The sequence below is a fragment of the Aotus nancymaae genome, unplaced genomic scaffold (assembly GCF_030222135.1).
Source record: "Aotus nancymaae isolate 86718 unplaced genomic scaffold, 86718_ANA_hifiasm-v0.15.2.pri h1tg000049l, whole genome shotgun sequence".
Taxonomy (NCBI): Eukaryota; Metazoa; Chordata; class Mammalia; order Primates; family Aotidae; genus Aotus; species Aotus nancymaae.
This window is the reverse complement of record NW_026988463.1, coordinates 27058896-27112239: the sequence shown is the minus strand read 5'-3', so window position 1 is coordinate 27112239 and position 53344 is coordinate 27058896. Positions and strand designations below refer to the sequence as shown.

The window sequence follows — 53344 nt, the reverse complement described above, 5'->3', positions numbered from 1 at the left end:
CCCAGCAGTAAGAGAAGAGGAGTGGCTCCTGTCAATTCTCTCCCAGCTGGAAGAGGCTGACAAGGTCAAGGCCTGGTGGAGAGGCCGCTGTGGCCCAGAGTGGGGCTGGTGGCAGGGAGGGCTTCACAGAGGCTGAGCTTACAGCCAGGCTTTTTGACCCCAGGCCAGGCCCCCACCCCCGGACACTGCCCTCTGCCCACTTTTACATTTCCCTCTTTTTTTCAAATTGTTCCCCTTTCCCCAGCCCTCTCTCCAGAGAGGAGGTCACCGAGCGCTCGGTGACCACTTTCCCACACCCCACCGGCCCAATTACAAGTGGTGATTTTCTGTTTATTGCTCAAAAACAAGAATTCAGAAGCAAAGGTGGAGAGACTGTGGGGTGGGGAGATGGCAGGAAGGGGGCAGGGCCTTGTCCCAGATCTCCCCTTCATCCTTCTTCTGACCCTCCTGGCCGGAGTCAGGCCCAGGGCCAGGGCATAGGGGAGTCGGGGGGCATTCGTGGCCAAGGGAACAGTAGAGCTATCGGGGGCAGTCATTGAGGGGTGCCCTGGGCAAGAGGGGCCACAAGGTTTGCAGGGGGGCAGAGTTCCCCTCCCAGGATCCAAAAGCCAGTAGGGTGGGGGGCAGGCCCCTCATTTGGCAACTGAGAAGAGGCGGCTTTGGGCGGCAGGATGCTGGTTTATTTACTGTAGGATCTCCAGGGCCATCAAAGCCCCCTCGTGGGACGGGGAGACTATTTACACAGCCAGGGAGGAGGGCAGCCAGGAGGCAGAGACTGGTCCCATACTTCTCCCTGTCTGGAATGAGGAGGGGAGGGTCGTCCTGGGTCCTGCAGCTGTAGTCTTGGGGTTCAGATGGAAACTTCATATTCCCGAGTATCCTGAAGACAGAGAGATAAGGTCAGTTGCTGGATTCTGATGGGGGTAGAAGAGGCAGCCAAATGGGAGGAGGGGGAACAAGCCTGAGTTTTTAAATTTTTATTATTTTTATTTTTATTTCTAGAGTTGGGGTTTCACCATGTTGGTCAGGCTGGTATAGAACTCCTAACCTTGTGATCCGTCCGCCTCAGCCTCCCAAAGTGCTGGGATTACAGGCATGAGCCACCGTGCCCGGCCCAACCCTGAGTTTTAAAGTAACATTGACCACTGGGGGCTGTGGGGGCCACAGGGGCTGAATCTGGCCAGTGAATGTTTGATTCACCCTACAGCATCGTAAAATGACACAAGAATCTGAATTTCTGGCTTGTCTTGAACAACTGGAAGATCTGCCAATTAAGCCTGTTTCCACTATGGGGTAGAGCCGTATCCTTGAGATGGGGCACAAGCCCTCCACTTAGCCACGGTCCTATCGATCCCTGTCGTCCACATGTGGCTCGCTGTGCTCACTGACATGGCCCCTGTGGGCACCTGAGTTTTGAAATTCCCAAGACAGAGATTCCAGAGAACTTTCGAGGTTTTGGAGTCATGGGAGAGCCTAGTGGTGACTCTCCAGGGGCAGGGGAGGTGCTCACCCCGGCTTCATACAGTGGGTTGCTGAAGTCCGACTCCACGGTGATGGGGCTGTAGGAGTGGGAACCCGAGAAGCCGAAAAGGGACTTTCCCTGAAGCCTGAGAAAGGGAGAGGACAGAGGAGCTTATTAACAGGTGAGCCCCTGAGCTCCCCTGACCCAGGCTCCGGTGCCAGGCCAGCAAGACGTCTGCCCTGGCCGGCAGCACCCAAGCAGGCTACTTACTTGGTGTAGTATATGTAAACGCCACTGCCGAGGACAATGACCAAGCCTAGGGGCAGCAGGATGGCCAGGGCCAGGTTCCCCCCCTCCAGCTGCCGAGATGGGTCTGTGGTCTGGGTCACTATGGGAGGAGGAGAGGCCAGTGAGCTGCAGGTGGGCCCCGTCCTGGGCTCTCCCAGCCTCCTGCCCTGGGCCTCGAACCCTGGACTTTACCCCTCCAAGGCCTGGCCTCCTGCCCCGGTCTCTGCCTTGCCCTCCCGTCCTGGCCAGCCTGGGTCTCCACCTGTGCCCTCACTGACCTTCCAGTTTTCGGTTGTCCAGGAGCTCCTCATAGGCAACTGCAGGGAGAGGAGGGGGAGGGGATGGGGTCTGAGCCAGGGAGGGGAGGAGGCTGGAAGGGCCTGGAGCCCAGTGGGGCTGGGCTGGACAGCCTGGTTCTCTCTGCCCTCTGCTCAACCTCAATTTTCTCTTTCCCTTGGTGGGGAAGAGAGAGGAGTGACCAGCACAGGGCCTTTGTCCTCTTTCTCCAGACCCCTAAAAAGTCAGGGTTCCTGGACACTCTGAATTTGTCAGAGATAGGGAAACTGAGGCCTATCCAGAGACAGCAAGGAACTTCCAAGCCAAGGCCCCCTCTACGACACCCCTGAGCGAATCCCATGACCTCACACGACCCAGGGCTCCTGGACACACCCGTGAGGACACGAGGCCACAGGAGGAGAACCGGGAGCTCTCAAATGTGCTACCTGACTCTCCCAGCCCTGTTACTCCCCGGACACTGGTGTGCCCCTCCTGCCCTGTCTGGCCAGGCACCTTTGCAGAGCGGGGGCTGGCTGGTCCACTGGGAGGGGTGGCCGGGCACACAGGTGATGGTGACCTCGCCGATAAGCTCAAAGCCCTCATAGCAGAAGAAGCGCAGAGACTCGCCCGCCTGGTAGTGGTGCTTGTACAGCGTCTGGTAGCCATTCTCGGGAACCCCTGGGTTCAGGCACGGCTCGTACTTCACTGCGGGGAGCATGCCAGTCACGTGCCAGCTGCACTACTGGGCACGGGGCAGACGGGCTCTCCCAGGGCTACCCAGCCACCCTCCCAGGGTGTGCCCTAGACTCACAGGCGCATTTGGGGACCCGGTCGCTCCACTTGGGTGTGCCCGTGTCCCGGCTGTAGCAGGTGAGCATGGCTGCCCCCTCGAGGCTGTACCCTGGCAGGCAGCGGTACTGTACATGGGAACCAACGGGGAAGCCTGCGTCCGAGGCGGTGCGGTGCCCATTGGTGATCTCGCCAGGGTCGGCACAAGTCATGACTGATGGCAGAAGAACAAGGGCAGGGGGAGCGAGAGTTTAAAAGACCAGTCTGGACCACATAAGGAGACCCCATCTCTACAAAAAAATTTAAAAATTAGTCAGGAGTGGTGGTGCATTCCTGAGGTCCCAGCTACTCAGGAGGTGGAGGCAGGAGGATCGCTTAAGCCCAGCAGGTGGAGGCTGCAGTGAATGGTGACTGCCCTACCACACTCCAGCCTGGGTGACAGAGTTAGACCCTGTCTAAGAAAAATAAAATAAAATCTCCCAGAATGCTAGGGCTGGAAGAGGCCTGAGCCTCAGGCCATTTCCCCTGAACATCTCTGCACACACATGCACTTCCCAGCACTTCCTCAGAAGGAAGAGAGCATGAATTGGAAAAACTTAAAATGCAATGCAGTGCATTTATTTTCAGACCAGAATGACAGACTTAATTAATTAATTAATTATTTAGAGACGGTGTCTCGCTCTGTCGCCTAGACTGGAATGCAGTGGCATGATCTCGGCTTACTGAACCCTCTGCCTCCTAGGTTCGAGCAATTCTTCTGCCTCAGCCTCCCATGTAGCTGGGATTACAAGCATGCGTCACCACGCCTGGCTTACTTTGTACTTTTAGTAGAGATGGGGCTTCCCCATGTTGGCCAGGCTGGTCTCGAACTCCTGACCTCAGGTGATCCACCTGCCTCAGCCTCCCAAAGTGCTGGGATTACAGGCGTGAGCCACTGTGCCCGGTTGACAGAGTTAATTGTTTAAAAAAATTCAATTTAGTTATATTTCAGGCTCCTTTTAGAAAACAGGTTGCTTGGGGCAATCCCAAGCCCCTATCCTGGGGTGAAATTCAAAATATTTAACCACCGTACCAGAGCATACCAGCCAAGTCCCAGCAGTATGAGCCAGGCATGGCATGTCATTTGCACAACAGCAGCTGCCCTCTTTAGAAGGGGCCCAGCTCTCCTGTCTCCCACATTCTCATCATGCCCAGCCCAGTACACACGTACATTGCCTGCCTGCAGGCATTTTAGTTTACCACCCTGTTGTGAAGGAATCATAATCATAGCCATTTCTTGTATATAAATCTGAGCCAGGCATCCTGCTAAATGTTTTACAAACAAATATACTTTTTTTTTCTCTTTTTTTCTGAGACGGAGTCTTCCTCTGTCGCCCAGGCTGGAGTGCAGGGGCGCAATCTCGGCTCACTGCAACCTCTGCCTCCTGGGTTCAAGCAATTCTCCTCAGCCTCCCAAGTAGCTGGGATTACAGGTGTTCGCTACCATACCCAGCTAATTTTTGTAGTTTTAGTAGAGACAAAGTTTCACCATGTTGGCCAGGCTGGACTCGAACTCTTGACCTGAGGTGATCCACCCACCTTAGCCTCCCAAAGCACTGGGATTACAGGTGTAAACCCCCATGACTGGTCCCAAATATAATTCTTTGTTTTGGAGACAAGAACTTGCTGTCACTCAAGCTGGAGTGCTGTGTCGAGATCATGGCTCACTGCAGCCTCAAACTCCTGGTCTTAAGCAATTCTCCCACCTCAGCCTCCTGAGTGGCTGGGACTACAGGCACACACCACCATGCCTGGGTATATTTTTTATTTTTTGTAGAGAAGGATCTCATTATGCTGCCCAGGCTGATCTCAAACTCCTAGGCTCAAGTGATCCTCCCACCTCGGCCTTCTAAAGTACTGTGATTTCAGATGTGAGCCACCACACCTGGCACAAACATAATATTTAATCCTGTTTATCCTGAGAGGCCAATGTCACTGTCATCTCCCTTGGAATCCAGGGCTCAGGGCAGTCAAAGAACTGAGGCCCACGGTCACTCAGCCAAGGAATGGCAGAGCTGGAATCTGCACAGGTCACAGCCATGGAGCACTGGACAGGGACTCAGAGATGTGGGTCTTGGCACATCTTCAGGCTCAATCTGCTGCCTTGGACAGGTTCCCTCCTGAGCCCAAGGCAGCAAGGCCAGCTGAACTCTTAGCCCCATCCAGGCCTGATAGCAGCCTGTGAATCCTTCCAGGGGTGGGGAGTGTCCAGCCCAAATCTGGCTTCTTAAAGCTTCTCCCCTTGGTCCCACCATTGCTTCCAGATGCCACATAGAACTACGGCCCCATGTCCTTGCGGCTGGCTTCCCAAAATTTGGAGAAAGTGACCAGCTGTCATTCCTTTCTGCTCTTTTTTTTTTTTTGAGGTGGAGTCTCACTCTGGTCACACAGGCTGGAGTGCGGTGGCTCGATCTCAGCTAACTGCAACCTCCACTTCCCGGGTTCAAGTGATCCTCCTTCCTCGGCCTCCCAAATAGCTGGAATTACAGGTATGTGCCACCACGACCAGCTAATTTTTTTCTTTTTTTTTTCTTTTTAATAGAGACAGGGTTTCTCCGTGTTGGTCAGGCTGGTCTCGAATTTCCGACCTCAGGTGATCTGCCTGCCTCAACCTCCTAAATTGCTGGGATTACAGGCATGAGCCACCGCCCCTGGCCTAATTTTTGTATTTTTAGTAAAGACGGGGTTTTGCCATGTTGGCCAGGCTGGTCTCGAACTCCTGACCTCAGGTGATCTACCTGCCTTGGCCTCCCAGAGTTCTAGGATTACAGGAGTGAGTGCTAGGAAAATGTGAAGTCGAACTCCTGACCTCAGGTGGTCCACCGCGCCCAGCCCCTTTCTGCTCTTCTAAAAGATGCACACTCCCAGCTCCTTTAAATGTTACCTCCTCTGTGAAATCTCCTGCCCCAGCCCTGCGAAAATGAGCCCACTACTCTCCCAACGGCCCTTCTCCACGCCCAGGCAGCATGCGCCCTGTGAACTTTCCATCTGCGCTTCACAACCTGAGTCCTACTCCACCGATGGGGAAACCAAGGCTCAGAGATGCTAAGTGCCTCGCCCGAAATCACCCACTGATCACCAACCTGCCTATTCCTCCCACATTGCGAGCTCCATCAGGGCATGGAGGGGCTCGAATCCCCTTCTCCTAACCCCAACCCAGCACGGGGCTTCAGTGACGGCATTCAAATAAACCAAGGGCTCTGACAAGCCTTGGTCCTGGCAAAGTGGCTTCCCAGAATTTCAACCGAGAGGACTGTGGAATTGGGGCGGGGCGTGGGGCAGGACGGGTGGAGCCAAGCGTGGAGGGGGCGGAGCCCAGTGGGAACTCCGGCAGAACCCTTTCAGGGGCGAAACTCAGACGCCGCAGAGGCGGGGTCAGGAGGGGACGGGGAGTAGGCATGAGACACACAGGAAACACAGACCGAGCCCAGGTCGGTGCAAGAAAGAGGAGGGATGCAGCCCGGAAAAGATGAGAGGGTGACCCAGAGAGGACACAGAGGGGACGGTTTCGGGGCACCGAGCGGAGAAGTGAGAGCTAAAGGACACGGAGGCAGGGCCTGAAGAAAATCCAGGCAGGACTCTGAGCGAAGGGATCGAACCCAGACGGCACGAGGACAGGGACAGGACAGGGCGGGGGCGGGGCCCACGGGGCAGGGGCGGGGCCGAGGGGCCAGGGGCCGGGGGCCGGGCCGGCTCACTCTTTTGGCAGGCGGGCGGCGCGGAGCTCCAGGACAGGTCCCACTGGCAGGTGAGAATGTCGGAGCCCAGCAGCTCGTAGCCAGGCTCGCACTGGTAGGTGAGCACCGTGCCCCGGATCAGGTCCCCGTGGGACGCCGTCCTCCAGCCCCACTCCGGAGGTGGCAGCTCAGGGCACGTGTCGTTCCTCGGGACCTCTGCAGGGGAGGAAGGGCTAGTTTGGAGGCTGCCGTTTAACTCCGGGAGCCCTTTCAGCCTCGGAGGCTTTGCTCTGTGTCTCCTCCCGAGATCTCTCTCTCTAGAGACAGGGTTTCCTCTGTCGCTCTGGAGTGCAGTGGCACAAGCATAGCTCACTGCAGTGTAAACTTCCTGGCCTCAAGCGATCCTCCCGCCTCGGCCTCCCAAGGCCCTGGGATTACAGGCGTGAGCCACCGCGACCGGCCACCTCCCGGGATCTCTGCCCGACCCATAGGGCAGGGGCGGGGCCCGACCCCTGCCCATCCCGGGACTCTATCCCTCAGTACCTTTGAAGTGCAATACGAAGCCCTGGCCCAGGCCTGGATTTGGGGGCCCGGGAGGTGCCTGAAACTGCAGTGTGAGGTCGGGCCCAGAGGAGAGGAGGCGGCGGCGCGGTTGAGGTCCCCGCAGCTGGGCCAAGACTCGGGCGCTGGGACCGTCCCCGTCGAACAGAGTCAGCATGTCCCCTTCCCGCACATTCAAGCTGCAGGGGGCGGGACCAGACAATGGGGCGGGACTGCGACTGGCCCCTCCCATCCAGCGCTGCCCAATCCCCAACTCTGCTCATCGGTAGCCCCTCTTACTCTCCAGCCCCGTCCATATCCTCCTATCCGGGTCTGGGGCCGCCTCCGTTTTGACCAATCATGGTTTCTCCTATGCTAGTGCCTCATGGTTCCCCCCATTCTATGGCTCCTCCCATGTCCTTCTAGCCAATCCCTAACCTTGCTCATTACTAACTCCGCCCACTGTCCAGTCCTCCTCCATCACCATGGGAACCCCAGACTAGCCCAGCTCCAGCTCTGGCCAATCATAGACCACATTTGCTACCACCCTGCACAACTCTAGGCCCTGCCGGAGTACCAGCTTTGAAGCCACGCCCACCTCAGCTTCAGTGCTGTCTCAGGACCCTCTCTTACCGATTCAGCTCACTGGATTCTCCCCAGACCTCCCCAACTTGCTGGTGATAATGCAGTTTGGGTCTGTGTCCCTGAAAATCGCTCCAGGGGCAGCCTCAGAAACCTCCAAAGAGTGAGAAGCACCAGGCCAGGGCTGCTTGTTCACAATAGCCCCTAAGGAAGGCTGCATTGTCCTATTTATTTGTCTGAGGTTGCCCGGCTAATACGTGATTTGAGCCCAGCTCTCCCACTTCTATCCTGAACCCTTTGTGCACCAGCCTATCCACCGAATCCTGGGTAGATAGGAAGAGCCAGGCAGGCTCAGAATGCAGGCTAGTATGTTGGGATACCACACTTTGCTGAGCCCACACCTGTCGCACCCTCTGCAGGACCCAAACATACATCTCAACTTGGAGCAAGATGCGCTTCTCTTCCTGGACGTGCAGGCCCCACACGCAGTCCTGGCCTGGGCTATAGCTCTGGGGCCAGTCGGGAGAGAGGACCACGCCAGCTGGCTCCGACAGCTCCCCTCCACACATGGCTAGGGAAAAAGGCGTGTCAGGTTTGGGACCCAGGTGAGCATACCGTCTCCATTTCACCATGGTCCTTGCCACTCCTGATGCGTACACCACATCACCTCGCTTGTTTTGTTTCCTATTATCTATGACCCACCTTTTCTTTTCCTTTTTTTTTTTTTAATAGATGGAGTCTCACTCCGTCGTCAGGCTGGAGTGCAGTGGCACGATCCCAGCTCACTGCAACCTCCGCCTTCCCAGGTTCAAGCGATTCTCATGCCTCAGCCTCCTGAGTAGCTGGGATTACAGGCACGTGATACTATGCCCGGCCAATTTTTGTATTTTTAGTAGAGAAGGGGTTTCACTATGTTTGCCAGGCTGGTCTCAAACTCCTGACCTCAGGTGATCCACACACCTCAGCCTGCCAGAGTGCTGGGATTACAGGGGTGAGCCACTATGCCCGGCCTGATCTGCCTGTTTCTTTCTTTCTTTCTTTTTTGAGACGGAGTTTCGCTTTTGTTGCCCAGGGTAGAGTGCAATGGCACGATCTTGGCTCATCCAACCTCTGCCTCCCAGGTTCAGGTGATTCTCCTGCCTCAGCCTCCCGAGTAGCTGGGATTGCAGGCATGCGCCACCACGTCTGACTAATTTTGTATTTTTAGTAGATACGGGGTTTCTCCATGTTGTGCAGGCTGGTCTGGAACTCCTGACCTCAGGTGATCTGCCCACCTCAGCCTCCCAAAGTGCTGGGATTACAGGCGTGAGCCACCGCGCCCGGCCATGATCCACCTGTTTCTTGCCACATCTAGGTCCTTTTGTGCTCAATATCCAGTCCTACTCCTAACGAAGCAGGAGCTACCCACTCTCCCTACCCACTCTCCAGCCTGCCCAATCTGTGACTTAACCCAACAGCAGTTCTTGCTCTTGAAGATAGGTGGGTTGTGACCCCTGTATTCAGTAACAAGCCCACCAGTTATTCTGCTAAGAAAACAGTCTCTGAAGGGACAGGGATTTACCCAAGGCTTAGGTCAATTAAGTCTGGATATGTAGCCCTCCTTCCTGAACGGCCTTGCTGGGATCCCCAGTTCAGGGGGCGTCATGGACTAAAGGACCTGCCTGCGACAAGGAGGGCTCACCTTTGCAGGCTGGCTCTGTGTCGTTCCAGTGAGGTTCGGTGGGATCCACACATTCGATGGCATTGGGCGGCCCAGGGGGCTCTAGGGCATATCCTGGGAGGCACGAGAAGGTTGCCAGTGCCCCTGGACGAAACTCAGGATCTGTGGTGGTGACGTTTCCATGTGCCAGGAAGGGGGCGAAGCAGCGATCCTCCTCAAAGGCTGGGAAGGAGTCAGTCATAACAATTAAACATTAGGACAGGCCTCAAGGGATCTCAAATTGGGGATGTGGGCTGAATTGGGGTGTTTGACCACTTACTGGGTTTTGTTTTGTTTTTTTTTGAGACAGAGTCTTGCTCTGTCACCCAAGATGGAGTGCAGTGGCATGATCTCAACTCACTGCAACCTCTGCCTCCTGGGTTCAAGCGATTCTCCTGCCTCAGCCTCCCAAGTAGCTGGGATTACAGGCATGGGCCACCACGCTTGGCTAATTTTTTGTATTTTTAGTAGAGTTGGCGTTTCTTCATGTTGGTCAGGCTGGTCTCGAACTCCTCAGGTGATCTGCCTGCCTCAGCTTCCCCAAGTGCTGGGATTACAGCCATGATACATTGCACCTGGCCAATTTTGTATTTTTAGTAGAGACGGGGATTTCACCATGTTGGCTAAGTGAGTCTCGAACTCCTGGCTTCAAGTGATCTGCCTGCCTCAACTTCCCAAAGTGCTGAGATTACAGACATGAATCACTGTGCCCGACCTGGGTTTTTTTATTTTTTATTTTTTTAGAGACAAGGTTTCACTCTGTTGCTGAGGCTGGAGTGCAATAGTGTGATCACAGCTCATTGCAGCCTAGATCTCCTAGGCTCAAGCGATCCTCCCGCCTCAGCCTTTCCAGTAGCTAGGACTACAAGCACGCAAACCCCACCAAGCAGCTCATTTTCTGATTTTTTTTTTTTTTTTTTTTTTTTTTGTAGAGATGGGGTTTTACCATGTTTCTCAGGCTGGTCTCAAACTCCTGACCTCAGGTCATCTGTCCGCCTCGGCCTCCCAAAGTGCTGGGATTACAGGCGTGAGCCACTGCCCTGGCCTTGATGGGCTTTTAAAAACTGAATGCCATCAGGTTTAGCACTCTCTCTCCAGATTGTCAAAACAATTCTAACACTCCTTTTTCACGTATTTGTTTTGCCTCCCTGGCCTCTGGAGGGAACCCCCTGAGCTAGCCAAATCCCAGCCACCATTCTACAGATAGGAGGTCCACAGACCAAAATGCCACTTGCTCAAGGTCACCCAGAAGACAATAGCAGAAGCAGGTTTGCCCAGATGGCTTGATTCCCAGTCACAGATACTTGGCTCTGAAAACAGCAGAGATGGGCGGGTAAGGGGAGGGGTGCCTTTGGAGAACTGACTGGTGTCGGTGTATTCTCTCCTCAGAAATAACAGTTGGATTCTGATCACTCCTTGCTGTTGCTAGAACCCAAAATTGCAGCTAATGCAAAAGTTACTCAGTTTTTACTTCAGTCTAAGTCAGCAAAAGTGAACATTTGTAGAGCATTTGAGTTTCTGCCCACTTGATCGTATCTTAGCTGCAAAACTCCCTGTGAGGTAAGATTTAGGTGCCTATGATACCAATGAGGAATCCTTTTTTTTCCCTTAGATTTTTAAAATTTTATTATTTTATTTTTTATTTTTTGAGACCGAGTCTTGCTCTGTCACCCAGGCTGGAGTGCAGTGGCATGATCTCACTTCACTGCAACCTTGACCTCCCAGGTTCAAGCGATTCTCGTGCCTCAGCCTCCTGAGTAGCTGGGGTTACAGGCACGTGCCATCACGCCTCACTAATTTTTGTGTTTTTAGTAGAAATGGGATTTTGCCATGTTTCTCAGTCTGGTTTCAAACTCCTGGGTTCGAGTGATCCGCCTGCCTCAGCCTCCCAAACTGCAGGGATTACAGGCATAAGCCACTGCATCTGGACTATTTTATTTATTTTTTAAAGTGAGGCCAGGCGCAGTTGCTTATGCCTGTAATCCCAGCACTTTGGGAGGCCAAGGTAGGTGGATCACTGAGGTCAGGAGTTCGAGACTGTCTTTACTAAAAATGCAAAAATTAGCCAGGCTTGATGGTGCAAGCCTGTAATCCCAGCTACTCAGGAGGCTGAGGCAGGAGAATCGCTTGAACTCAGGAGGTGAAGTTTGCAGTGAGCCAAGATCATGCCATTATACTCCCGCATGGGTGACAAAAGCAAGATTCCATCTCAAAAATATTTTTAAAAAATGAGACAGGGCCTTGCTCTGTTGCCTAAGCTGGATTGCAATGGTGCAATCACAGCTCACAGCAGCCTTGACCTCCCAGGCTTAAGTGATCCTCCTCCCTCAGCCTCCCGAGCAGCTGGGACCACAAGCATGCACCACATCTGTCTAATTTTTTTTTTTTTTGTAAAGACAAAGGTCTCGATATGTTACCCAGGCTGGTCTCAAACTCCGAAGTTCAAGTGATCCTCCTATCTTAGCCTCCCAAAGTGCTGGGATTATACGCGTGAGCCACTGTGCCTGGCCACAGTGAAGAACCTTAAGCTCATAAAACAGCATTGGCCTACAACTATGGAACCAGGTCTCAAAACTTGCCATTTTCACTAAAAGACCTGTGCTGTTTGCACTTTAACACTTCCAGAATCTATTCCACAATTGGTTTTTGCAGATCCACTGTTCTATTTCACCGTTACTTAACATGCAAGGTATCATGTCCAAATCCTACCCATCCATCAGGGCCCAGTGCCATTTCCATTTCTCCCGTGATTCATATCAAACACTAGACCCTCTCATCTCTGAGCATTTCACCTTTTTGGTCTCTCTCTAGCAACTATTTATACGACTCCTCTGTTTCAGCCATAATGAAATTCCATTTCCCAAACATACCAGGCATTTCTCTACTTCCTCACCTTTGCTCACACCCTCCCTTTTGCCTGAGATGCTCTTTCTCAAAGTTCCCCTCTTCTCTTTCCCTTCCTTTCCTTTTCTTATTTTCTTTTCTTTTTTTGAGACAGGGTCATGCTCTGTTGCCCAGGCTGGAGTGCAGCAGTGCAATCATAGCTCATTGCAACCTCCTGGGTTCAAGTGATCCTCCCACCTCAACCTTCCACGACTAGAGGTGTGTGTCACCATACCTGGCTAAATTTTTAATTTATAGACACAGGATCTTACTATGTTGCTCAGACTGGTTCTGAAACTCCTGGCCTCAAAAACTCATCCCACCTTGGCCTCCCAAAATATTGGGATTAGAGACATGAGTCACACAACTGGCCTCAATCTTCCTCTTTTAAAATATCCTCTGTTGGCCAGGCAGGGTGGCTCATGGCCATAATTCTAGCACTTTGGGAGGCCGAGGCAGGAGGATCACTTCAGCTTGCAGTTGGAGACGAGCCTGGGCAACATAGTGAGATGCTGTCTCTACAAAAATAAAAATTAGCTATGCATGGTGGTGCATACTTGTGGTCCCAGCTACTAGGCAGGCTGAGGCAGGAGGATCACTTGAGCCCAGGAGGTTGAGGTTGCAGTGAGCCATGATCGGGCTACTGCACTACAGCCTGAGCAACAAAGCAAGACCTGTTTCAAAAATAATAATATTAAAATACCCTCTGTCCTTTAAGGCCAAGCTTAAATGCCTCTTCCTCCATGATCACTGACTTCCTTGTTTCTACCTATCCACATTCATGTCCCCTTCTTCTGGTAACGGCACCCTGATTTCAATTTTGGGACGCATGCCTTCCCCACTCGCAGTCCACGAGGTTGAGTTGGAGCCCACCAGGGAAGGCCACGTGAGGCAGATCAGCCAATCCCAATACTGCCTTCTCCTAGCTCAGTGATTGGCTCAGGCTAAGGCTAACCAGGACCTTAGCCAGGTCAGTGAGCACCTATCCTGGCATTTCTGCTGAGCTGTCAGGAAATACGTGAGTGTACTCTCAGATGAGGTTATTAAGTTGGTGGTATGGGCTGGGTGAGGTGGCTCACTCTTGTAATCCTGGCACTTTGGGAGGCCCAGGGGGCGGATCACTTGAGTCCAGGAGTTCAAGACCAGCTGGGCAACATGGTGAAACCCTGTCTCTACTAAAAACCCAAAAATTAGCTGGGCATGGTGGCGCGTGCCTGCAGTCCCAGCTACTCAGGTGGCCAAGGCATGAGAATCGCTTGAACCTGGAGGAAGGGGCTGCAGTGAGCCAAGATCACGCCACTACGCTCCAGCCTGGGCAACAGAGGGGGACTCTATCTCAAAAAAAAATTAAAATAAATAAAAAATAAAAAATAAGTTGGTGGTATGTAAGTTAGCAGCCATGTCCATCACACAGGGAAAGCCTGCCTGAGAATGAAGCCAACACAGAGGAAAGAACCGAGATACTGGCCGGGCGCGGTGGCTCAAGCCTGTAATCCCAGCACTTTGGGAGGCCGAGGCGGGTGGATCACGAGGTCGAGAGATCGAGACCATCCTGGTCAACATTGTGAAACCCCGTCTCTACTAATACAAAAAAATTAGCTGGGCATGGTGGCGTGTGCCTGTAATCCCAGCTACTCAGGAGGCTGAGGCAGGAGAATTGCCTGAACCCAGGAGGCGGAGGTTGCGGTGAGCCGAGATCGCGCCATTGCACTCCAGCCTGGGTAACGAGAGCAAAACTCCGTCTCAAAAAAAAAACAAAAAAAGAACCGAGATACTGAGATAACTAGCCTTCGGTTGTGTACCTGGATGCAGGCATACATGAAGCTTAAACAGAGAAGGCGGCCTCGGGAAAGGAGAAGGGGTCCTTACAAGAGATCCTTGCAGTTTTGGGGCAGGGAGGCGAGTCAGGTTTCAGGAATCCAAGCACGGAGGCGAGCAGGCATGGAGTTTGTGCTTCCAACTATGCTTGGTGTCAGGAAGAGGGGAAGGTTTGGGAGCTGGGGTCCGGTGGGGGCGTGAGTCACTTACCTTCAAATCGGAGGCTTAACAGCAGGGGATTGGCAGGTGTCTCTGATAGCAGCTCTACATAGAGAGACTGGGCATCACTGATGAGACCCCGCTCGGGGACATCGTCCATGTCCGAATCATAGATCACGGGGGATAGGGGGCTGCCCCCTGAGCGCACCATCAGCCTGGGATGGAAAGAAGGGTGACCAGGAGCCCAACCTGCCTCACAAGCTGCCTCACCCCTTCCCTGCTCTCCTAACTTATTTTTATAGCTGTTATCACCACACATTAAGTATATGCCACGCACTCTCCTAAGCCCTTACACATTCTGTCTCATGTAATTTTCACAAGAACTCTTGAGTCAGATACTATTATTATCCCTTATTTTATAGATGAGGACACTGGGACACAGGAGGATCAAGTAACCTCCCCAAGGTCACAGAGCAAGTAGTGTCAAGGCTGGGATACCAGGTTGCTAGGTAAAGGGTGATAATGACGATGAAGATAGCAGACGCTCGGCCGGGTGCAGTGGCTCAGCTCACACCTGTAATCCCAGCACTTTGGGAGGCCAAGATGGGTGGATCGCCTGAAGTAAAGAGTTCAAGACCAGCCTGGCCAACATGGTAAAACCTTGTCTCTACTAAAAATACAAAAATTAGCCAGGGATGGTGGTGCACACCTGTAATCCCAGCTACTCAGGAGGCTGAGGCAGAATTGCTTGAATCTGGGAGGTGGAGGTTGCAGTGAACCAAATTCATGCCACTGCACTCCAGTCTGGGTGACAGAGCGAGACTCCACCTCCAAAAAAGCAAAAGTAGCTAGCAGACACATTTATAGTGCTTATTGTCCTAGGCACCATTCTAAGGACTTCACATAATTTTTTTTTCTAGTGGAGTCTCACACTGTCACCAGGCCACAGTGCAATGGTGCGATCTCGGCTCACTGCAACCTCCGCCTCCTGAGTACAAACCATTCTCCTTCCTCAGCCTCCTGAGTAGCTGGGATTACAAGCACCTGCCACTGTGCCCAGCTAATTTTTGTATTTTTTAGTAGAAATGGGGTTTCACCATGCTGGCCAGACTGGTCTCGAACTCCTGACCTCGTGATCCACAGGCCTCGGTCTCCCAAAGTGCTGGGATTATAGGCATGAGCCACCAAGTCTGGCCTTACTTTACATAACTTCATGCATTTTATCCTCACAGAAACCTGAAGAGGGTGGTACTGTTATCTCCATTTTACAGTCGAGAAAACTGAAGCACAGAGAAGTTAAGTGATTTGTCTAAGGTTGCACAGCTACACTTCCCAAGAAAGGCTTAGGACTAAACTGTGATGCATATCTCAACCACACCCCCGCTGTGTCTGAGTCCCCACTTAGCCTCCCTACTTCCCTGAGGTGGGGACTTCTGACCCAAGACCCAGACCCTCACCGGTCATTGTCCTCATCCAGTGAGACCCTCTCGAAGTGCAGGTGCAGCCGGCGCCCCTCAGCTGCTTCAATGACCCAACGGCAGGTAAGATTGGGCCCTGCAGCTCCCCCAGGCTCTGGGGACACGATTCGGCCCAGTGTGGCATTGTGGATGGTGCCACCACAGGATGCTGTGGGCAGAGGAGGGGCAGGTTAAGGCCAGCCTGAGGTGACTCATCCTTCTCCTCGGTGCCTCGGCCCGTTTTCAGAGCTGTTGTATCCCACTTGGCTGGGACCTGGCCCAGGGCTGGCCTCTGTCCCATGAAGTCACCCCAGAGGACAGAACCTTCTCCAGGCCATGAGCCAGATGAGAAACCAGCCCTGAAACAGGAGAACCCCAGGATTGACACCTCCTACGATGGAGACACCACTGAAATGAAGACTCCCCAGCTGTGGATACCCTAGGATGGGGAGTTACAGGGATCCCTAAAATTGAAAGCCTCAGCTGGGAAATCTTCAAGATGGGACTTTCAGAATGAAGACGCCATGGGATGGGAATCCCAGGATGAGGCTCTCCAGGATAGAAGGCCTCTGAACATGAACCCTAAGAATGGCTTCCTCTAGGATGAGGTCGCTCCCCCAGAGGGGACCTCCAGGATGGTGATTCCCAAAATAAAGTCTCCAGTGGGAACCCTGAGATGCAGACCACCCCAAGAAGAGAGACCCTCCGTGTAAAGAGTTCTGGCTGGAGACCCCAGGATGGGGACTCCACAGGATAGATGGACCCCTTTCAGTACGGGTTTTCCCCAAAGATGGACACCCCAGAGACTGGACCCTCCCAATGGGGTTCCCAGGACAGCCCCCACCTACCGTGGCAGGAGACTCACCCATGCAGCTGGGACTTTCACCATTCCAGGATGGCCGCGTGCCATTGAGGCAGATGAGGGTCTCCTCTCCCTGCAGCTGGTAGCCCGAATCACAGTGAAAGGTGGCAGTGCCCCCCGGGTGCAGGTCCGTCACACTCACATCCCCATGGGCCGGCCGGGGAGGGAAGCCACAGCTCAGGAGGTAGGCTGCACCAGACAGAGCAGAGGGGAGCAGGACTCACTTTCCCATGCCACCCTCTCGTACCAACCCCCCAGCACTTCCCCACTCTCCTTCCAGGCCAGCCCGCCAGAGGCACACGCTGGCTCCATACTGGCACACGTACTGAGGAATAGGAGCTCCTCACACCGGCATCTTGCCTCACGAAGAGGAGATTCCAGCATCCTGTATCTCCCCTACTCTTTGTAATTTACCCTTTTTGGCCCCCATTTTATAGATGAGGTATCTGAGGTTCAAACAAGTTATTCTGGACCCCACTACTCATTTGCTGCGTGACCTCAGGCAAATAAATGAACTACGAACTACAGCTAAGCTGTGTCTTGTAGGAGGGGCAGGCTCTGGTTAGCAGAGGGCTCTGGAGACACCGGCTTGGCTGGGCCTTTGCTTTTTCTGTCTCTCTGGCCCTCAGTGATTCTGTAAGAGACCTGGTTTCTCCCTATGTCAAAATTCAACAAATATTTCCTTGGTTGGGCCCTGAGGACAAAGAGATGAAAAAGATCCAGGCCTTGTCCTCAGGAGTCCATCGTCTACTGAGACAGACATAAGAACAACCTTCTAGAACACAGTGGTTTCAATACATGGTAGCCTCTGAAATGGCTGCCCATGGTCAACAGAATCAAGTCTGAATGCTTTAGTTTGACATTCAAGCCCCTTCCACAGTTAAATGCAGCGCAGCACATTCTAGCTTCAGGGTTGAGCTCCCAAGACCAATATAGCCTACACAACACAGTTTTGTGACTCCTCAAATTTCCACCTCCATATTTTTGCTTGTCCCCTCCTCCTCCTACTTTCTCATCTTTTAAGAGATCAGACTGGGGGGCTTACGTACCATCTCTTCCAGGAAGCCTGCCTGACTCTACATCTCTCCAACAGTTATTTGCTCTCTTACCTATATACAATCCTGCACGCGTGATTTTGTCATCACATTAATCATTGTTTTTTGTTGCTGTTGTTTTGAAACAGAGTCTCACTCTGTCACCCAGTCTGGAGTGCAGGGGCTCGATCTCGGCTCACTGCAACTTTTGTCTCTTGGGTTCAAGTGATTCTCCTGCCTCAGCCTCCTGAGTAGCTGAGATTACAGGCGTGCGCCACCATGCCTGGATAATTTTTGTATTTTTGGTAGAGATGGAGTTTCACCATGTTGGCCAGGCTGGTCTCGAACTCCTGACCTCAGGTGATCCACCCGCCTCGGCGTCCCAAAGTGCTGGGATTACAGGCATGAGCCACTGTGCCTGGCCTAACCATGGTCTTTTACCACTGGCCCAAGCCTTATTTATTTTGCGTCCTAAAAGGCTAGTCTATGAGGTCAGGAGTTTGAGACCAGCCTGGCCAACATGATGAAACCCCGTCTCTACTAAAAATACAAAAAAATTAGACGGGCATGGTGGGACACACCTGTAATCCCAGCTACTCAGGAGGCTGCGACAGGAGAATCACTTGAACCCAGGAGGCAGAGGTTGCAGGGAGCCGAGATTGTGTCATTGCACTCCAGCCTGGGCAACAGAGCAAGATTCTGTCTTGAAAAAAAACGGCTAGCCTGGCTGATCAATGGGTGCAGCTGAGAGGCAGCACGGAATGGTGCAAAGACCACTGGATTTGTTGTCAGGCAGGCCCGAGTTCCAGTTCCAGCTCCAGAACTTACTAACTACATGACTTTGAGCAGGTGACTTCATCTCTAGGGGCCTCTCACCTATTAACAGCAATAATAATTCCTATCAGCGAGGATTGGCCTGAAAATTAAATAAAAGAAACACGCAAAGCACCTGGCACATAGAAGCTGCTGAGAAAATGTTAATCACCCGCCCCTCAGCCTCAATTAATGAATGACTGGGAGCCAGGGACTCGGGGATCTGGTGTCTGGCTGCAATAAACGTGCAGGTGGCTGAGCAATCTACATAACCTTTGAGTCTTTTTCTTCCTTTGAGAGATGGAACCAACAATGGCCACTCTCGGGGTTGCTGTGAGAAACAAATGAAACAACGGCTGGTGAAAGGGCTGTGGAATGGGAAAGTTTGCTGCACTTGGGGTGAGGGGTGAGGGAGCCTTTGGCTTTTCAGAGAAGCTAATGAGGCCACTCTGGACCAGAGGCCCCAGCTAGTGCAAGTTGGAAAGGGCTGAAACAGGGCCTCGGTCCCAAAGGTGCCCGGCGCAGCTGCAAAGCAGGAAAGACTGAGCAATGAAGGCCAATTTATGCAATAGCCCTGCTTCCCCAAATGTTCCACTTAGCCTAAGGAGTCCTATTTTCAATGCCCTGGGGAAGAGGCTGCTTAAAGGAGCCAGTGGGGAGCCATATCTTCAGATATCGCAATAGCTGAAGTCCAGCACTTGCCCCGGCCCTCCAGGCAAGCTCTTGCTCCGCAATAACCAGGTCCCTACTGCCAAATACATGCCCCAGCTAACTGCCCTCCCCTACCCCAGTCACGAATAGGCACCTTTGCTACGCGCACACACACACACATGAGCCCCTGGGGCAGGTCCTAAGCAGAGGCCTCAGGAGAGGCTGGAGAGGACGTGAGAACAGGATTCAGGGTGTATCCCGGATGAGGCACACAAGGCATCTGCAGTCAGCAGAGCTTGCAAGGAGGGCAGAGTGCATGACAGCAGCCAAGGCCACGCAGTGATGTGAAGGGGACACTGATCCGACACACTGTTCTCGCTCTGTCTCCATGAAGCATAGGAAGACAGCAGTCTCATGCACACACGTATGCTAGAACATACCCAAGTTGCAAATCTGAGGCTCTCACTTTCCTGCTTAAAACATTTCAAATTAGGCCTGGCGCAGTGGCTCACACCTGTAATCCCAGCACTTTGGGAGGGTGATGCAGGTGGATCACTTGAGGTAATGAGTTCAAGACCAGCTGGCCCATATAGTGAAACCCTGTCTCTACTAAAAATATAAAAATTAGCCAGGTGTGGTAGCAGGTGCCTGTAATTCCAGCTACTCGGGAGGCTGAGGCAGGAGAATCACTTGAACCCGGGAGGCGGAGGTTGCGGTGAGCCAAGATCATCACCACTGCACTTTAGCCTGGGTGACAGAGTAAGACTGTCTCAAAAAAAAAAAAAAATTCAAATGTCTCCCTGTCACACCTGCAGGCTGAAGTAATTGAACTCCTTACTGAAGCAGATAAGGCTCTTTATGGTCTGAAGCTGACCTGTCTCCCGACCTGGTCTCTGGCCTGTTTCTCCTTCATCTCTTTCTGTGCTTTGACGGTAATAGCAGTGACTGACAGTTTTGAAGTCTCTCTGTGTACCACATACTGTTTTGTTTTGTTTTTGAGACGGAGTTTCACTCTTGTTGCCTAAGCTGGAGTGCAATGGCACAATCTCTTGCTCACTGCAACCTCCACCTCCTGGGTTCAAATGATTCTCCTGCCTCAGCCTCCCAAGTAACTGGGATTACAGGTGCCAGCCACAATGCCCGGCTAATTTTTGCATATTTAGTAGAGATGGGGTTTTGCCATGTTGGCCAGGCTGGTCTTGAACTCCTGACCTCAGGTGATCCATCCGCCTCAGCCTCCCAAAGTGCTGAGATTACAGGCATGAGCCACCACACCAGGCCACACACTGTTTTAAACACTTGACATGTATTAATTCATTTGATCTTCCCCATAATGCCAAGTATTGTGATCCCTATTTTTCAGATGAGATCATGAGGCACAGAAAAGTTAAGTAACTTGTCCCAGATCACACAGCTAGGACAATTCTATCTTTCATGCTGAATTCCTTCACCTCATCTGGGGGTCACAACTTCTCTTGCTGGGTCTTGGAGTGTGCTTTTTCATCCACCTAGCCATCTGCCTCCCTCCTTCTCTCCCTCCCTCACACCCTTTCTCTGGCGAATTTATCCTTTGGGTCTCAGCTTAGTCATCATCTCCTCCAAGAAGATGTCCCCATATTCCTTGGGAGAAATTTAGGTCCCTTAGCTATGCGCTGCCCCCGCTGGCGTTTCCTCCATCATACTCCTTATCTCCTTGAATTATAACCATCCCGCTGACTCTTCTGTCTTCCTACCTAGATTCTGAGCTCATTGAAGCCAGATTTATACCTGGTGTATTCATTCCTCCTCCAAGCCTAACACAGGGGCTGGTATGAAGCCAGCAGTTGATAAACATTTGTTGGGTTCAATGGATGAACTGCCCCTTGGACATGTGCATGGATCTGTGAGTGTGTGAGATAAATGTGCCTGGGTCTCCTCTGAGGGCCCTGCCCCCCAGGGTTGCAGAAAGGAGGAAAAGCTCCCCTCAGCACCCTGTGCTTCGGTGGTCCTTGGAGATGTCCCCTGTGTGCAGTATGGCCCCTGCCCTTCCAGCAACACCCTCAAACTCCTCACCCTGATAGTGGATCCTGAAGCCACCGCCCCTTGGGACCCGTGGGCTCTGGAAGTGCAGAAGCAGCCGGTTGGTTGGGCTCCGAAGAACTTGTCCTTCTCCAAGCATGGACGAGTTGGCCAGGAGTCGGGGCGCCAGGCCTGGGGATCCCCCACCAGCCAGCACCAGGAGCTCCTCCTCCTGTGACAGGTTCAGCGTCTGCACCTAGAGAAGCCAGACACAGACCCGCCAGGGCAAGTCAGCCAGGGGTTTGACCTCCAAAGTCCCTCTCCTGTGCCTTTGCCCTGTGTGTAGCAGCCAAACGGCACCGTGCTGCTGCCCAAGTTGTAGAAATCTCGAAGAGTTTCTGAGGTCACCTGAATCATCAAACAGGTTCTTTGGCTCCCAGGTCAAACCTGTGCATACCCACAGGCCGAAAGGAAAAGGCTTGGAAGCCGCACAGTCACATGACTTAGTCCAGTTACCTGGATCTCGATGCCGTAGCCAGGGTAGACATGGATGCTGTAAGTGCAGTCGAGGAGTCCCAGGGTGCGGCTGGCGGGGCTCCCCAGATCTGGAGACTCCACATACCCTTCGCCCTCGGAGATGTTGTTATTACACAGAACTGAGGAGATACAGATGGCTGGGATGGAAGGAAGCTCTTGCCCTCCCAGCCAAGCAACTCTGAAGGCCTTCAGCTGCCTTCAGAGATGCTGCCCCTCAGCATCTCTCACCATTTTTTCTTTTGTTTTGAGACAGGGTCTTGTTCTGTCACCCAGGCTAGAGTGCAGTGGGGCAATCATGGCTCATTGCAGTCTCAAACTCCTGAGCTCAACTGACCCTCCCGCCTCAGCCTCCTGAGTAGCTGGGACCACAATTGCGCGTTACCATGCTGAGCCAATTTTTAAAATTTTTTGTAGAGATGGGGTCTTGCCATGTTTCCCAGGCTGGACTCACACCTGCCTCAAGCAATCCTCCTGCCTCGGCCTCCCAAAGCACTGGGATTACAGGTGTGTGCTGCTGCACCCCCTCACCATCTTTTAAGCAATGGTCCTTCTCTCACCTGAGCCAGAACTCCCTTCCCCAACTGTAATATAGCTGAAACACATGGAACGCTGCCTGCTACGTAGTAAGGATACAGAAATGCTTCCTTTGTTATTACTAATATCAGAAGTCCTCCCATCTGTATCCAGGACTCCTTCCACAGTTCCCAGCAGCCTCTCTCCCATCCTTCCCTAGCATGTACCTTGCTGGTGCTCCCACCCCTATCCCCTTGGTGTTGCCTCACCTGGGCTGGTCACCGTAGTGGTAACAGTTGTCGTGGTGATGATGGTGGTCGTGGTCTCCTCCTCTCCTCCCACAGGCCCAAGGGGAGGCCCTGGGGAGGCAGGGCTGGGCGGGGGCGGGGCTGTGGTTCCTGGGGGTGGGGTCAGCAGCTCTGGTGCGGTGGGACCGGCCCCCCTGACTCCCTTAGGGGTGACGGCTGTTGTCAGAGGCCCTGTCCCTGGCTCAGTGGCCCGTGGCAGGGAGGGCACCGCGAGAGTCTGGCCGGCTGGAGGAGTGGCTAGTGTGGGGTCCAGTTCAGATCCTGGGACAGTGGAGGGAATGTCAGGGCACAGGAGGAGCACATGGAGGACCTCGGGTGGGGAGCAGGGCTAGGGGAAACTAGGGGTTCCCCTGCTGTACCCCCAAAGCCTGCCCTACAAGGTACAGCACCCCACTTTTCCCTTCCCCACCCCAACCCCTCACATCCTCCCAAGACTTTCACAGCCTGAGTTCCCCCTGTTTCTATTTCCATCCCTTCTCTCCACCCAGCCCCTTCCACCCTGATGCTTCTCTCCGTAAGCCTCTCTCTGCCTCCTGGTCAGATCGTTCAGATCGGGCTCTCTCTCTGGTTATCTCCTCTCTCCTCTGTCTCCCTCTCTCTGGAACTCTTTATTTCCTCGTTTCCCTGTTTAGTATTCTGATTGCAGTCTGATGTCTTGATTCAAGATCCACTAGTTTTTGTGTTTCATTCTCTCTCCCTCTGTCTTCCACCATTACTTTGACTCTGGTTCTCATTTTCCATCTCTCTTTCTATGTGTCTGTTTTTCTGTCTGACCATCTCCAGATCATTCTATCTCTTTCTCTGGTTCTGTCTGTGCCCAGCTTTGACTTTCTCTGACGGTCTTGTTCTGTGTCCCCTGAATCTCACCGGCCTTCCTGCAGGCTCTTGCCTCCTCTGCATCTCTCTCTGCCTGCTCTTCTCCAGCCTGGCTCCCCATCTCCCTGAGCCCATGTCCCTCCCTCCACCTCTAGGCCACTCCTGCCACTCTGGGGCCCTCACCCGGCAGGTAGCCCATCTCTGGTCCCCTCCTCAGCAGGGCCCCATGGAGGAGTTCAGCCAGGGCCTCGGAGGCCACCGTGGGGGTCTCACTTCCAGGCTCTGGCAATATCTCCTCCTCCTTCAGGGGCAGACCTAGGAGGAGAAGTTGTGTGAGCTTCTCCACTCCCCCACATCCCTTCCTTCTCCAGAGAGATCTTTTCTAGAACTCTCCCTCCCTCCTCCATCAACTGGGCCTGCAGGGGCTCAGAGGGTCCCAGGCTCAGCTGAGAGCCAAGATCGGAGGAAGGGCTCCCAGCTGCCCTCACACTCCCACTCCCACACCTCTTCTTTCCCCTCCCCTCTCCCGGGGCTGGGTGGGCCTTCAGTGAACACCTTAGCGCTTATGAACCCTGGACAGCGCCAGCAAGGCAGAAGGGGTGCTGGTACTGCCTTCCCTTTCACCTCAGTGGTGATCTTCCCCAAGCCCTGGGGCTCTGCAGAGGGTCTGGCTGCACCTCCCAGCCCTGGCTTCCGCAGTGCCCGGCTTTCTCTCTGGGCTTCTGTCTCTGCAGTGTGGCTGTCTTTTCTCTCTCCCACCCCACCCCCTCACTCTGTCTCTCTCTGGTCCTCTGCAGTCTCTGCCTCCTTCCCTGGAGTCTCGCTGGGGTTCAGAGTGGAGGACTCAATATCTGGTCTCTGAGCCCTGCCTCTGCTCATCTGTCTTTGTCCGTACATCCAAGAACATCTGTGTGTGCAGAGCCTGGCATCTCTCTCAGCACCTCCATCTCCCACTCAGGTCCCTCCATGCTTCTGCCGCCTCCGCAGACATCCCCCCAACTTTCCCAGCCCTCCTTCATGGATCTAGCCCCTGAGACACTGCTAAAAGCTTATCTCATTAATTTCCCTGGCTTCTCACTATTGAGGGTTAAGGGGCTTCGGGTTCAAGCCAGAAATCTCTGGCTTGCCCCTTTCCCATCAGCTGTGCCTCTCCCCTCCCCCATGAGCTCGGAAGACCCAGGATGTTAAGAGAAAGGAGGGTGGAGGACCCCGCTGGGTGCCTTCCTGGGGCCCACCCCCACACACTCATGTCCTTACCCTGGATCCAGGGACAGCTCAGCAGAATTAGGAACAGCAGCTGGGGAGGCGGCGGGTGCTGGACCCTGGGAGTCCCCATGGCGACTCACCCCGATCTCTCTCCTCTGTGCCTCTCTAAGTAATCTGGCTGCCACCTTTTCTCCGTTTCCTTTTATCTTTCCCTTTAAATCTTTTTCCACCCCCCCGCAGGAGTCAGCAAAGAAAGACAATTTCTCTGCCCCTTGGGATGGAGGGGCCGAATTGGGCAGGGGTCGCCTGGAGCCCACCCCTCTTTGCTCAGTCTCCTCTGTCCTCTGCTCCAGGCTCTGTGGTAGAGGGGGCGCGGCTCCGGCTGCAGGGGGTGGGGCCGAGAGGGCCGAAGGGGCCGGGTGGCCTGGGTTACCCTCCTGCTCAGGCGCCTGGATCCACCGGGCTGGCTGAACCACAAGCTAGGGGACTGAGGAGGAGGAAGGCAGCTTCTGGGGGCCTAGGGTGGGGTCGAGGATGGGGGGGTCCCCTCTGGACTCTAGCGGGGCTTGTCGGGGAAGGGAAGGGGTGGGTTGGGGAACTGGGAGAGCCGAAGCTCGGACACTGGAGCTGAGGGAGGGAGAAGCTGAGAAAGGTATCGAGCCCACGTCAGATCCTGGGGACGGGCGAAGGGAGGGGCCTGGGATTTATTTGACGGGGAGGGAGGAGGAGGAAGTGCAGATGGAGGAGGGAGGGATCATACGAGCCAGGGCTGTAATCCTTACTCCCGCGGCCCCTAGGGGAGGCAAAGGAAACTCTCTGGTCCCAGCAGTAATTAGCCCCCTCCCCCTGCCATTCCAGCACATCTGGAATCTGAATCTCTTTTTCCCAGGGCGCCGAGGGGCTGCACAGCTTGGTTCACGCCTGCTCGGCCCCCCATTATGCCCCCTGTACACATCCAGACTCCCCACGGGGCTTCCCTTCGCCTTTTATAGCAGTTCGGGTGGAATGGGCTCTCCCTCCCCCAGGAGAATGGCCAGCTTCCACGATTGTGAGAAGTCTCGTGGGTGACGGTCCGGGGTTTGGGAAGGAGAGATAGACCCCTCCTCTTCCATACACCATGACCCGGGCCAGCTAACAGGCGGCCTCGGCCCTGATTTTCCCTCCCGAGCGCTCTTTTCAGCACCAGTGGCGCGCGGACAGCTCCCCTCGCCCAGCCGGGGCTGGTCCGGCCTGGCGCCGCCCACGATTGGCTGAGGCCGCTTTAGGTGTCCGCCGGGCTCGCGGGCTCCCGGACTGGCCCAGGGCCAGCGGGAGTCACAGGCCGACCGACCGAGGGACCGGCCGCCCGACGGACTGGCCTTGGCGTCCTTGCCCGCAGTCCCGGGAGTTTGCCCGGCTGTCAGCCCGAGCTCGCCCCGCCCCGCCCCACAGGCCCCGCCCCCCTCAGGCCCCGCCCCTTCTTTCGCACTGCGGGGCGGCTGGAGGCTGGCACCTTGGCCCCTGCGCCCCACGTGGCGCCCTTTCCGGGCTGGGGGGCGGGAGACACAACCTGAGACGACTCTCCCCCTCCCCCGGCCCCCGGCTGACTTGCAGCGCCACTGGGAGGGGTCGGGGGTGGCTGAGCTGAGAGGGCTCCGGGAAGGAGTGACGTCAGGGTGAGTGGGAGCCAAGGAAGGAGCGAGTAGGAGAGAGGGAGCCAGAGCCAGGCAGGACCGCAGGGTCGGGGCGAGTGAGGAGCGAGGGCAAGGAAAGAGCAGGAGAGAAAGAAGCTGCCACGGAGGAAGACAGGCTGCGGGTTTTCGGGGCTGCAGGTCCAGGAGGGGTAGGAACTGCTGCCCAGGGGAGCTAGGAGGAAGCGGGGAGGGAGAGAGCGAGCGAAAAGCGGGGGTGGGTGGGGGGAGAAGGAAAGGGGGAGACCAAGGGGGGGAGAGAGAAGCAGAGGGACAGAGAGGAGGCTGCTGAAAGGAGAAAGAAGAGGGAGAGGAGGCGACAGAGGGAGAGGAGGAAAAGGCAGAAGGAGAGAGAAGAGAGGAGAGAAAGGGAGAGGAGGGTTAGGAGGTGCATGAAGGAGGGGAGAAGGAGCTTCAGCGTGGAGAGAGGAGAGAGGACCGCGGAAGGAGAGAGCCCAGAGTGGAATGTGGAAGGGAAACAGCCCATCGGGGAGCCAGGGGACAGCCATGGAAGGGACAGGTGGGGACCTGGGAGGACAGAGGAACTGGGGTCCGGAGGACGCTCCAGGCCTCTTGGCCAGGGCCTCCCTGACAATGCTCCCATGGCCACTGCCTCTGGCCTCCTCGGCCCTCACCTTGCTCCTTGGGGCCCTCACTTCTCTGTTCCTCTGGTACTGCTACCGCCTGGGTTCCCAAGACATGCAGGCCCTGGGGGCTGGGAGTCGGGCTGGGGGTGTTCGTGGTGGGCCTGTGGGATGCTCGGAGGCTGGCGGGCCAAGCTCAAGGGGTCCTGGGGAGCCCGGGGAAGGACCTAGGACAGAAGGCCTAGTGAGCCGGCGGCTTCGGGCCTACGCCCGGCGCTACTCCTGGGCTGGGATGGGTAGAGTGAGGCGGGCGGCTCAGGGTGGCCCAGGCCCCGGGGGAGGGCCAGGGGTCCTAGGCATTCAGCGCCCAGGCCTGCTTTTCCTACCAGACCTGCCTTCAGCCCCCTTTGTGCCGCGGGACGCCCAGCGGCACGACGTGGAGCTCCTGGAGAGCAGCTTCCCTGCCATTTTGCGGGACTTCGGGGTTGTGAGCTGGGACTTCTCAGGGACTACCCCCCCGCCTCGGGGCTGGTCCCCACCTCTGGCCCCCGGGTGCTACCAGCTCCTGCTGTACCAAGCAGGCCGGTGCCAACCCAGCAACTGCCGCCGGTGCCCGGGGGCCTATCGGGCACTGAGGGGACTTCGAAGCTTTATGAGTGCCAACACCTTCGGCAATGCCGGCTTTTCCGTCCTCCTGCCTGGGGCCCGGCTTGAGGGCCGCTGCGGGCCCACCAATGCCCGGGTCAGATGCCATCTGGGTAAGTAGCTGCCACCTACTGACCACCTCCTTGCCTCCATGATTTTCCCCCCAGACCCTCCTCTCCGCACAGAGCTGTTTGCTCTCTGGTTCTCACTCTCTTCTTCCATGGCTCCCCGTTGCCGCCCACAGCAGCATTTCCTGAGCCTCCGTTATCTGCACACCATCTTCATAATCTTTGCCGTGGTCTTTGCCACCTGTCCTACATTTCTTCACCTTGGCTATCCCCCGACCTTTTGTTTTACTTATTTATTTGAAAGAATTTTTTTTTTTTTTTTTTTTTTTTTTTTTTGAGACAGAGTCTTGCTCTGTCACCCATGCTGGAGTGTAGTGTGCCATCTTGGCTCACTACAACCTCAGCCTCCCGGGTTTAAGCGATTCTCCTGCCTCAGCCTCCTGAGTAGCTGGGATTACAGGCGCGTGCCACCACGCTCAGCTAATTTTGTGTTTTTCATAGAGATGGGGTTTCACCATGTTGGGTAAGCTGATCTCGAACTCCTGACCTCATCATGCACCCGCCTTGGCCTCTCACAGTGCTGGGATTACACAGGTGTGAGCCACTGCGCCTGGCCTAAAAGAAATTGAATAGAAGTACTCATAAAAAGCCTGGACAGGCCCAGCGAGGTGGCTCATGCCTGTAATCCCAGCACTTTGCGAGGCTGAGGCTGGCAGATCATCTGAGGTGGGGAGTTCGAGAACAGCCTGACCAACATGGAGAAACCCCGTCTCCACTGAAAAAAAAAAAAAAAAAAAAATAGCCAGGCATAGTGGTGCATGCCTGCAATCCCAGCTACTTCGGAGGCTGAGGCAGGAGAATTGCCTGAACCCAGGAGGCAGAGGTTTCAGTGAGCTGAGTGAGATCGGGCCATTGCACTCCAGCCTGGGCAACAAGAGTGAAACTTTGTCTCAAAAAAAAAAAAAAAAAAAAAAAAAAAAAAGCTGGGTATGGTGGCTCATTCCTGTAATCCTAGCACTTTGGGAGGCCAAGGTGGGTGGATCACAAGGTCAGGAGTTCAAGACCAGCCTGGTCAAGATGGTGAAACCCCATCTCTACTAAAAATACAAAAATTAGCTGGGTGTGGTAGTGTGTGCCTGTAATCCCAGCTACTCAGGAGGCTAAAGCAGAGAATCACTTGAACCTGGGAGGCAGAGGTTGCAGTGAGCGAAGATCTTGCCACTGCATTCCAGCCTGGGTAACAGAGCCAGACTTTGCCTTAAAAAAGAAAAAAAAAAAAGGAAAGCTTTCAACAGTCTAGAACGTTCTAGTCAAGTGCTCTAGTCTCTCTAAGCCTGAAGCCTACACTTTATATTTTAAAAGGGAGCAATGTTAGTGGGGTGTCGAAGTTATAGTAGCACCAAACTGAGTTGTTGTTGTTTTTTTTTTTTTGAGACACGGTCTCACTCTGTCACTCAGGCTGGAATGTGTGGTGGCACAGACGTGGCTCACTACAGCCTTGACCTCCTGGGTTCAAGTGATCCTCTCGCCTCAGCCTCCTGAGTAGCTGGGACCACAGGTGCCCACCACCATGCTCAGCTAATTTTTAAAAAATTTGTGTAAAGACAGGCTGGACCCAAACTCCTGGGCTCAAGTGATCCTCCTGCCCTGGGCTCCCAAAGTGCTGAGATCACAGCTGTGAGCCACTGTACCTGGCACTTTTTGATGCCTTAAAGACTGGAAGAAAATGGCAAAGGAAATAATTTTCTGTTATTCGATGCCATGACCTTGTTTTGCCCCAAATAATCCCCTGTGCTGCCAGCTGGATGTGTCCTACACTTCAGGGCACACTGACCTCAGAATCAGTTCCAGATCCTTCCTCTCCTCCCCTCTCTCTGTGCTCTAAATCATGAAAGCCTTCTGGCTAATCCTGGCAGATGCCACACGTGCTGTTCTTTTCAACCTAGAATCCCCTTCCCCCTTACCACCTCTTGACAAACTCCTATTCAGTCGCCAGGATTCAAATGTTCAAGTGCCACACCTCCTCTGGGATGCCTTCCTATTGCCCCATCATTTGAGTTGGCTGCTCACTTTCCTCACCACACTCAGCCATGTGGTCCTTGGGCCAGGATCATCTTTAATCTTATACCTTGTGGGGAGACAGTAATAGCTTACTATCACACAGTAAGCTGTTGAGTCAAACTGTCAGAAAGCCCAGGAGGAAACACCATTTCCTCCAGGAAGCCTTCTCTTTTCTCTAAAATGAGGGGTTGCAGCCAGGTGCCACAGCTCATTCCTCAAATACCAGCACTTTGGGAGGCCAAGGCAGGAGGACTACTTGAGGTCAGGAGTTCAAGACCAGTGCTGTCTGTATAAAAATAAAATAAAATGATGGGTCTGGCCAGGCGCAGTGGCTCACACCTGTAATTCCAGCACTCTGGGGGGTTGAGGTGGGCAGATCACTTGAGCTCAAGCGTTTGAGACCAGCCTAGCCAACATGGCGAAACCCCATGTCTCTATTGAAAATACAGAAATTAGCCAGGCGTGGTGGTGCGCACCTGTAATCCCAGCTACTCTGGAGGCTGAGGCAGGAGAATTGCTTGAACCCGAGGCAGAGGTTGCATTGAGCCGAGATTATGCCACTGCATTCCAACCTGGTGAGAGTGAGACTTCATCTCAAAAAAAAAAAAAAAAAAAAAAAAAGCCCAGTATTGTGGCGCACGCCTGTAATTCCAGCAGTTTGCACAGGAGGTTGAGGCACAAGAATCACTTGAATCTGGGAGGCAGAAGTTGCAGCGAACTGAGATCACACCACCGCACTCCAGCCTGGGTGACAGAGTGAGACTCTGTCTCAAAAAAAAACAACCAGATGGGGTCACACTACTCACAGTAGCATTTCCCCAATCTCCTAGCACTTCCTCCTCCAGGACTGTATTGTAATTATACTGTGGCCACTTTCTGGAAAGAAAGGAGGGACGACCACAAAACCTGGCATTTAAGACCCTTAGAGCTGCTGACTGGCCAGGACGGGCCCCTGGGTTGGAGGCAGGAGTGCTGGATGTCCGGGTCTCTTCTTACAGGCCTGAAGATCCCTCCTGGCTGTGAGCTGGTGGTTGGCGGTGAGCCCCAGTGCTGGGCTGAGGGGCACTGTCTACTGGTGGACGACTCTTTTCTGCACACAGTGGCTCACAATGGTAACAGGGTGCCCATTCTACAGGGGGCGGTGAGGGTCTCAGGAGCAAAGGAGCGTAGACTTAGGCTGCAGAATCAGGCCCAGCGGACTTCCTGTCCTACCACCACCATCTTCTGGCTGCATGACCTTGAACAAGTCACATAACTTCTCCAATCCCCTAGGGCCCCCACCTTCATCAAGTGACTGCAAGGATTAAATAATGTTAAGTGCACAGAAAAGCGGTTACCAGCACAAGACTCTGGGTTCCTGTTCTACCTCTTGCACTTGGGCAAGTGACTTAATCTCCTTATGCCTCTGTTGTTTTGTATAAAATGGGGTTAGTTATGGTAATACAACATAGTTTGTTTTGATGATTAAGAGTTGATACCTATCAGCTGGGCGCGGTAGCTCACGCCTGTAATCCCAGCACTTTGGGAGGCTGAGGTGGGCGGATCACCTGAGGTCAGGAGCTCGAGACCAACCTGGTCATGGTGAAACCCCATCTCTACTAAAAATACAAAAATTAGCTGGGCATGGTGGCATATGCCTATAATCCCAGCTACTCAGGAGGCTGAGGCAGGAGAATTGTTTGAACCTGGGAGGTGGAGGTTGCAGTGAGCCAAGATCACGCCATAGCACTCCAGTCTGGGCGACAGAGCAAGACTCTGTCTCAAGAAAAAAAAGATTTGATACACATAGAGGGTTAGAACAGGGCCTGCAACTTATTTACTGTTTGCTTTTCTGGTCTTTCGTGAGTGCTCTGGTGTGGAAGTACCTAACGTCAGCGGCTCTGCTGTTCCTGTCCCATGTGCCCTAGGCTCCCCTGAAGATGGGCCTCGAGTGGTCTTCATCGTGGACCTCTGGCACCCCAACGTGGCAGGGGCCGAGCGCCAGGCCCTCGACTTTGTCTTCGCACCAGACCCCTGAAGGAAGGTGTTCCCTTCACACTCCCGGGCTGGAGAGATGCTGCGCTCAGGGACGGCTTCATGGTAGCCAGTCCATACTGCGGGGGGTGGGCGGGGCGGAGGGTGGGCACTGGCTAGCGAGCACTGAAATATAAATTCTGAATCCTCTCCTAACTCCTGACTACTTCCTTCCCAGGGATAGGCTGGGGCAAGGCCTCATGTCCTCCCAGTACAACCAAACTAGTACCTCCTCTTTTTTTTTTTGTAGAGTCAGGGTCTTGCTATGTTGCTCAGGCTGGTCTTGAACTCCTGGGCTCAAGTGATCCTTCTGCCTCAACCTCCTGAGTAGCTGGGATTACAGGTGTGAGCCATCACGGCTGGCTAGATACCTCCTGACACAGGAATATCCCTGTCCCTCTCTCCAGGAGCCAGCACCAGTTCAACTCAACTCAACTTTATTCCAATAATTTAATAGAAAATTAAAATAATAAATAATATGAAACAGACTGAGAACGCTGAGCTGGGCAGGCCCAGGCCAGTCTAGTAGAAAGTTAAGGAGGTAGGGAGGATGGTGGGGAGGACGGGGCGGACTACCCTGCACAACGCAGGAGGCGGCTCAGACTGCGGTGGTGTTAGGAAGGGCAGGCCGGACACTTTGGCATGGAAGATGCACTGAGAAAAGAGAAAGAGAATTCTAAATCCCTCTCAACCAGCTGGAGAGGGAAGGACGCAGGATGGGGACAAGTGTTGGCTTCGGAAGGCTCTGAGCGGCGGGGGCCGGAACGTACCATGTTGTTAGCAATGGGGTCAAGATGGATGGAGAAGGGCCAAAGTGAGCTGTGCCATGCAATGAAGGGACAGAGAAGGACCCACGACTTGACCAGCAGAGCCGGGGCAAAGGTCTGGGAAGGGGAGGGAAAGAGAGGGAGACTGGGTCCCAAGGCAGGAGGAAGGTAGGGGGAGGGTCAGAGGTCAGTCCTTGAAGACAATTTGTTGGCCATGAGGGCGCTCATCATGGGTGATGTGACGCCGGACATGGATCCTGCGGACACGGTGCTCTCGGTTCTCTTCATCCTCCCCGCGGCCGGCCCCACCAGCTCCAGCTGCTCCCGCTGTGGCCTCCAGGAGGGCTGGGTCTGGGCCCCGGGGAGTCTCGTAGATCAGGATGTTCAAGGTCTCCTCAAAGATCCGGGCCTCTGGAAATTCCACCTGCAAAAGGCCAGCCAGCCCCAGCTCCTTCCCTCTGGTGCAGTCACATAGGGCCATCCCCCTGCCTAGGGCTCCTGCACAGACGCACCTCCTAGCCCTGCAATCAGGTCCTTGGGCCTGGCCTGGCCTCTCTGCCACTCCTTTACTTGGCAAAGTCATACTTCAAGGCTCAGCTCTGATGTCAGGCAGGCAGAATTTGTTTTCTCTCCTTCATCTCCTGCCCTGCCTAGTCTCTTGGTATACGTTTGCATTTGACAAATACTGAGTAAGTGCACTGCACCAGGTATTGTTTTAGGCACTGCAAAAACATCAGTGAACAAAACAAGGGTCCTGTCCTCAGGAAGTTACATTCTGGTGGGAGGACTCCGTCATACACTTCAGAAAATATAAACAAGCTGGTCATGGTGGCTCATGCCTGTAATCCCAGCACTTTGGGAGGGATAGCTTGAGGCCAGGAGTTTGAGTCCAGCCTGGGCAACATGGGGAAACCCCATAACTACCAAAAATACAAAAAATTAACTAGCTGTGTTCCCAGCTACTTGGGAGGCCGAGTTGGGAGGATCACTTGGGCATGGGAGGCAGAGGTTGCTGTAAGCAGAGATTGTACCACTGCACTCCAACCTGGGTGACAGAGTGAGACCCCATCTCAATAAATAAATAAATAAATAAATAAAATATAAATGAAGTCAGATGATGATGTTTAGGAAAAGATATAAGCCGGGTATGGTATCTCCTGACTGCAAACCCAGCAATTTGGGAGGCTAAGGCAGGAGGATTGTTGGAGCCCAGGAGTTCAAAGCCAGCAAGGGCAATGTAGCGAGATCTCATCTATTTAAAAAAAAAGGGGGGGGACGCGTGCGGAGAGAGAGAGAGAGAGAGAGACAGAGCAGGAAAAGAAGATGTGATGGCCAGAGCCAGGAGTGTTAGAACTTTTAAGAGGGACTCCAGGGAAGGCCTCACTGAGAAGGTGACATTTGACCAAAGGAATGGGGCTGGGGACTAGGCACACAGCTAGAAAGGGCAGCCTGGGAAGGGCCAGAGCCAGCGTGAGAGCTGTGGGTCAGGAGTGTACCCAGCGTCTTACTGGAATATATCACCGGAAGATCAATGCAATTGAGGCAGAGATGAGAGCGAGTGGAAGGGGATGAAGTCGAAGAGGTGACTGAGGCATTCCCTTGTGTGGTCTTGGAAGCATCTAACACAGCTCTTAGCAAACTGTTTTTGTTCGTTTGTTTCTGAGACAGGATCTCACTCTTGTTTAGTAGGCTGGGGTGCAGTGGTGTGATCATGGATCCTTGCAGCCTCAACCTCCTGGGCTCAAGTGATCCTCCCACCTCAGCCTCCTGAGTACCTGGGTGTGCCACTATGCCCAACCAATTTTTTTATTTTTATTTTGTAGAGATGGGGGCCTTGCTGTGTTGCCCAGGCTGGCCTCAAACTCCTGGACTCAAGTTATCCCCTGCCTCAGCCTCCCAAAGTGTTGGGATTACAGGCGTGAGCCATGCACTCTAATTATTGGTTTATCTTCCTATCTTCCCAATTACAGAGGATGTTTCTTGGAAGCTGGGTCACTGATTCATTCATTTATTCAATAAATGTTTCCTAGCTTCCACTGTGTGACAAGGGCCTAGCTAATTCTAGGGAGAAAGGACATGGCACTGCCCTCAAGAAACTAACACCCAACTGCTGACGCAACCCCCTCCCCTCCACCCACACAGGATAATAAACACTGTCTTTAGCTATGAAGGGAGTGTGACCAACTTTGAGGTTGTTGGGTTGAAAGTTCATGAGTGAAGGTGACCCAAAGAAAGTGATGCTTAGCTTGAGTGTTAACGTTAAGTACAAGTTCATTAGGCAGATAGAAGGAAAGAATTCCAAGAAGAGGCAACAGTGTGTGCAGAGGTTAAGAGGGGTGAAACAGCACTGGGTGCTTAGAGGCTTGCGGTGACTGGTGTACCTGAGGCACACGGCTCACAGTAAGCTTGGAAGAGACCACGTGAGGAAGGGCTGGTACTTTGCTCAGCACTTCATTCACCTTGATTTCCAGCCTGGTGCAGTACATAGCACAGAGCAGGGGCTTGGGGAATATCTGCTGATGATTGCCACGTTGATAACTCAGGATCTACAAACTCAGAGGATGTTCTAAGAGACATCTGGTCCTGAGGTTTTAAGAATCTATTTTTGGCAGTGGACCTTTCTGAGTTTCTTTCTTTCTTTTTTTTTTTTTAATTAGAGTCAGGGCCTCACTCTGTCTCCTAGGATGGAATGCAGTGGCATGAACATAGCTCCCTGCTGCCTCAAATTCCCGGGCTATGCCGGGTGCAGTGGCTCATGCCTGTAATCCCAATACTTTGGAAGGCCGAGGTGGGCAGATCATTTGAGGTCAGGAGTTCAATACCAGCCTGTCCAATATGGCGAAACCCTGTCTCTACTAAAATTACAAAAATCAGCCACGCGTGGAGGTGGGTGCCTCTATAGTCCCAGCTACTTGGGAGGTTGAGGCAGAAAAATCACTTGAATCCGGGAGGCGGAGGTTACAGTGAGCTGAGATCGCACCACTGCACTCCAGCCTGGGAGACAGAGGGAAACTCTGTCTCAAAAAAAAAAAAAAAAATTCCCGAGCTCAAGCAATCCTTCCGCCTTAGCCTCCTGAGTGGCTGGGACTACCCGTGCATGCCATCACACCACCATGCCACCACAACTGGCTAAATTTTTTGACTTGTTACAGAGATCGGGTTGCGCTATGTTGCCCAGGCTGGTCTTGAACTCCTGGGCACAAGTGATCCTCCCGCCTTGGCCTCCAAGAGTCCAGAAATTACAGGTGTGAGGCACTATGCCTGGTCCCTTCTAAGTTTCTAATGACAACTACAGACCTCCTATACAGAAAAATGCATACACCCCCATAACCTGCACACTAATTCAGGAGTTGCAGACAGCCTTGAAACCCATCCAACAGGCCTAGGCTAAGCACCCTGCTCTAACCCATGACCCTGACTTCACCGAGAAACACAGACCCACAGGGATAAGATGGCTTGCCCAATGTTGCACACCCAGACCCCAGGATCTGGTTCCTGCCTCCTGCTTTTGTCCAGGGTCCTGGTCCTGCCCACCCCCAGCCCCTCGTGCAGGCTCTGAAGCCCCTCTGACCTTGGTCTGCTTCTTCTCCGTGGCATAGACAATGGAGGTGCAGCACACCTCGGCGATTTTGCGGCCCTGCCCGTAGAAAGACCAGCAGCAGATCTCGTCCCCCAGGACATCCTTGAGGAAGAGCAGCCGCCCGTGGAAGCGCAGGGCCAGCTTGTCGAACAGCTCGATGTTCTTAAGTAGGTTGTCGTCTGAGGTGCTGAGGACCAGGGGACCAGGAGGCCTCAGCGCAGCTGGCGCCCCTCCCTCTGTACCCCCAGGACCAGGGCCTGGATGCATCCCCAGCCCTCTGCTCCTGCCCAGGATTTTGGTGCCCAACAGGGAGCCTCCTCTGCCCCTGGGGCCAGGCTAAGTGGGCCTCCGAAGGGAAGCCACATGCGCTGAGCAAATCCCAGCACAGCACAGTGGCTCCCGTGGGGGCCCTAGAGCCAGGCCACTTCCCTGGGGGTCCTGGTGCCCCTACCATTTTTTTTTTTTTTGAGATGGAGTCTTGCTCTGTTGCCCAGGCTGGAATGCAGTGGCATGATCTCGGCTCACCACAACCTCCGCCTCCCAGGTTCAAGCAATTCTCCTGCCTCAGCCTCCCAAGTAGCTGAGACTACAGGCACGCACCACTGCGCCCAGCTAATTTTTGTATTTTTAGTACAAATAGGGTTTCACCATATTGGCCAGGCTGGTCTCGAACTCCTGACCTCATGATCCGCCCGCCTCAGCCTCCTGAAGTGCTGGGATTACAGGCGTGAGCAACTGCACCCAGCTGGCACCCCCACCTTTTAAACTGGGTGACAGTAGGCAAGTTACTTCACCTCTTGGTGCCTTGACCTCCTCATCTGTAGAATGGAGCTCACAACAGTCCTGACCTCAAGGGGGAGGACTATGCCAGTTCCTAGAGAGAGCACTTGGACAGGCTCACCATTATCATTTTGTGCTCACCCAAATCCCAGGTTACTGATGACTGAGCTGAAGCTGAGAAGTGGAAAGGACCTGCCCAGGGTGCCAGGGGTAAGAGGCAGAGCTGAATCTGCGAGCAGGCAGGCAGATGTTCTTGTAGGCCCCCCGTGTGGCCAGGGCCCTTGCCTTGGGCAGAAGCAGGGCTGTGCCGCATCTCAGGGTCCCGCCCAGTACCCCGCACCCCCGCGGTCACCTGGTATAGGAGTACTTGTTGTTACTGCGGTTGTGCAGGAGCTTCACCACGGGCTGGTGGGGGAGAGAGGATGGAGGAAAGGGGTGAGACTGCAGGGAGAGGACTCCAGTGAGCCTCCACCCTACAGGGCTCAGGGGCCTCACCTTGGAGGTGCCGGCCAGGAGCTGCTGCTCCTCCCGGGGAGATGTCACCGTGGGGATGAGGCACAGCGGGGGCAGCGTCTCCCTTTTTTGCTGGGGAAGAAGCGGAAGGTGGTTAACAGCATGACCAAAGGCCACATACTCTCCATTTAAAAGCCTTCAAAAGCTGCTTGGGAACAATTGCAGACTCCTCAGTGGTCTGCAGGGCTCTGCAGGCTCTGGGCTCCGCCAACCTCTCTGCCACTCTCCCTTTGTTTGCTGGGCTTTGGTCCCACAGACGCTTTACTGCTTCACACATCCAGCTTGTGCCCACCACGGCCGCTGGCTGTGCCCCTGCCAGGGATGCTTCTTTGCTCAGCTGTGAGAGTGGCGGGTCTGTCATGCCATTCAGATCGCAGCTCCCACAGTGCCTCCTCAGGGCCAGCCCTCCCCAGGTCCCCTGGCTAAAACACCCTCCTCTACATCTGCCTTTTATCAGTTCATTTTCTACACAGCACTTAGTGCTTGACTTTTTCTAAAATTTTTATATATTTGTTTATGATCTGTCTCTTCCCACCTATCAATAACTACCTAGTAAACAGGTGATGCTCTGTGAGTATTTGTTGGATGAATGAACATATTTGTTGAGTGAATGAACCTCACTGGGTGGGGTGAGGTTGGAGAAAGAAATCAGAAGCAAATGCATGGGCTTCTTTCTCTTCTGTCTTCTAGAATCTTCATGCCAAAATCTCTCTCACTTCTCCCAAACTTGAAAATTCAATGTGCAATTCTAATGCAAATTCCAGATTTTTTTTTTTTTTTTTTTTAAGAAACTCATAAGACTCTCTAAAATTAACACAGAAGAATAAAAGTCTACTATTACTTAGGTCAATTTTTTTTTTTTTTTTAAGAGGGTCTTGCTGTCACCCAGGCTGGGTGCAGTGACGTGATCAGAGCTCACAGCAGCCTTGACCTCCTGGGCTCAAGCTATCCTCCCATACTTATGTCAGTTTTTAAAAAGAAGAGCAGAGGAAAGGCTGACCCTGCCAGATATTAAGATAGGCTGCAAAGCCGCAACAGTGAGAACAGTGTCAGTTCCGGAACAGAAACAAAAACACCCGAGAAACACAACAGAGCGCTCAGAAACAGACCGCTGTGTATATGAGGACTAGGATTTTTTAAAAGACACCACAAATGAGCAAGGCAAATTATGGAGTACCAATTTGTTATCACCATGAACAAACTGCCCCCAATTTAGCAGCTTAAAATATTTATTTACTACTTCTGTTTCTGAGGGTCAGGAACTCAGCAGTGGCTCGGCTGGGTGGCTCTGGTACAGGGTCTCTTGTAAGGCTGTGGCCAAGATGTCAGTGGTGCCGTGGGCATCTGCAAGCATGACTGCCCCTAGAGGAAGCATTCTGAGAAGGCTGTTCATGTGGCTGGCAAGTTCGCACTAGCTGCTGGCAGGAAACAGCGAATCTCTGCTATGTGGATCTCTCCACGGGGTTGCTTGAGTTCCTCACAGCACGGCAGCTGGCTTCTCCAGAGCAAATAATTCCAGAGAGGGCAAGGTAGAAGCCTCATTCTCTATTTTTTTTTTTTTTTAAGATGGAGTCTTGCTGTGTTGCCCAGGCTGGAGTGCAGTGGTGTGATCTCAGCTTACTACAACCTCTGCCTCCCAGGTTCAAGCAATTCGCCTGCCTCAACCACCCAAGTAGCTGGGATTACAGATTATGTGCCATCATGCCCAGCTAATTTTTGTATTTTTAATAGAGACAGGGTTTCACCATGTCGACCAGGCTGGTCTCAAACTCCCGACCTCAGGTGATCTGCCTGCCTTGGCCTCCCAAAGTGCTGGAATTACAGGTGTGAGCCATGGTGCCTGGCCCCTCATTGTCTTTTACCACCTAGGTCTGTCGGCCCTATCCAGTGTGGAAGGAGATTACACATGGGAACGAGCCCCAGGGTATGAGAACCATCAGGCTGCCTTGGTGACTCGCTCCACAGGCCACTGCTGGCCCTCAGTGATTTCCTCCCTCCCACATGCCAAATACATTCACCTGCTCCCAGGATCCCCCATCATCCCATTACAGCATCAGCTCAAAATACAGAATCTCGTCATCTCAATCAGGTCAAGGTGGGGATGTGGCTCTAGTGAGCAGTTCCTTAATTACAGCTCCGTAAATGCATTTCTTTTTTGGGGGGATGGAGTCTTGCTCTGTCTCCCAGGCTGGAGTGCAGTGGTACCATCTCGGCTCACTGCAACCTCTGCCTCCCAAGTTCAAGCAATTCTCCTATTTCAGCCTCCCGAGTAGCTGGGACTATGGGCAAGCACCACCACACCCAGCTAATTTTCGTATTTTTAGTAGAGACAGGGTTTCACCATGTTGGTCAGGCTGGTCTTGAACTCCTGACCTCAGGTAATCCACCCGCTTTGGCCTCCCAAAGTGCTGGGATTACAGGCGTGAGCCATGGCGCCCAGGCTTTAAGTGCATTTCCTATCTGCAGACCTGTGAATTAAAGAGAAAGGTTATCTCCTCCACACACCCAGAGTGCAGTGGAAGAGGCAGGCACAGGATAACCAGTAAGGTAGGACATTCTTGTTCAAAAGCAGGGGAAGCTAGGCATGGTACCATGTGCCTGTCATCCCAGCTACTCGGGAGGCCAAGGTGGGAGGATCACTTGAGCCCATGAGTTCTAGACCAGCCTGGGCAACATAGCAAGACTGTTTCAAAAGAAAAAAAAAAAAGAAAAATGGGGCAAGGGACAGGAGGCACATATAAGTCTGTATCAATTCTATAATCCAGTTGGAGAAATGCTGGAAACTCTGATGCCTACTCCTGTTCAGGAATGATTCTCCATGGATCTGCCTGAGTCATTCCACCTCTTCCATGAAAGATGTTTGCAGCTCCACAGTTTCATCTGCCTGCTTCCTATAGAAGTTTGGGGGTGCAAAGGCCTCGGTGCAAAGGCCTCTTGTCCTTTTGCACTGGTTCTGTCCCTTTCATTCCAAGCTGGCAGTGTTTCTGCCAATATAATTCTCTTCATAACTTATTGGGTATCTTGCATGTCTTAGGGTTCACTACACTAGAAAAAGCCACACCTAAAAATCTCTGCAAGTGGTCAGGTGTGGTGGCTCACCCTTGTACTCCCAGCACATTGGGAGACCGAGGCGGATGGATCACCTGAGGTCGAGAGTTTGAGAGTAGCCTGACCAACATGGTGAAACCCTGTCTCTACTAAAAATACAAAAATTAGCCAGGCATGGTGCCGGGTGCCTGTAATCCCAGCTACTCGGGAGGCCGAGGCAGCAGAATTGCTTGAACCTGGGAGCAGAGGTTGCAGTGAGCCTTTTCAAAAGAAAAAAAAAATCTGTAAGGTAAGCCCTTCTCTAGTTTGGGCTTATGCTGAGATGCTAAGACACAACACCTTTAAGGCTCTCAGAAGTGCTATTATTATTTGATTTGACTGGAAGGTCCCTCTGAAGCATCTTCTTGGTATTTCAGAGGTCTTAACAAAGGATTTTCATCACATCCTCAGCTTCACCTTTAGACCACATTTTCCTGTATTTAATGCCTTGTATTTAATCTTTGCATGGAAGCCATTTGTTAATTTTAACATCACTTGTTATCTGGAAAGGCTGGGAATTTTCACACCCATCAACTTCAGGCTCCTTTTCATTCAAATGGTTTTTTCTTTAACTTACCCTCTCCTCTTCAATTTTACTAATAGTAACAAGAAGGCAGGTGGCACCTTCAACATTCTGTCTGGGAAGCTCCTTAGCTAGACCATCCATTCATTAGATGTATTTCCTACCCTCCACATTACTGCAGGAGATAGTGTTGCTAAACTTTCTGCCGCTACACAAGGATCTCCTTTCCATCAGTTTCCAAAAGCATTTTCCTAACTGTTCTTTAAGACTTCATTGCAGCCTCCTTAAAGGTCACTGGACTCTTATTAACAGACTCTTAAACTTTAAAAAAATATTTCTTAGAGACAAAGTCTTACTATATTGCCCAGGCTGGTCTCGAACTCCTGAGCTCAAGTAATCCTCCCACCTCAGCCACCAAAAGTAATGATTACAAGCGTGAGCCACTGTGCCCCGCCAATACTCTTTAACAGTCCTTAAGCTTTGTTAGTAACACTCTCCTCAAAGACCTGCCAACTTCTTCCTACTTCTCAGTTGTAAAGTTACTTCTACATTTGAGGTTTCTGTTATGGCAGACCCCCATTCCAGAAACCAAAGTCTGTTCTCTGTTGCTGGGTAACAAATTGCTACAAACTTAGCAGCTTAAAACAATAGTCTAGGTGTGGTGGCTCATGCCTATAATCTCAGCATTTTGGGAGGCCAAGGCAGGAGGACTGCTTAAAGTCAGGAGTTCGAGACCAGCCTGGCCAACATAGCAAGACTCTGTCTCTATTTTTAAAAAATAAACAAAAATAAACATTTATTATCTCACATAGTTTCTGTGGGTCAGGAATTTGGGATGGGCTGAGCTGGGTGGCCCTGGCCCAGAGTCTGTCATGAAGCTGAAGTCTGGATTTTGGCCAAGGCTGCAGTCATTGGAAGGTTTGCCTGGGCCTAGAAGCTCTGCTTCTGAGACAGGTCACCAGTATGATGTAGAGTCTGTGCTGGCTGTCGGCAGGGGCTTCAGTTCCTCACCAAGTGGACCTCTACCTAGGGCTGCCTAAGTGTCCGCACATAGCACTTCCCAGAGTAAGTGACCCCAAAGAGAGGCAGAAGCTGTAATGTCTTTTATGACCTAGCTTCAAAGTCTCATGCTGTCATTTCTGCAGTGTCCTATTGGTCATACACAAGGATCTCCTTGGTGAGGAACTGAATAGGTCAGCCCTATTCGGTGTGGGAGGGGACTAAACAAGAGCCTGGAAACTGGGGGACAAGAACCCCTGGAGGCTCTCATGGGTGCTAGCTACCAGACTGTGAAATAGCTGGCACCGGGAAAACTAGCTCACCCTACGGAAGACAAAAATGAGCTAAATCCCTTCACAATTCATATTTGCAAAAGTGAGCTCCATTTAGATTAAAATACCCATATATGAAAAAAACCCATATTTAAAACTATAGGCCAGGCATGGTGGCTCATGCCTGTAATCCCAGCACTTTGGGAGGCCAAGGTAGATGGCTCGCTTGAGCTCAGGAGTTTGAGACCCACCTGACCAACATGGCAAAACAAAGTCTCTACAAAAAAATACAAAAATGGCCAGGTGCAGTGGCTCACGCCTGTAATCCCAACACTTTGGGAATCCAAGGCAGGCAGATCACAAGGTCAGAAGTCAGGAGTTCGAGACCAGCCTGGCCAATATGGTAAAACCCTGTCTCTACTAAAATACAAAAATTAGCCGGATGTGGTGGTGTGCGCCTGTAATCCCAGCTACTCAGGAGGCTGAAGCAAAGAATCACTTGAACATGGGAGGCGGAGGTTGCAGTGAGCCAAGATCATGCCATTGCTCTCCAGCCTGGGCGACAGAATGAGACTCTGTCTCAGAAAAACAAAAAAAAAATCAGCTGGGTATGGTGATGCATGCCTGTAATCGCAGCTATTGGGAGGCTGAGACATGAAAATTGTTTGAACCTGGGAGGTGGAGGCTGCAGTGAGCCAAGATGGTGCCATTGCACTCTAGGCTGGGTGACAGATCAAGACGCTGCCTCGAAAAATAAAATAAAACTATAAAGCTAACAAGAAATGGAGAATCAGAAAAAAATTTTTAAACAAGGCCATAAGGATATGCCATTAGGCAAAAAATGGTGAGGAATTGGACTACATCAAAATCAAAAGTTTTTCAAGTTGACAATGGAAAGCATGACTTTACAAATAATCTCATGTAATAATGTTGAAGAGATGATAAGAGTAATAGGTATTCTATGGCACAAATGTAATTACTGGTTCAGGTAAGGATTATCAATTGATGTGTCATTGATAGGTAACTGCCTTAATTCAGTGGCCAAATAATACCATATGCATTACTTCACAGTTGGCAACAGGGAAATGTAACAATGATAGAGGGATCAAACCACCATCCCCTATATCCAGGGGCCAATTATGAACGTCATTAATGACGAATCATATTAACAATATTACAGGTTGTTCGATGTGACCTAATGTGAAATACATACATAACATTACCTAAAATGTATTCTAACCAAAATGTTTAATATCAGTAATTTTATTTTATTATTTTATTTACTTATTTTGAGAAGAAGTCTTGCTCTGTTGCCCAGGCTGGAGTGCAATGGTGCAGTCTTGGCTCACTACAACCTCCGCCTCCCAGGTTCAAGTGATTCTCTTGCCTCAGCCTCTTGAGTAACTGGGATTACAGGTGCCCACCACCACTCCCAGCAAATTTTTCTATTTTTAATAGAGACGGAGTTTCACCATGTTGGCCAGGCTGGTCTCAAACTCCTGACTTCAAGAGATCCACCCGCCTCGGTCTCCCAAAATGCTGGGATTACAGGTGTGAGCCACTGTGCCTAGCCAATATCAGTCAGTTTAAATCTACAGTCTGGTTTGTAGGAAATTAAGGGTAGGTTGGGTAACAAACCAAATGATACAGGGAGTAAACAACCAGGCCCATTTGGAAAGAGGTCACTGTGCAGGACAACTGGCAGTCTCTTTAACAAGCCAGCATCGTGAGGAAAAAGGGACCCTTGGATTGTAATAAAGTAACGCATATGGTATTATTTGGCCACTGTATTAAGGCAGTTACCTATCAATGACGCACCAATTGATAATCCTTACCTGATCCAGTAATGACATTTGCGCCACAGAATACCTCTAACTTTTATCATCTCTTTAACATCATTACATGAGATTTTAAGTCATGCTCTCCATTGTCAACTTGCAGATAACCAGATGCAACGTGAAGATCTAGACTGGTCCCTGGTTTGATGAACCAGGTATAAAAACACATTTCTGGAACAACTGGAGAAACTGGAGTATGCCCTGGACTGGACATTAAATATTTATTGACATGTAAAGATAGCAATTATTAACAACAACAAAAAAGCAGATTATAAAACATTTCATGCAACAAGATTCTATTTTGGCAAACAAAACACATACATGCACACATAAACTTACACACAGGAAAAGACCTGAAAGGATATTTGGTGCTTTTATTTATTTTTTATTTATTTTTTTTTTTGAGACGGAGTTTCGCTCTTGATACCCAGGCTGGAGCGCAATGGCGCGATCTCGGCTCACCGCAATCTCCGCCTCCTGGGTTCAGGCAATTCTCCTGCCTCAGCCTCCTGAGTAGCTGGGATTACAGGCACGCGCCACCGTGCCCAGCTAATTTTTTTTTTTGTATTAGTAGAGACGGGGTTTCACCATGTTGACCAGGATGGTCTCGATCTCTTGACCTCGTGATCCACCCGCCTCGGCCTCCCAAAGTGCTGGGATTACAGGCTTGAGCCACCGTGCCCGGCCGGTGCTTTTATTTTTTAGATTACTTGTGTTTCTGAAATTTCTACAGTTAATAAATACTGCTTCAAAATAATAAATGGTTATTTGTAGCTTTAAAAAATCAAAGATTTCCATTCAACGCTAGATGCCATAAGCAGGTAACATTCTAAGAGAAAATATTGGTAATATCTACATTGACTAGATATTTTTATCTAAAACAGACTTTTTCAACTGGAGTTCCTCATCTGAATCTCAAAAACCAGCAAAGCTGGGCACGGTGGCTCACGCCTAAATCCCAGCACTTTCGGAGGCCAAGGCAGGCGGATCACTTGAGGTCAGGAGTTCAAGACCAGCCTGGCCAACATGGTGAAACCCCATCTCTACCAAAAATTACAAAATAATTAGCCGAGCATTGTGATGTGCGCCTGTAGTCCCAGCTACTCAAGAGGCTGAGATAGGAAAATCACTTGAACCCCAGAGGCAGAGGTTGCAGTGAGCTGAGATTGCGCCACTGCACTCCACCTTGGGCATAAGAGCAAGACTCCATCTCAAAAAAAGAAAAAGCAAAACAACAGCAAATAATTAGAGTATTTTCTGAAATCTGATGAGGAGGGTAGGTAAACAGTCCCATTTTACAGGCTTAGAGGTTAATCTGTTATGTACAATCCATGCCCCGGGGCATGGATAAGACATGCTCATATGTAATAGGGCTTAATTATCCCTAGGAACTAAACTAAAATATGCAAGGATCTCCTGCTAAGCCACATGAAAAAGAAAACAAAAAATCTGGTAAAGAACATGAATAAGCAATTCACAGAAACGGAAACAAAAAAATGCTAGTGAGTATATGAAAAGATGCTGAACCTCATTAGTAATCGGAGGCATGCAAATGAAAATGAGATCACTCTACACTCATCGGATTGGCAAAATTAGAAAGCTGGATGATGCCATGTTTTGATGAGGACGTGCAGAAATGGGATCTCTTATGCACTGCTCATTATGAGGATAAAGTGCTATAACCATTCGGGGAGCAATTTGGTGATATTTACTAAAACCCAGTTTGCAGGTGTCCTGTTATCCAGCAATTCTACTCCCAGCTACAATCACAGGAGACTCTGGCACAGAGCCAGAAGGGAACACGCACCAGGATGCTCATGGTGACACGGTTTGTAGGGCCAGGAACTGGGAGGCAATCTAGGTCTCCAACCTCAGGGGAATATATGAACAAAATATGGTGAATGAACACCATAGATTCCTCTGCAGCTGTCAGAGGCAAAGAACTAGATGTACTTGGAGCAGCATGAATAGATCTTGAAAAAAGTGCTGAATTAAAAAAACACAATGCAACAGAAACTGATTCACAGCTTCAATGCCATTTATGGACATTTCAAATGCACACATATGCAGAACAATGTATCAAAACATTAGAATTGGATGGGTGCCCCTGGGCAAAAGGAAAGTAGGCAGGGGATTGGGAATGAAGGGAAGGAAATAAAATGAAAGAGAAAAGGTTTGCACAGACCAATAATGATGATGAAATGCCACACTGAGGAGTGCCGAGCTGTGTGGGGTGGGGAGGGAGCTTGGAAAGGAGACAGCAGGAGTACAGAAAAGCATTGCACTTGGGAGGCTGATGGTCAGATAGCCAGGTAACCTGGGGTCAAATCTGAGCTCTGCTGCTTCCAAGCTCTTTGACCTTGGATGCATCACCCAAGCTCCCTCGTGTTTCTTCTTATTTCAAACAAGGGTACGAGATATATACACAAGCAGATAGCAGAATCGCTCTTGACACACAGCAGATACGTGATAAAATTAGTAAATTTAAAACTACAGGCCTTATGCGGTGGCTCACACCTGTAATCCCACCACTTTGGGAGGCTAAGGCAGGTAGATCACATGAGGTCAGTAGTTCGAGATCAGCCTGGCCGACATGGTGAAACCCTGTCTCTACTAAAAATACAAAAAAGTAGCAAAGTGTGGTGGTGGGTGCCTGTAATCCCAGCTACATGGGAGGCTGAGGCAGGAGAATTGCTTGAACCTGGGAGGCAGAGGTTGCAGTGACCCGAAATCATGCCATTGCACTCCAGCCTGGGAAACAGAGAGACTCTGTTTCAAAAAAGAAAAGAAAAAGAAAAAGAAATACAGAGCAGGAATGTACTTCTAAGATCTAGTTCAATGAGTGTTTCTCAAATGCAAGTGGTAATTTATTAATGGGTCATGAAATAAGTAATGGATCCCAAACAGCATAAAAAGAAAGAAGATTATCAGAGTACATTTCACTAAAAGTATCTTTTTATAGACCTGTTATTTCGGTTATATATGAGTATTAAAATGCATTTTTTCCCCTATGGGACGCAATGAAAAGTTTGAAAACACTCCTGTCCAGAGGAGTTCTACACCTTTGGGTTTCAAGAACCAGTAAGTATTCCCTGAGACAAGAGAAAGTTGTTCAGACAGGCCACTGTTTAATCTACAAAGGGCATTCGAAAAGAAACTTGTATGATAGGCCAGGCGTGGTGGCACATGCCTGTAATCCCAGCATTTTGGGAAGCTGAGGCGGGTGTATCACAAGGTTAGGAGTTTGAGACCAGCCTGCCCAACATGGTAAAACCCAACTCTACTAAAAATACAAAAATCAGCTGGACATAGTGGTGGGCGCCTGTAATCCCAGCTACTCGGGAGGCTGAGGCAGGAGAATCGCTTAAACCTGGGAGGCGGGGGTTGCAGTGAGCCGAGACCATGCCATTGCATTCCAGCCTGGGGGACAGAGCAAGACTCTGTCTCAAGGAAAAAAAAAAAAAAAAAAAAGAAAGAAAAATAAACTTTTATAATCTCCTTTTATTATTGTATCATAAAAGAAAGGACATTTTTAACATCGTAAAAATAGAGCAGAATAACAGGCTTTATGTAAAACTCACTACTTTGTACTTATTTTTCTCCCTTCACTATCTTTCGGAACGTGACAGAATGCCAGAGGTAGGAGTGGACTCACTGAAGGTCACTGAGTCAGCTGTGACAGATGACACAGAACTCCTATGTCCTGGCTTCACTTTCCAAGCTCTGATCTTCAGAACCCTAAGGGGTCCACAGAAGTGGAGCCCAGCAGGTGGGGCCTCTAGAATCCCCAATCCTGTTTTACTGCGAGTGGCCCTGCTTCTTTGAGATTTCATTAGAATAAAGAATTTAACCGCTTAAAAAAAAAAAAAAAAACAATTAGAAAGCCCCTGGGGGGTGGACGCCAAGGGAGAACGCTGCCTCCCAGGATAGGACCAGATCGCAGAGGTTATTATATTTCAATTTAAATTTAGATGTTTTTCCCAGGTGACATGAGAGAGCTATTTAGGATTTCTGAGCAAGAGAGAGAATAGATGGGAGTTGTGGTTAAGGATAATTACTCAGGTGCGAGTGTAACAGCTGGACTGGCTGCATAGGAACAGTGGGAAGCAGAGAGCAGCTATTTAACCACTAATGGTCCTGGCATGAGGTTGGGGTGGGGGTGCTGCCTGAGGCAGCAGGGATGCAGAAGATAGCATCCCAAATTCTCTGGGGTTATGGCCAGAGGCTGGCTCTCTAGGCCATACCCCATATCTCCTTTTTTCTGTCCTAATACCTGCTTGGGCAGCTCTCTCAGGAACATAGGCACAGGGACTCAGAAGGCCCTCACCTGCAGTGCCAGCTGGCAGTCGTCAATCAGGCCCTGAACCAGGTAGTAGCGTGCTTCGCCCAGCAGCTCTCCCAGTTCTCTGGTACTCTCCGGCAGTGGCACAGACCCGTCCCGCAGGTAGTTGAGGATTGTACCAAAATGACGACCGCTCCGGTCAATCAGCACCCAACCTAGTAGGGTGGGGAAAGGCAGAAGGAAAGATGGCTTTGCTGGGGGACCTGAAGATACTAAATTAAAAAAAATTTTTTCATAGAGATGGAGTCTCACTATGTTGCCCAGGCTGGTCTCAAACTCCTGGGCTCAAGTGATCTTCCCATCTCAGCCTCGCAAAGTACTTGAATTATAGGTGTGAGTCACCACACCTGGCCTAAATTATAAGAAAAAAAGGATTCTAGCTAGACGTGGTGGCTGACGCCTGTAATCCCAGCACTTTGCGCCTGTAATCCCAGCACTTTGGGAGGCTGAGGTGGGTGAATCACCTCACATTTTTTTAAGCTGTGAGATCGGGAGCTCGAGACCAGCCTGACCAAGATGGAAAAACCTCATCTCTACTAAAAATACAAAATTAGCCAGGCATGGTAGCGCATGCCTGTAATCCCAATTATTTCGGAGGCTAAGGCAGGAGAATAGCTTGAGCCTGGGAGGCGGAGGTTGCAGTGAGCCGAGATGGCGCCATTGCACTCCAACCTGGGCAACATGAGGGAAACACTGTCTCAAAAAAAAAAAAAAAAGGATTTCCAAAGTCACAAAAAAGACTGAATACTAATCTGTGCCACAGCCAAAAAATCTCTTTAAAATATCTCTAGTGAGTTCTCCCATAAGTTTTATCCAGCCAGAGAATTAATTCTTCCATATCTGATCTACGGTCAGAAGGCTCTTACCATGGAAGTTCTTGCAGAATGACCTTATCAATAAACCTCTAACCCCCATGTTAATTCTGACCATCTATTTAAAATGTCTACCTCCTCCCTCCAGTTCACTACTATTTTAACTTTTATATTCTTCATAGAACTTATCAAAAAAAAAAGAACTTACTACCATCTGCAACTGCATGTGCATATACATTTTTACTTGCTTATTGATCTAATCTCCCATCTCCTTAAAAAAGGGGACTTTCCATAATTTTGTCACGTTCATTTACCTATGTATCTCCACCACTAACTGATATTTTACAAATACTTATTGAACAAATGAATTCTTCACCTTTTTTTCTTTTGATGGAATTAGGCTGAGTTGCCCAGGCTGGAGTGCAGTGGCACAATCTCGGCTCACTGCAACCTCCGCCTTCCAGGTTCAAGCGATTTTTCTGTCTCGGATTCCTCAGTAGCTTGGACTACAGGTGCCTGCCACCACACCCGGCTAATTTTTGTATTTTTAGTAGAGACGGGGTTTCACCATATTGGTCAGGCTGGTCTCAAACTCCTGACCTCAGGTGATCCACCCACATAGGCCTCCCAAAGTGCTCACAGGTGTGAGCCACCGAGCCCAGTCAAATTCTTCACCTTTGATACTTGAAGGCAGATGTCCGCCTCCCAAATTTTTATTCTCCTGTTCTCATAGTCCTTGTTAACTCCTCCCTTAAGAATCTCCCAGTTCCAAACTCCAAAACTTTAAGGTCTCACTTGGGCATGTAGGGTCCAAACTTGAATGCGACACTCCAAGAAGGTAAGGTTCACCTGCCAAGGAGACCTGTCTACCCCTCCACTCTGGTGTCCCTGGCAAACCCAAAGCATCCTCCTTTTGTAATGTGTATCTACAGGTGGATTCCTAGAGTGTACAGGGACCTGTGTCGGGAGAACACAGAGGCAGACAAGATCTCCCACCTCTCCAGGTTGGCTGAGCAGTTCTGAGGCAGAGAGGGAAACAAAAGGCTGGGCAGTTGGAAGAAACTGATGAAGGCTGCCAGGAGCAGAATTGCAGGCAGCAGGGCTAGTACCCAAGTCTTGAGCTGAGGGGTGAAGGATGGGAGAAGTGTCATGAGGATTATGAAATGACACGTTCAATCACTTACCACAGCGCCTGGAAGAGTTAGGGGTTCCGTAAATGTTGGTTATTGCTGGGGGTAAAGGACTGGTGAAGGGAAAATTATGAGAAAGGGGAGGAGATGGGATGTGGGCGCTGGAGGGAGCTGAGAATGAGTTGACCGGACAGTAGTGAGCAGAGAGAAGGGGCATGAAGAGCCCCGGTGGTGAGAGACTGTGAGGAACGGGAGCTGGGGGTCTGGGGATGGAGGCACCGTGGGGATGCCGCTCGTACCTCCGGCGTCGGTTAGCACCTCCACGCGGCCGCTGAACATGGCCTTGAGCATGGTGTCCTGTCCCGTGAGGGTGCGCAGCGTGGTGTAGTGCAGCGAGCCGCCCACGTTCAGTTTCACGTACTTGCTGTTCGGGGTCAGCGGCTTGAGACCATAGGCGGCGGGGCCAGGCTCTAGACCCGAGGGCTTAGGGGTTTCCAGGGACGGGGCCGAGGCGGCCGCCGGGCCCGAGGCCTCCGCCGACATGCCGGGTAGCAGCGGCGGACGGCGATCCCAGGCTCTCTCCGCGCCCTCTGGCCTGCTCCCGAAGACCCACGGCCGCCCCCAGCCCTCGGGCCAGACCACTCGGCGTACACGCCCACTCGCCGCCGCTACTCGGCGACACCTGCCCTCCGCCCCATCGCGCTCGCACCACCCGGAAGCCGGCGCCGGGCAACTGCGCAGGCGCGGCTCCGCCCCCGAGGGGGGCGGGGCTGCGAGTACGAAGCATGCGCAGTGGGCTTGCAGGGGGAGCCGGTGGAAGAGTGGCTTGAGGCCTGAGGGTCTCGGGGCGGGTCGACGTGCGCTCCCCTCTGGTCTGTAGTATCCAAGACCAGATCGAGGATGCTGCCGACCCCTGCCCAGTGTGGAAAGCGAAGTCTCCATCTCGTGATTGGGTCTCTGTTCTCAGAGAGCTTCACGAGCTTGAGGGGAAACTGAGCGTTGGGCAGTTTCCCGCCTCCCGGCCCTGCGCACTGAACAGACCGTGACGAGAACTGCGAACAAAGCACGCAGGGAAGCTCTTAAAAGAGGCCAAAGCGGCTGGGCGCGGTAGCTGACGCCTATAACCCCAGCCTCTAAGCCCAGCTACTCAGGAGGCCGAGGCAGGAGGATTGCTTGAGGCCAGGAGTTGGAGGCTGCAGTAAGCTGTGATCGGACGACTCCACGTGGGCAACATAGTGTCCTAAAAAAAAAAAACAAAAACAGAGGCCAAAGGGGTAGCAGTGTTGCGCAGGCACCAAGGATGGAAGGCCTCCCAGAGGAGGTGATGCCGAGTTGAAGCTGGGAAGCGGCTATGTGGAGATGTGAGGGAAGGGTTCCAGGCAGAGAGAAGGCAAATCCAAAGATCCTCAGTGTGCGGTGGCTCATGGTTGTAATCCCAGCACTTTGGGAGGCCGACGCGGGTGGATCACTAGGTCAGGAGTTCGAGACCAGCCTGTCCAATATGATGAAATCCCGTTTCTACTAAAAAATAGAAAAATTAGCCAGGCGTGGTGGTGCACACCTGTAGACCCAGCTACTCAGAGGCTGAGGCCGGAGTATCGCTTGAACCCAGGAGGTGGAGGTTGCAGTGAGCCAAGATAGTGCCACTTCACTCCAGCCTGGGCAACAGAGTGAGACTCCATCTTTAAAAAAAAAAAAAAAATCTTCAGGCAGGCAGGAACACGCTCTCCGTATTTGAGAGCAGAGGGCGTGTCAGGGGTGGCCGCAGCACCTGAACAAACGTCTTAGAATGCCAGCTAATGTCATGGGACCTAGCACCCAACCCCAAAAGAAGGAAGAAAAGATAGGAACCCACTGTTGACAAGAAAGTGCACTGAGAAGTGTTTTTATCTGACCCAATCTGCATCCAGTTTAGACGCTGACACATCAGGGATTTAACAATCTGCCTTAATGTCTAGCAAGGGGGGTTGCTGGAGGGAAAACACAGAGTCAAAGTCTTTCCTTCAGCCCTGCCAGCAGGTCACTGGAAGATGCTAGACGAATGACTTTTCTCTGGGCGTGGTTGGTGTCAGGGCTGCACATGCAGGAGAGTGCAGAGTGTAAATGAGTGACATGGGCCTGTTACTGGAGATAAATGAGACTGTAGTGACCGGGAGCTCATGTTCTACCAAAGGGGTTGCCAGTTCTGATTTCAGTGGCGGTGAAAAGGAGAACAGCACCTGCTGCCAGCCAGGAGCTGGTTTGCACCCTCACTCCAGAAGCCTTGGTGTTGCTAGGAGCTGGCCTGGCATCAACAGCGACGCTATGGTGGTGTCCTGTTGAGCATAATAGTTTCACAAAAAACATCGGACAAGGTCACTCTGACTGATGGATCGAGAAAAGACCATAATTAAGCCTCAACACAGAAACAAGAACATTCTCCAAACCACAAAAATGACTAAGCACAACCCCCACCAAACACAACCCCCTCTCCTGCAGCATAAGTCACTGCTGCTTTTTGTTGTTGTTGTTGTTGTTGTTTATTTTGTTTTGTTTTTGAAACAAAGTCTTGCTCTGTTACTCAAGCTGGAGTGCAGTGATGTGGTCTCGGCTCACTGCAACTTCCGCCTCCAGGTTCAAGCGATTCTCCTGCCTCAGCCTCCAGAGTAGCTGGGATTGCAGGCGCATACCATCGTGCCTGGATCATTTCTGTATTTTTAGTAGAGATGGGGTTTCACCATGTTTCCCAGGCTGGTCTCGAACTTCTGACCTCCGGTGATCTGTCCGACTCAGCCTCCCAAAATGCTGGGATTACAGGTGTGACCCACTGCACCCAGTCACTGCAGTGTCTTTACCAAGTACAGTTTTAGCTTGATTCATTCCTCCTATTGTCTAGATGAGAATTATGAAGATAATCAAAAAGAATGATCCCTACTTCCTGATAGCATCCAACCCAGAGCAAACGCCCCCCCCTTTTTTTTTAACCCACCTAGGAATTTGCCTAACACAAGCCCCAATCTTGTAGTAAGTCCTTTCACACATGCTCTTACTGAGATGCCCATGGTGTTTGGCCTCCCTTGTTCAACTGTAGGTGCTTCCTGGTGGTCCTTGGTTGGAGGGTACTATCAGAAATGGAGGAGCAACAAAGATTCAGCTGAAGCCCTCACCGCCTTGGACTGAGACCTTTGACACATCATTGTATGCACACCTGACACCACTTATATCTCTGAGGTGCCATCCTGCTGATGGCTGGGAGATAAATGCTCAATGAATG

At 51.8% G+C, this 53344-nt stretch overlaps 3 protein-coding genes across 8 annotated transcripts; 1 reads left to right on the top strand and 2 right to left on the bottom strand.

The window, feature by feature from the left end:
* Positions 1-314: 314 nt before the first annotated feature.
* On the bottom strand, positions 315-25057 carry SEZ6L2 (seizure related 6 homolog like 2). Of its 5 annotated transcripts, XM_064362644.1 has the most exons (18): positions 24459-25057; positions 23385-23516; positions 22347-22646; positions 21544-21683; positions 21082-21283; positions 16535-16720; positions 15670-15838; positions 14264-14427; positions 9335-9535; positions 8086-8224; positions 7075-7271; positions 6553-6747; positions 2838-3029; positions 2540-2731; positions 2029-2067; positions 1733-1850; positions 1511-1607; positions 315-880 (listed from the first exon to the last, which is right to left on the bottom strand). In XM_064362644.1, the coding sequence occupies exons 1-18, from the start codon at positions 24535-24537 to the stop codon at positions 851-853; spliced, it is 2772 nt and encodes a 923-aa protein (XP_064218714.1). In that variant the 5' UTR covers positions 24538-25057; the 3' UTR covers positions 315-850. The 5 variants fall into 5 exon arrangements, with proteins under 5 accessions (XP_064218714.1, XP_064218715.1, XP_064218717.1 ...); XM_064362645.1 differs by lacking the exon at positions 2029-2067; XM_064362647.1 differs by lacking the exon at positions 2540-2731.
* Positions 25058-25950: 893 nt separating this feature from the next.
* Positions 25951-31936, top strand: ASPHD1 (aspartate beta-hydroxylase domain containing 1). Its single transcript, XM_021672291.2, is given in 4 exon segments — positions 25951-26505; positions 26507-27419; positions 30434-30547; positions 31343-31936. Coding segments are annotated over 4 exon segments (1173 nt in total). The 5' UTR covers positions 25951-26469; the 3' UTR covers positions 31453-31936.
* KCTD13 (potassium channel tetramerization domain containing 13) lies at positions 31869-50826 on the bottom strand. 2 transcript variants are annotated; one of them, XM_012464529.3, is made up of 6 exons: positions 50391-50826; positions 48135-48304; positions 37071-37160; positions 36928-36980; positions 35787-35982; positions 31869-32639 (listed from the first exon to the last, which is right to left on the bottom strand). In XM_012464529.3, the coding sequence occupies exons 1-6, from the start codon at positions 50632-50634 to the stop codon at positions 32403-32405; spliced, it is 990 nt and encodes a 329-aa protein (XP_012319952.1). In that variant the 5' UTR covers positions 50635-50826; the 3' UTR covers positions 31869-32402. The 2 variants fall into 2 exon arrangements, with proteins under 2 accessions (XP_012319952.1, XP_064218713.1); XM_064362643.1 differs by lacking the exons at positions 31869-32639; positions 35787-35982; positions 36928-36980; positions 37071-37160 and adding an exon at positions 44828-46576 and having other exon boundaries at positions 50391-50634.
* Positions 50827-53344: the final 2518 nt, after the last annotated feature.

Bases quoted from the DNA above. Each gene is read 5' to 3' on its own strand.
- KCTD13 (XM_012464529.3), bottom strand. From the start codon at position 50,634: ATGTCGGCGGAGGCCTCGGGCCCGGCGGCCGCCTCGGCCCCGTCCCTG. The intron at 48,305-50,390 runs GTACGAGCGGCA...CCACCCTACTAG, and splicing joins GGTGCTAACCGACGCCGGAG to GTTGGGTGCTGATTGACCGG. The intron at 37,161-48,134 runs GTGAGGGCCTTC...CTTCTTCCCCAG, and splicing joins ACTGCCAGCTGGCACTGCAG to CAAAAAAGGGAGACGCTGCC.
- SEZ6L2 (XM_064362644.1), bottom strand. From the start codon at position 24,537: ATGGGGACTCCCAGGGTCCAGCACCCGCCGCCTCCCCAGCTGCTGTTC. The intron at 21,684-22,346 runs GTGAGGCAACAC...GTATCTCCTCAG, and splicing joins CACTACGGTGACCAGCCCAG to TTCTGTGTAATAACAACATC. The intron at 7,272-8,085 runs GTATGTTTGGGT...CGCCCCCTGCAG, and splicing joins ATCTTGCTCCAAGTTGAGAT to CTTGAATGTGCGGGAAGGGG.